The following is a 60948-nucleotide window of genomic DNA, read 5'->3' as shown; positions in this document are numbered from 1 at the left end:
TCAGAAGGTCTCAGGCACACATCACTGAGCCCTCTTCAGTACTGAAAGAGCTGTGAGTAGGCCAAGCAGATGTTTGAGTACATCACAAGGTGAAGGTGAGCAAACGAACTGACACTAAGTCTTAGATGTAAGCACTTGCATCTGTGGCACAAGCCTTGGGCACTGAAACACCAACTGACTTCATTTTTTCCCCATCCCTCAGAAACCAGGAAGAATGACAGCAGTGGACATATTTACCCCTTCTACTAGGCACAGAGACACACATGGTCTTAATTACTGCTGTGGTTTTTAATCATTATCACCTCTGTGCTCACACTAACAGTGTGCACCACCGGATTTTGCATTCAAGATGGGTGAATTTCCCTCCTCCAAAAAAGGCAGCTGGGAAAGCCAAGTTGACACTTGATTTATTACAAAACTAACCAATACAGCTTCAGCTCCCTGCATACTCAGGGGCACTTTGAAAACTTGTTTCCCGTAGCTGTGAGGAAATCGCATCTCTGAAGGCCACACTGATGCTAGGGAGATGAAAATGACTGCATTGCCTCCTGCTGTTCTCTTTCTCATCTGCCTTTGGCTGTTGCACCCAGGGAAGACTGGGCCAGGCCAGGCCACAGTGCTACTTGAAGTATAAGCAGCCATCCTGATGCTACAAGAGGAAGCACGGAAGTTCATTTGCAGTGAACCAGACAGAATGAAGTGCATGTCTTGTGTAGATGCTGGTGTGGGTTTTCCCTCTTGTGGCTACTCTAACAGCTTCTTCTCTAACAACTGCTTCACCAGAACAGGATTGGATCGTCCTTGGGTTCTCCTTTGTACCAGGCCGATTAACTTGTTCAGAACTTTGTGATTTCCTGCCTTGATTGCCATAACCTTTAAAGAAAAAAGACAAAGACAGACACCACTGTTACAGGAAAAGCAGCCAAGGTATGACTGTTCTTGTCCCTTGGACCATGGTGGTAAATACTGTATCTTGGGCTAAGGTGTTATTTATAAAAACTGCCTTCAGCTCTGCAATCAGCTCCCGCTCTGTTCCCATGAGACAGCAGCAAGTCCCTGCAGAGCAGCAGGGCCTTATGACTAATAGAAAGATCTCCTCTTATTGAAAAAGTCAGAGAACACTTTTGGATTTTAACAGTGCCTGCAACTTGAACAGTGATTTCCTGGAAGAGAGCCAGAAAAACGAGATGGGCTTCTCTTGCTAATAGGATCTACCTTTTCACTCAATATCATGCTCAGCTGTAACAAGTAATTTGCATCAAATCTGACTCTATTTGATAATATGTGAGGGCCTTCAAGCACAAACATAGGTGTTTCTGTAACAGCAAGTTATTTCCTTTAAGCAAGGAATCCTTTGCAACACAGCAATTAATTAAGCGATCAGAAATATGACCTCCTAGCAGACAGCTAGTGTTTGATGCACAATCACCTACAAAATAGCAATGGCCACGTTTAAAAGCTAAGTAAAGACAATGAAAAAAGCACTGGAAATTTCAGCTTTCTGGGCGTTCCTAAAGGAGATGCTACTGCTGAAAGACAAGCACCTGGCCTTGTGGCAGGGAAAACATTTTCTGCATTGTCAATTACTGGGCAAAACGTGATAGCTTCGGTCCTACAGGAGGTCATATTTATAGATATTAAGGGAAGGATTGTGAACATTTGAACCACCAACTGTGCCAACCACAAGCACAAATGCAAATATAGCTACTAGTCATGGTATACAAATTATTGGCAGACTAAAATCTTCACAGTAGTGTCAGAGAAGGACTTGTCACTCCCAAGCTATGAGAGATCACCTATATGGGGCAAAGGGCAGCACAATCCTGGTGGTGCATTTTCATGAGGTGCTCAGTGGTGGCTTGAGCAACTCTTTGTGAGTGAGTTCATTTTAAAGAAAGTTACTATGAAAAACACAGTGTAGTTCCCTTTCCCCCTTCATCCCCTCCCTCCAAGTATGGCGCTAATGCTATTTTTTAAGGCGAGCTCTTGCAGCAATTTGAAGCAGTATAGTACAGGCCTTCAAGGCAGCTTTTGCCTTGGTGAAAGTTAGGGGAGCAAGGCCATCCTACTGCATTCAGCTTGATGAAAACAGTGGAAAACAGAGAGGAATTACATTCTTGGAGAAAGCATTATTATTGAAATGAGAGTGCAGTTATGGACCTTCAGCTTCTGTACTTCCCAGTCCATTCCAATGCTCTTTCTATCCAGGCTGAGAACACAGCAGCACTTTTATCAGGCTCTGCAAATGAGTCAGCCTGATGGAGGTCACGCCGACCTACTGCAGGCTCATTTTCTTTATCAAAAGCTCTTGCAGAGCTGTTAGCATCCCCCAGTGAGATCTGGGGTGGGTGGTATTGTTCTCAAAAGATGCTAATGGTTTTTTTTCCAAATGGCAAATGTAGCCAGACAATGTTTATATTAAAAGGAAGCTATTCACTTCTGCTTTTACATTTGCACTCCAGAGAACATGTAAGTACTCGTTTTCATTTTGCATTTTATAAGGTGGATTTTAGACTCTGTCAGGATCCCTTCCTGCTCCTCCCCTTCACGATAAACAAGTTTGTTTTCCCTTTTTCCCAGCTCAGACTTTGTTAGACTGATAAGCGGAGCAGGCTGCTGCGTGCCCTTCCAAGGAGATGGGGAAGAGCCAAACCCTCATCTTCCCTTTTGCAGAGCAGAAGGGAAGCAGCTCTGGAGCCACCGCTGCCACAGGGTCCGGCTCCTTGCCACCCCACACTGAGAGCCAGCTGGACTCCTCTCTTTGGCAGTGAAGGGAGACAGGGACATGGGGAAGAGACAGATGCAAGAAAAAATTTTGCCTTGCCAGCTCTGGTACAGCCTCTAATTCCATAACTAATATATTCCTTGCTGGCAGGTAGCTTTAATCTCCAGCTTTGGAACAGTGTAACAGTGTTGTCCTAATATCACAAAGGATGACATAAAAATCAGAGTGAGGTGGCTGGGTAGCAGGTCAGGTTAATGGTGGTACAGCTGTAGAGGGACAGGGCCCTGCAGTTTTGCTTTCCTGCATTAAGTTTTTATGGTGTCTCAGAATGACTTAGCGCATTAGCCAGACTGGTAATTTCTTCTGCTGATCATTTTGTGCAAGCTTCAATTTCTACAAAAACACTTGGTAAAATAAGAAAGGAGAAGAAAAGGCTGATAATCGCTCAGCAGCAGCTTTACTGCTCCTATACTGGCTCTACAGCTCAAATGCCAATCAACAGGGGAAAAAAAAAAGACCATTTTAACCCCCTTTTTAGTGCCACATACTGCTGTAGAGCACAAGCTTCCCTCCACCATCATAATCACCTCATTTTCTTGTCCATCAATCACCGCCTGGCAGATCTGTTCAAGTGCTTCTTGATCCTGTATCAGTTCAAGTTTCTTTTCTTTAACAATTTCAAGGGGAGTCTTCCCTTCTCCTTTCCACAATTCCACAAGCACCTGAAAGCCACAATGTGTAGCAGAGGTTAGTGTCTTAGCAAGATTGTTTACATGCAGTATTTCAATTACTGATCCAAGAAGCCAGGTTTTATTTAAAGCAACAGCAGATTGTCTGAATTTGAACAGACCCAAGATTTAGTCCTTGCTGAAAGGGCTCTTTGCACTCTCCTTCCTTTTCTGCTCCCTAAAATAAGACAGAACATTTTCACTTACTGCATGAGCACAGGTTAACGGTTTGCAGTCGGTGCTCTGCAGCCTACCACAGCACCGGGGGCTGCCTGCTACCACCCAGTGCCGGTACCCTACCTCCTCACAGGTGTTTCCTGAGCTCACCTCGCTGGGAGAGGGGGTCATCACGGATGGTAGGACTGGCACCGACTGCAGGGCAGCTCCTCTGGCAGTGCTCGTGCTCATCTCACGTGATTCACAAGAACTGCCTGAGAGCACTTAGCAAATGCATTTTCATGAGCAATGTCTCTGCTCAGGAACTGACCATTAGCTAACTATTGTACCAAGTCCAATCCCAGGCAACTCACCCCATTACCAGTCCTCATCAGCAAGCTGTAATGAGGGTATGTATGACAAAACAAAAGAAAAATAGTACTGAGCAGAATGAATGCAGCAGCTCCAGCCCACCTATGCATCACCTCCAAGTACTGGATGGCTGGGCGAACCCATGCCTCTGGAATAATCACCTGTGAATGCTAGTTGTTTGCCTATGCTGCAGCAGGGCTATCTCCCTGGAATAAACTGGAAAGAACAGAACATTTATAAAAAACCAATTTCTTTGGGCAGTCATTCTCTGTATTCACTTTGCTCTTATTTCAGAGCTGTGGGAGGAGAGAAAGCAAACCCTTATTAAAGCAGCTGCTTGTGCTCCATCTGAGCTGAAGATATAATTTTATGTTTGGGCCACTGCTTGGATACCAATATGGAAATGGATGTCATGGCAAAATTTCAGCATGAAATACTCACTGTAGGACGAAGAGAAGCCTGGGATGGGAGACAAGAAGGGTCATTCAAACTGCATGTTAAACCATTAGCAGGGCAGCAAGACAACTTAAGAGAAAATGAAGCATGTGGGATAGTAGGGCAGGGGGATTGGAACCAGACGATCTGAAGGTCCTTTCCAACCTTAACTATTCTACAATTCTATGGCATCTTGGCTTATCTTAGGTATCTCAGCAATTTTCTTCAGCATGGCAAATTTTCTGGTACAAAAGACCTTCAGTTAAAGAATTTCATAGCCACAACAGGTATTTAAGAACCATGCATTGACACAATTCTTCCAAGAGGAGTTCTGTCTGCTAGTGGCACCCCAAAGCTTTTAATGGGATCTTACACTCTGCTGGAGCCCTTGAGAGCAGGCACTGAGACACAGCTGTACTGTGGCAGCTACTTCTTGTTTTTTCCCTAGGAGGGTTAAAAGAACATCACGATATTAAATTTACTGATAAGCAGCCAGAGTTACACCTGCTATAAGTAAAGCTTTCAGGTGTTTCTGTCTAAATAAATCAGTGCAGTATATGATGTCTTTTCTACCGGATCTTCCTTCTGATGCAGTACTTAAAAGCCATCATGCCAGTGCTACCTGGAATACCTGTAGAAAGAAATGCATCCAACAGAGATCCAGCCTTTCTGCAGGCTGGTTATTTTCATTACACTTCATTGCTGCCCCAGGCAGCCCCTTTGCTCCTTCCCTGAGGGACCTAACAGGAAGTGTTCTGTCCTCAAGGCCTCCCAAGGACGGGGACAGCACATCACCCCTCAGAAGGAGCCCCGTCCTCTTTGCACAGCACAGCCCGTAACAAAATGCCCTGGAGACTGAAGTGTTGCACAAATCAGGGGATGGACAATGAAAAAGCCATAGTGCTCTCCTGGAAAAAGGCAGATGGGATTTTTAGGATGGATATGTATTCAAGCAGGATGCCATGGGTTGCAGAAGGGGAAACTCAGCAACAAAATCTACACAGCCGACCATGGCAGTTACCCTGGAGCAACTCACACATCAGGCTGACTTAGATCAGGGGCAAGACAGCTTGACAGCCAGAGATCCAGCTCCGATTCCCTGCTACTCCCATGCCAAACATCTCTTGGCATGGAAAAAAGCTTGTCCATTAGAAACCTTGAAGGCACCAGATTTGCCCTGTGACATCTGCATTGTGTGTACTTTTCAATTTGATAACAAGCATCTCCACTTGCTAGTAGAGCAACAATGTTATCAAGGCCCTTGCTTGTTTACAGGTATGTAGGAAAGCAGAAAGAGATGTGGCCAAGACCTGTCAAAGACGCACTTTTAAAAATGTGTTTCTCCACTTGGCACAGAGTATGAATCTAAAGAAAGCAGTTTAAAAAATGATTTCAAGTCATTTACACAAACTGCCTGCACCAGAACAGGAGGAGCAAATGATGAAGTCTCCAGAGCCAAAACGAGAATCTCAGGCCTCATTTCCATTACTGAAATCTCAGTAGTTTCTACTATTGATTCCTACCTGAGCGTGATTAGAGTTTAATGATGTTCTGCGGTCTCTACATACACAGGCATAGCAAGCAAACCACTGGTCAGGATGAATTAATCAGGACTTACACGTCTGGCTGCCATGGGCATCATATCAAACATTTTGCAACCGGTGAATGTGCCAGCTGACTGCTGTTCCTGAGAACGCTCCAACTGGAAACCCTATCTGCAGTGATTTGCTGCCAAGGGTGGGAGGGAAGCAGCAGGCAGTACCACTTGAGTCAGTCCTGGGGGCATCTCTCATTTCCAGGATGGAAATCTCAATGTCTGGCAGTTGTCCCTCAGCCTCTGACAAAAGTGAGGGGCAGGCTGGGTTCAGTCCTCCAGATGGTGGAGCCATAATTGTCAAAGCAGATGGTTCTGTTTAGGTTTGTGTACTGTACTCATTTCCCTATTCTCTACTTTAAAGTAGGCGTTCCAAGGTCTGTTGAAGTTACTCCTACGTGTGTGACCTATGCACTTGCAGAAGTAAACAAGACCTGTGGTCTGCTCTGCTCCATACCTTGCTATAGATCCCCAGAGAACACATAAGGGTGTCCAAATGGAGTTGTTTCATCCTGTCTCGCAGCAGCAGGGGCAAGTTTCTGCTTCCCTGCTGCAGGACCCAGCCTCCTCCCACAGGCCATAACTCAAAGGCAGGCCACTTATACCAGTAATGTACCCATTGCCAGCCCTGTAAACCAGGTCTAGGGCCCTATCTTGGGCATGGTCCCTACCACATCAGACTGGTTTCAGCCCTGGTGAGCAGCATGGGCACCTCCAACCCACTGTGAGCTTCAGAATACCTATGCAAGTCCCTGAAGCCAGGACACAATCACTCCACCACCCTGCACACTGGCAGAGCTGAAGCTGTTCCCCTCTGCACAGGCATGCCAGTCTGGAGCTGCTTCGGAGACCTCTGGAGTAGGATGCTATATTTGATGGCAAGTTGGGCGTGAGCTCTGTAATTACCTAAGTGGTAATTATCTAAGCACACAGTGCCCTTTCCTTGACATATGCATCCTACCATACAATGTTCTGTGTCTATAATCAGTGTTCACAGCTTTGATCTGCCTGTGTTTTACTGCCTTATACAGCAGAGACAGAACACAAAACCTCTTAAAAACTTTGAACTGTTAATAGCTTCCTGCAGTGAGCATGTATGTGTCTGCATGTCTGTGCATTCACCCCATGGAACCCTTCCATCTTTTCTTGTTGGATCTGTCTCTACCACTGCAGTTTGTTCCCCCCCACCCCAAGTGCTGCAATTCATCTGCCAGTGTGTATATATAGCCCTCTCTGCCCTCAGGCCATCCCCTATCTCTGCCTACTGCTGAGAATTGTTCTAAACATTTGTTATTCTTCTGACATCCAGGCAACCAAAATACTTTTCTAAATGTGGCAAGGTTTCTGCAGTTTGATGGGATCACTCCGTGATGGCAAACAGTATTGTTATTTCTGTGTCCGACTTCAGAACACTGAGCACAATGTGCTCATTGCAAGGATTTGGTAATTAAACATGAAAAGCATCTCTGAAATTCCTGATGTTTCATAACCTGTCAGAAGTGCTGGTGCACAAATATATCAAGAGGCAAAAAACTCCCGTAGAAGAGCATTAGTCCCTGTCTCTACCTTCACGAGGAAGCCCAGAGTTAAGGCTGGAGTTCTGAAGCTTCTCTTTCAAATGGAGACACCAGAGTGATGGGTGTGCCATGACCCCGCAGGCACAGAACTGCTCTTCATGCCAATGCTTTTCCTATTAATACTCTATGTCCTTTTTGAAGCTTTACTTTTCCAAAATTTCCAAATGCTCATGCCTCAAGTCAGGCACTTAAATCCTTATTTATGACACCTGTCATATGCAGCTGGCTGTTCACAGAAGCAGACCAACAAGACCAACCTCAGTAAGAACCACAAGCATCTCCAAAAAAGAAAACAACCAACCAGGAGTTCAGATGTCTCCAAGCAGGGCAAAGAGCTACACTTGCAACAGTTACACTTGGTTTATATTCACACTAAAAGCCTGAACTGACTTCAGTGCTATCAATTTGTACTTTGATTAAATCAGTATGTGTTAAAAAGATGGAAACCTGCCCTGCATATTCCAGTGTTAAATGTTTGAAAGCAGTCAAGGCAAGTATCTTCATGAAAATTTTCACTGATAGACACCTGAGAAGAAACACTCACCTAATGTATTCATCTACAGGATACTAATTCACTTGAAAAGACAATGCATTCCACATAAATGAGCTGGCAATAGCTGAAGGTGAATGACAGATTACTTCCTATCACAAAAACCCTCCAAATTTTGTTTGTAGGCACAGCAGTCACCATACCCATTATAAGCAGTTCACAGTTTTAGATACAAATCATGGAGAGGCTTTTTCAGACTGTCCTAAGCAAGATGACATTTTAAAGGATGGAGAAACTAGCTTTCCCATTCATACTTGCTTGAGAGGTCCATGACAGCCCTTGCTCAAAGAAGCAGGAATAAAAGAAACCAGACCTCTCCACTTCTGACTCAAAGGTACACCAGTAGCAGAACTCTTTCTGTGACTATGCTCTAGCCTTTTCCACCTGCTGATGCTTAAGAATATAGACCTAACTCTCCCCTTACTACCTAGTGACTGGCAGTCTCAGCTTAACTGACTCAAACTGGGAAACAGATCTAGTGTCCAGTCTGTTCAGGAACAAGATTACTTAACTGACTTCTGTTTACATTGCTTAGATCTACTATTTGGTTTGTACCTCCTTCTAACACTGAATATGCAGATGTACCTGTAAGATTATATACACGAGGCATTTATGTCTATATAGTATACCTACAAAATTTACCCTTCCTCAACACTCAAAAGATTTCCTTTAAAAGCAACTGATGTACTGGCACACACTGATCACAAGATTGCTACATGAATGGAGTAAGCAGCCACAGATTCAAGGTACAGTAAAATCAGGAAGGGACTTACCTGCTTGGCTGCTGTAGAAGAAATTTCCTTTCTTTCTAGAAGGTTCAGAAGGTCAGCCAGGATAGAAGAACTGACTGGGCTAGGGAAAAAGGGGACAGAAGTTACTTCATAGGGTAAGGCTAAAGATCACACAATCTAGTATGACAAGCTAGTAGACACACTCTACCCAGCTTCAGGACTGATAGCCTGACTGTACCTTACCATTGCCATATTCCAAAGAAGGAAGACTGATTACTACTCTTAACTACATGGTGCTCTTCTCTGCAAGATAGTTGGTTAACTTCATTCAGCATGACAGTGTCAAGACCTACACAGTACTGTGCCTAGCACAATGAGCTTTATAGGTAACTAAAGTACAAGCGAGCAACGGAGTGGCACTATACTATCCATGACATATGCAGAAAGGATCACTTTTGTTTCACAGCTGTAGTAATCAAGAAGCCTGACCTTTCCTTTACTGTAAGGGAATGCTGGTTCAAATAACTGAGCAGGTCATTCAGAATCCAGCCGATCACTTTCTTTGGCTTCATCTGGGTATGTTTTACCACATTTTCAAAGAATTCTGTTAATCCATCTTCATTCTGTTTAAGGAAAGTTAAATGCAGCAAAAAGTTACCAGAGTGCAAACACCATTAACTATACAATTACATTTGGAGTATAAATACTCAATCCTAAAGTAAACTTGGTTTTGGGAATCCACTGCAAAGCCACAAGACTTTGGAGGAATTTTATTAGTGTAAGAGCAAACAAACTATGCTATGCCATGCCTAGAACAGGTACACACAGCTTACCTGTCCCCTGCCTGTTTCAGTGGTGCTTCCAATGAATGTGATCTTCCTCTTAACTCCTCCCTAAAACTAGCATCTCAGGAGAAGCTTCCTCATCTTTTCATGTGTTTTCAGTAAGTATAATGCTAGCAAATATAATGCTGCCAATCTAACAGGCTGCCATGCTACCTTCTACCAAGAAAAGACTTTTCCTGAAACTGTCTGCAGATATTTCACTCAGTCTTGCAATCACTTCCATTTATTTTGGATTGAAGGAACAAGTTTAGCTTGCATTCACCCTTCAGTGATATGGAAAGGTCATAATGTCAGAAGCAGAGTTTGAATTTTTCTTCCTCCAGAGAAGCTATGTAGGCTTTCCCACAGCACCCTAAATGCTCAGAAGATACGACAGTCGGGGATTCAATTTATAGCCTAAGTGAAATCTGAGAGTGTTTTTAGAAGAACAGATACTGCACAGTCTGTTGAATGCTGTGGTGTTTGTCATCAAGGCAGTGATGGATCTCTAACTGTAGCACAGAACTCATTAGGTCTACTGAAGGTTGAAGAGACAGTAAGTGGCACCTCCTACCTTTTTAAGGAGGAATCCAAATCCAGTGTACCACTGAACTTCTGCAATGTGTGGCATAAAAACACAGGGGGACAAGCCAGCTCTCAGAAGTTGAGAGGTAACGGTTCAGAGACAGCCAAGGAGTTATTCTAAGTATACTGTCATCGCCGCAGAAACGTTTCCCAAGCACATACTGACTGCAGGCAGATCTCTGAACGATTCTGAGCAAAAGAGTTTAGGTACACACTATACCAAAGCCTGACTTTTCCCTTCAAACATCTCACTACCAAAACAGTCTAATATGCCTTGGGTTTCAAAGGCAATTTATCACCAGTGCAATACAGAGTTTTAGACTTTCCTCCTCAAAACTTTCACAACACAAACTTCCAACAGCTCTAGACAGCACATTGTGATGATGTATGGCTTTTGAGAAGAATGCAGACTACTGTCCTCTGTTCCGTGAAACGGAACAAAACGTACTTAGAGTAATGGCTGACCTGCTGTAAGGCTGGTGTGACAAAAATCAGACCCCTCCCCTTTACCTTGAGACCATCAGCAAAGAAACCAAGTTCTCATCCTAAGAAAGCCACTGAGGTCTTTTGTGAACCAAGGTAAACCTTGTAAATCTTGTACCTCCTCCTCGTTATCCATCTAATACGCACAGACACGATTCCCTTCTTTTTCCAGTGTTCTTATAAATTTAACTCGCAGTTACTTTGTAATCAAATTATGTGAAATTTGCTTATAAAATTAATGCTAAATAGACCAGAGCGACAAACCTGGCTAAAAAAAAAAAGCCAGATATTGTACCAAAGTACAGTAAACTCGATTAAAAACTGTGTTAAGTGGAATAGCTAAAATGATGCATTCCTAAGTACTGTACTCTTTCTAATTCACCTCAGGATTCAATAGTGCAAACACACGATTATTTAAACAGTGGGTTCCCTTCCACAAGACCACCTGTCTAATTTATGCAGGAAAATAAGCAAATATAAATGCTGGTTTCTTTACAGGTGCTACTGAAGGTTTTACAAACACTCCACAGAGTAGGTCTCGCTACAACATGGAAATGCACGCAAAACCAATGTCTGCAGCTGCCGCATGGCTGAACACAGGCTACGCAACTCAGACTCAGCCTGTCCATGCTTCCATCATGGATAGGCTAGAGAGCCTGTCTCTAACAGTGGGCACATGAAAACCTCTAGATATCAAGTGGCTCTGACCCTGCTGCAAGACCTTTCCAAGTCAAGTACAACATACTCAGCATTAACATTTTAATCACATCATTTCCAGGCAGCAAGAGAAAAAAAGGTCACAAATATTCAGACTTACACATGCTACCAGGTACCAAACCCCATACTCACTACTTGGGCACATAAAAACATACTCCTCAAAACTCCTTTGCATTTTAGGTTTTTTAAAGGGACTATCATTTTCTGTAGCCAAAGAGTACAAAAACCCAGTGCTTGACTGAAATGAGTGAGGCAGAACATCAAAACACCAAAATGACTGACAGAAATTAAACATTTTTCTTATTTTCTTGTCATAGTAGGAAAAAATGCAGGCATAACTTCATTATCTTCCATTTCTACACATTGTACTACTCAAACTTGATTTTAATTTGTTCTGCAGTATGGTCAACTTCCTTCATGCCAAATTGACTCCAACCACCAACACACACACCCCTATCCCTTGTGACAGATCTGAGCTGTAAACCACAGCACGCTCCAACATGCTGGTTTACAGGAATACTAAACTTGACTGTTCTCCCTAGTTCTGAATAATGTATTTTAACCTTCAGAGCAGGAAAACCAGAAATGTGGAATTGCAGCTCTGTGTTTGTGATTCAGGCCCACTTGGTGCTCCCATTACACACCAAATAGGCTGTAACTTTCTCAATTAGAGTCTCACTGGCATGAAACCTGACATACCAATATTTCAACCAGATGCAAGTTTCTTTTTTAGACATGGTTTAGAATGATCATTTAATAGTCCTGAAATATCAAAAAACTGCTGGAGGAGTGATTTCAGATGTTTTTTAAACAAGTTTAAAGCAATGCAGAATCTTACAGAATACCACAGGTACAATCTTTACAGGCCCTGGATATGCAATGCAAGCTTATGCTTTTAAACACCAATAATGTTTTCCAAAGAACTGAAGAAGAAAACTACATCAATGTTCACAAATAAAATGTCATTTTCTGCTTTCTTATTCCCATTTTCATCATGATGGTTCCCACAATAGCCAACTGTGAGATAACAACTGCTGCAAAAATGTGAGAGATTGTTGGGGAAGAAAGCCCAGAAAATCTAGCCTAATAAAGCAGACAAGCAGAGAAACCAAAGCTCAAACGTTTTTCTACAGGTTCTTGCAAGTTCTTTAAATTCTAAAAATAAGCTTAAGTTCACCTGCACACTAACATGTACAAGGACAGCATGTCACAAACAAAATGGTCAAAACCAGCTTCTACAGCATCCCACTTTCGACTGTTCAAAGGATTCACCAACATAACTGTTGCACCACAGCAGGAAGCCAAAGCCCAAGTGGAATGGCCACTTTCTAAGTAAGCAGAGGAACAGTAAATGCCTTGGAATGCCTGGAATTCAAATGAGAAAGGAATTCAGATTCAAATGCTTTACTGCAACAATTGTTCTATTTTTTGGTTGCACCTCCCCAGACCTCAGCATGGTATCTGAAAACAAAACACAGACATTCATGTCTATACCAATGCATCTCAATTTTTGACTCAATAGGAAGCAGGACAAAAATATTGTAATATCATCATTGGCAAAGTTGTCCAAGATCCTTCTTGACTGAAGTATTTGCCAGCCTACCAGCTTACGCAGCAAAGTAGGAATTGCATGCAGAAAATGAGTACTCAAATACTCAGACTGCACAGTTCAAAGAACTGTTTCTTTGCAAATAAGAAATCAGACTCAGAAGCTTCATTCGTTTTCACAATTTATATAAAACTGTCAAAAAAAATAGCAGTTTACACTTAAGAAATTTCCGCCATAAAGATATGAATAGGTAATGCTTCCCTCCCATTTCAGTACATTCTATACTGCAAAGCAGGTCTCAGATTCTCAGTACTGCAGTACCAATAGGCAGCCACTGTATGAGAATAAATCTCATGAAGCTAGCTCAGAAACTAACCTGCATGCTGCAGTATGGTATTGTTTCATTACAACTTCGACGTGTAATCCTTTCTCTAACAAGTTGGCACAGCACAGAGATTTTATATTTTAAGAGTTGTCCCTCTATCACTGCCATTTATTTAATGAGCACTCCTGGGCACTCTAACCTGAAAGAAAACTCATTAGATTTGTGCATCTGGCCCTATCAGCAATCTGCAACTTCTGATGTGAGCTTAACACAGCAACACACATACCGTGTTCAGATGAATTAAGGTTAAGTAGTCTCCCAGTGAACAAGCAAGCAACTTTTATGGAAAGTATATATGCTGACATTCTAATGCACAATAAAAGAAGACCCACAATAAAGAATGTGTTCACTTCATGCATTCAAATGGATGCATTATCCTAGTACAAGCTGAATCCCAAATTTCAGCTTGGAGCTCATTAATTGTCTTATGTGTTGCAAAAAGGAAAAAAAAAAAGCTAAAAGGAAAAAGCAAAGGCAATAGTGGATTTCATAGAACAGCTGGAAAGAAAGGGCAGTTGATGAGGCAAATATATAGATGTAGGTGATAACTTCTGATGCAGCAGAAGTCATCAATACTAGCAAAATTGAAATGGGCCAAAAAGTGTGTTGATGCCAAGTGAAAGAAGTAGGTGTACTGGGTCTGGCTGGGATGGAGTTGATTTTCTGAAGAGGGTGCTGTGTTTTGGATTTGTGACTAAAGCAGTGCTGACAACACACTGGTGCTTCTGAGCAGTACTTTCTCCCACTCTGCACACCACAGTGCGTAGGCTGCAGGTGGGCACAAAGCGGGGTGGTAACACAACCTTGACAGCTAACTCAAACTGACCAAGGGTATATTCCATGCCATATAATGCCCTGCTTAACCAGGAAAACGAAAGGAAGGGGATTTTTGGGGAAGTAGTCACTGTCATGGGTGGGATGCTGGTTGCACATCACTCTGCTTGTGGAAGGTGGTAAGTGATGGCATTCGTATCACTTTCAGGTTCTTCCCTTCTTCTTCCCTTCCTTTATTTAAGCGTATTCATCTCAAAGTACAAGTCTTCTTGCTTTTGCTCTTCCTATTCTCTTCCCCATCCCACCAGCAGGGAAATGAGCAAGCAACCGTGGTGCTTAGCAGCTGGCCAGGGTCAACCCACCACAGAGGGGGAGAAGAAAGAAAAAAAGGCAGAGAAAAAGCTTCAGGACTCATCTACCCTTCAGAGCTCTGTTCATTTTAATATGTGAGAAATAAGCTCATGTGAAAAAAACAGATGTATGGGTTAGGGTTAGGAGTAATGGCTGCAAAATCACTGACACCTCTCAATGCTCTCTCTGCGGCCTCACAACTTTAAGAGACTTCTGACTCACCTGCCCACCAAACACTGAAATATCTGCAACTCACTAAAATACACACAACCACAGGAGCAGTTTTCCTAACAGCTTTCTTCAGAAGAAAGAATAATTTTTTTTTCTGTAGAATCAGCTTCTGTACAAGTGTATTAAATAACAAATACACAAAGGAGGGATATTATGTAGTTATGTGCACTGCTCTCCCCACATTCATAGTCAAAGGAAAGGAAATCCTCCAGAGGGCAATTTAAAAGTTCCTTACAGTGTAACTTGCAGTTCCACTCTGAATCTTATTCTAAAGAAGTCCTTCTCCTGCATCTACTCATCACAGAGATAACCAAAGCAGTACACTGTTCTAGCTTAGCTGGCTATATGAAATGTCTCCTCTTGGGTGAGTATGCTAAACTCCCCACAACAATTACCACTGGCAAACAGAGATGACCCAGTTTGTATTTAAGAAGTTGAAAGTCCTTTAGAATAATTTCGGAAGTTATGACATTTTGCTGTCATTTCCTTATTTAAATCTGTATTTGCCACAGATTTTCCTTTGCTTTCTTCATCCCCTCTTCTGAACCTATCCCCAGTAAACTGCATTGTGAGGTTGAAGCTGATGTACAGCCACTCAGCGTATTTACCTAAGGATAAGTCTGTGTTTTTTCAAAACAATGTGTAAGCCAGATCAACAGGCACAAGAAGCTGAGAGACTGAAACATTGGGTTTGTTTCTGTAGTTAGGAAAACAGACCTACCAATTTGTTAAATATTGACAAGGTGCCCAGCTTTGCTCCACATCCAAAGACAAGAGAAGCAGGCACCTGCAGACAAGCATTTTTCAGCAGGAAGTTGTATGTTTGCTGTAGTCAGTCATGGGTGCATCCATGTGCAGACAGACAAGATCAATATTAAGTAATAGTTATATGCCTGCACCTTGCATGAGAAACACTTCTAGGTGCACCGTGTATGGTTTCTTTTCCCCACCATTCATGTATATAGCTTCAAGATACACTCAGTGTGTGATTTGTATCTCCAAATAAAAGTATCCATAAGAACTGACAGCTGGTTTATATGACATTTGTTAATCTTTTCAAAAACCATGCAACTTTTGAAGTTTCTAAGCTTCTTTTAGCACTTGATCAATAGACCTACCAATAAGGTGAAGCTGTGTTCAGGAAGAATCCCATACTGTTCAACAAGCTTTGCTCTCTTCACACTGGGGAGGTCAGGAAGTCTCTCATGAATCCAATCAATATTTACCACTTGCTGATGGTTCATATTAGCTGGCAAAGATTTTGTATCGTACAGAATCAATGGAGGAAGGTTTGGCTCTGGCATGAAGCTAGTAAAAATGAAAACATCCATTATAGTTATTTCCAGTCCAAAGCTAAACAAGGAATAAAATGTATATCACAAGTTTGTATTTACCTGGAAGTTGTATTACTTTTTCAACTAAACAAAATATTAAAAATTCATGACTTGCTGTATCACTGTTAAGTAGTGAGAGAACAGCCTCTGAAAAGCCTGTTTTCTTTCAGTATTGGCCACTGATTATTGAAGAGCTGGTGATGGAAAGGGGTAACTAAAACACTTCTGCACCCAAAATAATAATAAAAAATGCCAATAAACTCAGGAAGAATAGATACGGGAACAACTCATTCCTACTGCCATCAACCATGAACTGTAGATCTGAACAAAACCAGGAGTGGATTGGCAGAGAAAAACCCAGATTGACAGCTAGTGGCCAGGAGTGAACTGGGCAGGTCGTAACTTTTTTCAGACTGACTTCAAAAGTCTTTCTGAAATCCCATGCTGTGCTAAAAGCAAAGTCACTGTGCTCTGTAGGGTGCTGCCACAGAACAAAAGGCTCCCTTAAAAAGAAGGGCCAATTCAAGCCACTCAAATAACTGCAATTGAAGCGGAAACCTTGCTCTTACATGATCAAATGAGGGGTTCAAAAGTATGAGAAGAAAGCATATGGGGCACCCTCTACATTAACTATAATAATGTCTATTTCAAATCTGCCTAAACATAGATCTTAAGTTTAAAATATCATGTGCAGCACTAAGTCAGGAAAAAAAATAAATCTCAAAACCCCGCACAGTGTAATACTGATAATATTTTAGTACTACTAATAACCTTTCTGATCTTTATTTGAAATATCTCAAACTCCCCAGTTTTGCCTAGGCTTTAATGAATCTTCTTTTGTATTTGTTTGAATAAGTCTTGTTAAATAAGCCTCATGCCAGGGCCTACCATAATAAAGGATTCACAAAGTTATGACTGACTTTTCCGCTGCATTTCTACAATCAGTAATTTAAAAGTAGATTTTAAGTCTGTGGGATGTTTGCATATCCTTGCTCTGCTCTAGGAAGATCAGTGGTAGAATATACATAGATTTAACAGGAACACAGATACGGCAAAGCTGAGAGGCTCTGAAAGTTCCCCTACAGAACTATAATTCTCCAGCTGGGAAGTGAACTCTGGGAGTAAAGGGAAGACTGTCTCTGGGATGAACAGCCAGGGAACTACTGGAAGGATCAGCACTAAAATGAATCTAAGCATGAGAGGGGGCAGGCATGCACAGAGCAGGAGAAAGAGTGCCCAGAGCAGTGAACTGTGTCACTCTTCCCCTCCACACACCACTGTGACTGCCTCCCATGCTAGGGGACTAAGCAGCTGTGCTGCTACTTTGCAGCACTTTGCCAGCAACTTGTTCCCAGCAGAACCTTGTCTCCTCACCCTCTGGCTAAATCCTTCTTGGGTGGCTGTTTATGGTTTGATAGGTATCACCTCACACTGGTGAAAGGCAAGAAGTACTTAGCAAGGCTAATATCTGCATTAGGTCTACAAAGACCTTAAGGTAGAAACCTGCCTATGAATGCTGACACACTTCAATAGTAGTTGGGATTTTCAAAGAGTGACTGTGATCTATGACCACAGAATTTTAGCACTGGGCCTGCTCTCTGAAAACCATTTCCCTTGGTATTTACTTAAAGGGAGAGCAACGCTTAACTCCAAATATTCTTACGTTTTATGTCAGGCTTTCTTAAGAATACTCTTGCACTGGCCATAAAGTAAACCTTCAACTTACTCACTTTGAGCTACACACTTAGGTTTTGGGAAAGGTCTATGGATTTAGCAGATGAGACACAGTTGTAGACCTGAACTGCTCAGACTCGCACTGATTTTGACAGGTCTCTTCCCCTTCCAGTGGAAGGTAAACTTCTAATATATACTCACTGTGCTCTCTGTACATGCTCATTACACTGACTACACTTAAGGAATGATCCCCTAAATTATCAGTTCTTGAAATGTTAACTTTATTTGACAAAATACAAACATTACCGGTAATCCTGTTTTCCTTCTTTGTCTCTCATTGGTACAGTGCACCTGAAATAAAGCCAAAACAAGTAAGATGTGGTAAGAGGTACACCACAAAATTAGTTTTATGGCAAAAAATTGCCTCATGAAGATCAGAAAAACTTCTGAAAGTCACTTCAAAGAATGTGTGTAAGAGGACAGTTATTTTCCTGCTTGACGTAACAGTCTGCTTTGAAAATGTCTTAATTTTAAGAAGAGATTACTATCTGTGAGGAGACTATGCTTGTGAACATTAGCTTTAGAGGAGAGAAGCTGAGCAATACCACGTTACCTCTCCTGATCATGGTATGGTATCCATGGCACTCTAAAGCTGCTATTCCTGATGTTCCTTCAAAATAAAAACTCACCCAAGCTTGGAATCAAATGCTCTTGTTTCATTCAGAACTGTTCCTCCATTTTCAAGTTCTTCAATTTGCCTTTGTATTTCATGGTCTGACAAAAGAAAAAGGAGTAAGCTTATTATACTGCATTATTAGCTTGTGCACACTCCAGTATTTCATTTTTCACTGCTATGCAGTAACAGAATAAGTTTGTTGTTTTAACCTTAATGAAATCAACCACAGTAGTTACAGGCAGAATTATCAGTCACTGTCTCTCTCTCCAGAACTGTTTTCTTCTTTGCAAGTTTTCCTCATCTTCTTTCATTCCCTTTAAATAGAAAACATTTTCTCCCAGGCACTGCAGTCAAGCCATACATTGTTAGTGACCTTCCAAATCACTCAGTTGAGTTTTCTTTTGGAGATACAATAATCATCTCTTCTTGCTCATACTCAATCTGCATCTGAACTTCATACAAACCACCTACCATACTCAGTGGAAAGCAATCCTCTACACTAGAGGACACAATGCTACTGCTAACATATTTCAATAATAAACATATTAGGTATTGAATCATCTGCTTTATTCTTTTTGCAGGCAGAGGGTTACCTCTGTAACAAAACTGCAAACTAATATGACTGTTATCCCCAGAGTACCCCATACTAAGATTTATTCTGTCATGAAGAAGAAAGAGCAGGGCTGCTCCACAAGGAGGCATAAGCCAGGAACCAAGGGTGACCACAGCACAGGCAGAGCTGTTGCTATCTGGTGCAGTCCCACTAGTCTGAACAGCATGGGCAGGGGTATGTGCTACTAACAGGGTTCACTGACGCTCTCAGTCAAGGTGAGGGGATGAGCTGGGTCTAGGCTCCATCCACAGACTGCAGTCAGAAGCAGGAGGTAAACCCAGAGACAGCATTGTGAACAAGACTACAGAAAGGTCCACCAGGAGACAGGGCTGAAAACTGGCACATATGTGACATAGCTTAGACCAAGTCTGAAGGTCCCAGCCCGAGCTTAATGGGACTTCTAGACTCACAGTCAAGGTGCACGGAAGGGACACTCAGGCAAAGCCAGTCAGGGCATTTGAGACCAATTTCTGCACTCTAAGGCTGACACATTTCATGTCAGACCACATAAAGTGTCTACAATACTCTTTTAATGAAGCAACCATCATTTACCTACTGCTTTTGCCAGGAATCGTATGCTATTGATATTCTTCACTTCAGTCCTCACTCCATATGGCTCTCCAGGGTGATGCACAGAAACATTGGCATCCACTCTCAGCTGACCCTCTGTAAAAGGAAATTTTATCAACAGAATAGCCTGCCCTGTAAACTAGAGTAAAAACCTTGGCACGCATTAATAAACTGCATGTTATGTGCACAGCATTAATAGCTTCTGTATGGGCAGAAAAGAGTACCAACCACCTCATCAGAGCTTTCTGTCTGATTCCACCTCAAGCCACTGCCTCTAATAATTCAACATTTTCCTAGAATAATGTTTTGGGTTTAATCACTGCTTATAATTCCTCTCGGAGAAAACTGCATGGTGCAGTGCAGCACAGATCCTCTAAGCCATACAGTGAAAAAAGCTTCCAATTCACAGGTCTTAAATAAAGGGAAGAATTAGACAAGCAAGTGGTGGATTGTGAGCTTCCATTCCTCTAAAAAACAGCGAACCCCCCCACTTTTGGAATGACAGTTTGATGGGTACAGATTGCCCCAGCATGGAACACAAGAACCTACAGTTACGTTGAACAGATTTACTAAGGTGTTCTTGGAAATTTACAGCTCAGGGACAAACTGTGAGTAGCAGAGTTTTTTTGTAATTTTCTCCCTCTCCTCCACAAAACTGCAATCCCACCCCCACCCCCAATTCCCCTGGTTGCCAAAACCTGAAACTGAATCCAAAGGTTTATATAAAAGCATCCTGCACTTTTAGTCCAAAATGGACTAATGTGAAATCTCTAAACTTGGAGATCTTTAGTGACTCTACCAGAAGTAACTCGTAATTGTATCTTTCCCAGTTTTGTCCCTCTAAAGACATCCCTTCCGAGAAGAAAAAGCTTGCCACAGTATATCAACTGGTAGGAATAAACAAACAGGAGAGGCTGTATTAAAAAGAATCATTATTTTTCCCATACTGCACAGTGAACATGTGTAGCCTTCCTCTTTTCTAACTTTATTTCAAATACAGATAAAAAGAAACAAAACACTTCCTGTTTAGATACAGTAGCACTATTAAAGAGAGCACAAAATAGCTCAGCGCTAAACCTGTGAAGATGGCTACAGCTTTAGAATCCTTTCCAGTCAATAGATGTAAATTGACTAGAGGGGTCTTGGTACACTTTGCAAAAGCAGGCTGGATGATAGCACACTAATTTCCTCTCATAGAGTCTTGCCAAACATGCAAATGAAGGACAAAGGTGCTGGAATAACCCAACATCTCTTTCAAGAGAAGTGTTTTGCATGTGCTCCCTCTTTGGGGTGAAATGAGTACTTGTTCCAAAAAAGGAATAGACTTGTCCTGCTGTTGCTTCATTTTGAGACATGACCTGCTTCTACTTGGATGTAGGTGTTAGTGTGACAAGACAATAAAGTTAATCAGGCATAAGAAAGGAAAGCCAGGCCCCAAATGTTCTTAAGAAAGATTTTTTCCTTTAAGCCCACTTTAAGCCCAGCTTCTTTCACTTTGCAATGAAACAATCTTTTCATCTGTTAGTTGTAATGAAATAACACTGATAAAACTGGGCACTGAACACACAAGCAGAATTAAGGTAAGAATGTAAAACCTTTATCTGAAAGAAAGTATGATGAGGGAAGACTACAGTAGAAGGTCTCTAAAACCACCACCCTAAAAACAAAACCAATCAAAACCAAACCAAACAAAATTCCAATTACTTTTAAAAACCAACTATACTGGAGGAAGTATATTCCCTGAACTGGAATTGTCCCCTAAAGTCAGAAATCTCACTATGATAAAAGATATGATAGTGCAATTCCAATGGCAATATTAGGGCCAAATTCAATAGCAATAAAGGAGAGTACGCATCTCCATGAAGGACTTTGAAGAAGCATGCAAACTGGCTGCTTAATATTAACAGCTGTGCCCCATTAGACATGTGTAACACTAGTATTAGAAAAGATGCAGACACATAATGTCTAGCAATTATTATTTCCCCCCATATTAAATTAGATTTGCATCACTAGCAACTTTTATTGGATCCCATTTATCGGGTGATACATGGACCACTCTGACTCGTTTCTCACTGTGGACTGAATTTGTTGCCAGAACAGTGAGGCCAACTGTCACAGGCAAAAATACAGTTTACATTGTAAACACTAATAGGCAGCTGATAATTGGGTGTATGTGTGGAGGGGATGAATACCCAAAGCTGTGCTTTTAAACTCTCAAGCAGAAGCCTACTATTTGCTAGCTGTAATCATGGGCTGGTTGTAAATTTTGGTAACATCAGGACTGAGCAGAAGTGGTATGACCTGAATCCTCTAATTAATAGAGGAATATGAGACAGAGTTACCAGTTAGGAGGCTGATCACATTCTGTGACTCTGCACATCACTTATTGCAAAAATTGGGGCCTTAGGGTTCCAGAAAGAAGAGCTGGTGCCAAAAGAAGGGGTTCCCACAAGAAGTGGCTCAGAAAGGTAATAGCAATCTTGGCTAAAGCAATCCTGAAGGTGGGGAAGGATCCCAAAGATCTGATTTGTGTGGAGACAAATGCCAGCAGATGCCTAGTGACACTGGCCTCTAACACCTGATGCTGGTATCTGCAAACCTGCTGCACAGCATGAACACAGTTTTCTGACCTGTCTCCCCAGACTAGCAGTGATCTCCCTAGTAGTAGTACAACTTGAGACCTAGTGAACATAATGTTGCATGGGAGGAAAAGATAAAGTGTGAAATGATCAAGTAGGGCAAAAGCTGCAGTCTTGTTGGTTAACCCCAGCACCCATGTCCACTATGCACTGTCATTTACTCCATCTCAACCATGACACCAGCACAAATTTATTGCCTATACCACCTTATGACTAGCTGAGACCTAACACAACTTACAAGATGATCTATGCTCCCACTACATTGTCCCTTCCTGTAACTTCAATATTCTACAACTAATCCTTAATACAGACCTGTGAGACAGTGCTACAGCAAGCAAGTTGAGGACAGGCAGGGAAAACCACAACAACCCTGGGGATATTCCTTCCTGCCTAGGCTTATCCTGTAAAAATACAGTGTGAGGCAATATAAAACCTAGCACTGCAAAGCTCTGCAGACAAAATCAGGCCCGTACGGACACCTGAAGCATGGCACACATTAGGACAGGCCCTGGGGATTGTAAAAACAACAGACAGAATAGCAAAAGATAGAAAGCAAAACCAACAGAAGCTGCAAAACTCCTGGAAATGCAGAGAATTATTGGTGACAAGGGAAGATGCCCTTCCCCCTTCAGTACCTGCCATGACTGCGTGGCTGCTCCCAAGCGTTTGAAGAATGAGCTGAAGCTCTCTGACTGCTGCAGCTGCTTCTTCCCCACAGCACATATCAGGCTCCATGACAACCTCCATGAGGCCGACTCCTATCACGGAAAGAGACAGGAGATTTCAACAATAGCTTTTGATCTTGGCATATTAGAGTGCAACTGGTTAAACACATGAAAGCACTTGGGCTTTTTCTGAGCTAAAAAAGGCAAAAAAAAAAAAAACCAAAAGCCCTGATGCATTATTCAGTGACTCTCACTATGGGGCTAGCTGCAGATTGCTGTAAAACTTTTCCTTCTGTTTTTTAAAGGAAACCACAAACAACCTTCCACCCTTTGATGACATGTAGATCAGAAGGACACAATCCTCTCTTGCCTTTCTCTAGAAGGACTGTCATGTAAAGCCAATCTAATTCCAGGTTCAAATTCATTTATCTTGAACTAATTCTGGAACAGACAGAACTGTAAACAGATGTAGTCTAGCTTTTAGCTTCAGTATCCAGCTTTCAAAGAACATGAGCAGCCACAGCCCTTAACTTCAATGGATGTTGGAGCCAGTTAGGCTAGGCCATCTAGGTTGCGACCCATGTTGTATGCTAAATTAGTTCATTTTGTTTAGAATTTCAAAGTTTAAAGAGAGAATTTACATTTTTTCAATGCGAATCATTACAAGAAATGCCTGACTCATGCACTGACAAACTCTATAACAGCTGCTCCTTCCAGACACAAGCTTGATTCACTACACCTTTAATTTATTTATTTATTTATTAATAACAATGTATACAAAGAGCTAAGATAGCTGAGTGGTTTTATGTGACTGAGGCACAGTTTTGAGCAAGCTGTAGCCAACGGATTTCTAACTTGCTACTGGCAACTGACATCAACAAACAGCAAAGGGAAGGCCAAGTTTTCCCTGTTTCAAGTGTAATGGTCATTTCGATGAGTTTTTATTGTTGAGGACATTAGAGTTATTATTTCTCACCTGTTCCCTGCCACCCATTCACCTTTCATGACTCATCTTACACAGAAAGGAGAAAAACAGAAAAATAATCCAAGCCTACCAGCCCTATTCAAGTCAACAAGAGTCTGGCTCCTTGTGTCATCATGAAGACTCTTCCCACTGTCTTGCTCCAACTGAATTTGTTTAATCCTCACAGTTTTGGTTACCATCTGGCTCATTTTGTTGTCTGTGCAGAGACTGTATGACAAAGTTCCATTCACCGCAATAGGAACTCTTTGCTGAGTGATCTGATAGCCAGCCTGTCAACAAAATTAGATTTATAATCACATAAAACACTTTCCGGAAAGCAGCAGCACAGCCAACTGCAAATATTATAGACTAAGAACAAAACTGAAAATGCAACATCTTCCACAGTGAACTACATAAGAGAATAGAACATATGCACATGCAAATTCAGACGTTATTTTGCTTAGCTGGAAAGGAAGCAAGGTAGAAGATAGGTATAGAATTCAACATAAGTGTGAGAATTTAGAAGTCTAGAAAAAAATGAAAACTCTTCTCCATACAAGCAATGCAGAAAGAATCAGTAATCAACTGTACAACTACTTGCCAAGCATTACATAAATTTCACTGACACTGCCTGGGGACAGGAAATGGACTGGAAGAGGTTCTTCCACGCCTGTGGTTCTGTGATCATGTTAAATCTTGTCTGAAGCCAGTCACCATACCTCCATTCCCAAACTGGGACTATCACTCATCCTCCCACCAGAACGAACATCCCTCAGACCCGTCCAGAACTATACTCATCAGAGGGGAGCAGAGGGAAGCAGGGGGGCGTGGGTAATGTGTGTGGAATCAAGAAAATGAGAAAACCCAATTTCATTCATGTAGCAGTTTAAAAGATAGAGACCACAATCCCACATAAGGCACAAGCTGATAAATGCCACCTCATGCCTGGGACTCCAAAGGGGGAACTACTATCCAGAAAAGGGGTTGCCAGTGGCAAGGTACTGGAATACCTGCAATGATGTAAAAATACAGAAGTGAAATCAATTACTCTGCTGAGATAGGGACCCCATTTCTTCCTCCTTCCTAGCCTGCTCATGCCCTCACTGGTGAGAATTAATCAAAAAGCCTGCCAGATTTTAATGAACTGGGAGGAACTTTTATATGTTTTGCAGGGACGATGAGCTTACTCTAAAATGTAGAGATAGCGACAATACATTGGGATGGAGAACAATGGTCTGCTCCTGTGAACAGTTCTATTTATATATGCAATGAAGTGCATGACCTTCTGGCTGTTATCACTATAAAGAAAACTATAAGAAAAATACAGTAACTGACTCTCTGCAACCTATGCTAATTGCACAGCTCTTCCATTCTCCTAAAATATCTCATTAAAATTAGTTTTTTTAAGAGCCTTAAATTGTGAGTGACAATAAATAACAAAAATCCCATTTTCCATCAAAAGCCCCATTTTCAGGAGTAACAATAATCCCATTGTCAAATGACTCCAAGAGCTAGATTTATTTTATTTGCTCTACATAGCTCATTAGCCTAAACTCTGCATCTTATTACAGGGTTCCTGACTCGACTGTTTCACAGTGAAATGCAGGTTGGGCAGTTTATTGTTAATGCTTAAACTGCAGAAGTCAGCCAGTAGAAAGCCAGAATTACATGTTTCAAGCTAGTAAAATGTGTCAGCACCTCATTGACCAAATTTCCATGCTTATCTGACTAAAGGATCCTGTACTTCATGTATGCAGACAATGACATCCCTCTTGGTGCTGTACACACCTTATTCCACCTCCCTTTCTCCTCTAAATATATGGATGTGGTTTCTTTCCTATGACAACATCCTTACATATAGCTTCTATGCAGCAAACTGATAGCAATAGACAGTACAGGAATATGAGAGATAGCTTTCAGTTTAACAGCCAAAGCACCAAAGGTGCTTTGAAAACATCTCTGTGACGTTTTTGGTGTTTCTTTATGATGTGTAAATGAATTCTGAAAGTAATACTTATTTCCTGCTATTTCACTTTTTTCTCCTTCAGGTCTAGAAATGAATTTTAAGATAGTTTTACATGGAAAAAAAAAACAAAAACCAAAACAAGAAAACCCAACATATTGGCAATTCAAACTAGTAAGTTTGCATTAAACATTCCCAGAATTCTATGATTTTAGTTCACTACGGAGCCTCCAGCAAAAGGGCCTCTTAATGGCTTACAAATACTAGGAAAATTATCCCCAGAAACTAATCAGTAATTACATCAACTTCACAGAACAGCCACAAGTTCCCAACGTAGAATAAAACAGAGCAGAAATGTCTTTCAAGATCCAGGTCTCCAGTGGACAACGATAATATAATTCTCTTTCTAATACAGGAAGCAATTGTATTTGAACATTTTTTGTGCAACTTCAGAATATCTGCCACAAAACAGTGGAAGAGAAGGTAATTCTGTTAGTAATACGGCACCTCTACATGTTCATTTGGGACCTGAGAAATCTCCCACTCTGCTTCTCAGGATGTCAGGGACACCTCACCTAAAGAAAGGATAAGTTAAAACACCTGATCTTTCTCAGATAAAATAGAAATAGGGTTTTTCCTTTGATGTAGTCATCAGCTCTTCACCCCAAAATCGGGGAACTAAAACTAGTGTGGTCCCTTTGACAGATTAGGGTTCAAATAAACCTTCAGTACAAATAATCAGACAAGGAAGAAAAAAAAAAGCTTAACATTAGAAAGTTTTCATTTCATTAAAATAGAAAAAATGCTCAAACTGCTGCATCCTGCTGTAATGACAGAAGTCAGGTTCTTAAATTATTTCAATATTATTACACTCATATCAAGTGTGCCAAAATGCACCTGACTTCCACTGACACTTTCTACACAACATGAAAGCTACCAATGAACCACACTGCAAAGACTCTGTTTCTCAGATGTGGGGGGTTTTTTTTGGTTAATTTCGTGGAACTACTGAGAAAATTTTAAAGGGAAATTTAATATTTCTATGTCCTAAGCACACACAGAAAGACACTGTTATGTTTATACCACTGGAACCTGTGTTTGTTATACATTCACTTTAAATGAAGGACTATTATCAGGCTGCTTTTACCCTAACAGACAATTAGTACTAAACACCAGGAATGGAGAACTTAAGGGGCAAAGCAGCTCCAGCTCCCAATTCAATTACATTAGCTCCTGGAATCGTGCAGCTAAGCAAGGAGTCAGCAATCAGAGCAATCATATTCAATCAGTGAGCACCAGGGTACAGCTGCCTATTCATCAGGGCACAGTGCAGCATCCCATTGGGGTGAGCAACACACTGAAACCAGAAAAAGCATCTCTTTACTCATCCCCTATTGCCATCTATGCTCCCAGCCTGTCCTTTCCTACAGGCGTAAAGGGACCAGATACACTGCATACTTACAGGCAGATCTGCATAGAAATAGTGTTTTCTGTCAAACAAGGACCTCTTGTTTATGCTGCAATTGAGTGCCAGGCCTGTCATCACTGCTGCTTCTACACATCTTCTGTTGATAACCTAAGGAAACACGACACATGGCTTTACTCAGATATGTATGTAACGAATTTATATCCCACACATTACCTTATTTGGAGCACATACTCAATTTTGCTTCCCTTCAACCACCATTAGATCTCTTTCCTTGAGTGGGTAGTTCTTATTCATCATTAAAGTTGCGGTAGCTACAAATCTGCAAAGCTTTAAGAGGAATAAACAAGCCATTTGATCGTTTTGTCATGCCACATAAGGAAGTGTGCACTGTTCTTGCTTGCTACTTTTGCAAACATTCCAGTACTTCTGAATCTTCAGGAGTAAAAGAGACAAGTCATAGCAAATGATAATTGAGTCATAACCAGCTGTCAGCTCATCCTAGGAACTTGAAACACTAGAGATTTGCATTAGGGACTGCAGTACAATTTCTGTAAAAATCTCAGAATCCCTTTAACCACAGAACCACAGTGAATTCATGAGTATAGATGTCAATGCTTTGATTAAGCATGATGAAATTAAGCACACTTACATGCTTTGCCAAAACAGAATCAGAGACATACTGATTGCTCCTATGCTTACAAGTATACATGCATTTCCAGGACCCAGGTAAACCATGGGATTAAGGTTCTTGCAGGACGCCATATGACCTGGAGACCCAGCAAGACCTTCATGAAGAAATAAAGAAGTTAAATGCAGTTTCTCATCATGGACTCGTGACTGTCAGTGCTACACCCTTCTATTGCCCCAGCAGGGTCAGGATCCAAAGGAGAAATAAAATGCCTCTCCAAAAAGTACTAACAAGCAATGTTTCAAATTTATGTGGTGGTTCTTTTTTTCCAAATGTGCTCTCTTTAATCTAACAGTTGGTTTAACTAACATCAAATGGAAAAACTGAAGACTGAGTTTTTCTTAGTACAGTATTTTGAAATAAGAACAGAACTTTATTCATCTTATTCTGCACTGTACAGCTGCCAAGAAGTCAATTTCCACCATTAAAAGGACACATTATGTAAAAGGATCTAGATGACTTCATCAGCATTGACCAGAACATAAAAGGCTTAAATAATGTTTTCTTCAGAGTTTCTGATGGTATTTACTTTTTATATTCTCCAGCCTGATTTTTGAAAACAGATTTCTGATTCCTGAAAACAGATTAAACAGCTGTACATTTCCCATCATCCCATGTCTTCAGCTGGAAAAGGAAACTCTTTGCTTTACTCATCTAATATTTAAAAAATCAAAATAATAGGAGAACATATGAGAAAATCTTAATGAAGAAGAAGAAACTTGAAAATTGCTTATACAGACAAGGAATTAAATATTTAAGACATTTAACAAGGGAACTTTCAGATCTTTAGTGTAGCTATATATGGCTAATAGCACACATCATCTGTTCAGCATATTTTAATGTTTTAAAAATTTAAAAGATACATAAAGCAAATTTTAAATGAGAAACAAAAAAAGGAAGATCAATTTCTCTTTGAAATACTGCGCCACAGCAAAATGAACACAGTCCTGACTGTAATCTAAAGCAAAACTGGGAACTAAGAAATATTAATTTATTTCAGTATCACAGCTGCAGTTCATTATTTTGTAGATGCTCCTGTTTTCAACAATGCTGCCAGGCAGTACAGATACTTATTTTTTTAATGTTTAAGGAAACTTGTAACAGTCAAATTGTTCAATGTTTAAAATACTGTAATATTTCTAAATACAGGAGCAAAATTTCCTCCTACTAAAGTCTGCTTACATGATCCTGTCCAGCTTTACAAATTACAGAGGACCGTGTCAGCCAGCTTTTTAACAGCTAGTTACCAGAAACACAGTAAGGCTCCATAAGGACTGGTAGACTCAGAACACCACTGCACCAAAGCAGTGAGCTGCTGTCTTGTTACATTTCCTGACGGTGCCGGGGCTGTGACCGACTATAATCAGAGAAGAAGACAAAAACCCAACTCCCAAGTCACAGTCAGAACCTCATAGCACATTTTTCAAACACAGATGGAGTTTAGTTAATGATTACACTACAGCTACTGCCCTTGACCACTTGCTCTTCGATTTTTGCTTCAAGCAAGGCAGAGTGTATCTTATGCATGGCCCTAAGGGATACTACTGTTTTGAGGTGAAGGAAATAATTCCCACACACATATGACTTATACCAGTGGAGAAGCTTTTGCACTATTGCTGCTGAACCATTTTAATGCCTCTGGGGAAAAAGTGGCATAAATATGTGAAGTATTGATTATTTCCTATGTAGTATTACTAATCATTTAGATGACTAATGAGTATGTGTCCTTAGTGTACTGGGTCATACTAGCCAAATCACTGTATATGCACCATTACTCATTCAGCAATACTACTTCCTGTGCTTCTTTATCGACCTCTGTGGTGACAGAAGGCATTGCAAAGCAGATCTTTCCCACTGTAGCATAATAAGATGTCTACCATGCCAACCTGCTTCCTCTGCCCTGCTTAACCCCAAAAACCTCCAAAACAAACTCAAAAGTTGTTTAACATTGCTCCATTTCTGAAGTAACTTCTACTACCCATTCCAGTGATCAAGGCTGTGCGCATAAAGCAGAGTTGTTTAAGCGAATAAGCCTAGCTTTTCAAATAATGTGCAGTGATAAACATCAATTCAACATGTGAAACTTCCCATGCTAATGACCTAGAATAAGTCCTCCAAGCTTGTTTATGCAGTAAGCTGTTATTAAGTCGACAGCTTTGACTAGCACCAAAGATTTAAATTACTGGCTTGAACTGACAAGCTGCCAGTCTGGTATGTTAGCAAAGTGCTGGCCTTGAAAGCAAGCTATGTAGTTTCTGCAACAGCTCTGGACAAAACACAAGAGCCTATGAAGCCTTCTTAAATATTTCTGGTCTTCTAAAATGGAAGCATCTCTCCTAGGCATTCAAAGGAAATGCTAGAGAGCTATCACAACAAGCAATGTAAATTGTTTGTACTGGAAACTCACGAAAAACCTTAACAATGGTATCACACCACCAGTACCATTCCTATTGTAACTACACTATCCTGCTAGAGCACCATGGTAACTGAGCGCTAAATGAATGAAAGAACAATCCAACCAAGATGTTTCTTTTTCTGATACTACCTATTCTTTACATCTAGTTCACAAGTGGAAAGACTCCTTTTAAAAATTTATCAGCTTTATTTGCAAGGTCAGTTTAGTCAAGACCTTCATTTTAAATACAAGACTATTCAATTAGCTATACAAAACTACACACAATAACTTCAATGACACAAATTCCCACCAAAAGCAAATTTTAACAGCAGGTTTACTTCTTATATTAACACATTAAAGAAAGCTGCCCCCCTTTTGAGGTGAGGATATATGTTCCTATATTTAGTAAATGATCGTTTTTACATTTTAAAGAGAGCAGCTTCTTCTTTTGCTAATGTGTACTCTATAGGATAATTGCACAGGGGGGAAGAAGAAACATCTGGATTTCTCTCCTGGAAAAAGTTCATTTTTGCTACCTTTTCTTAAAAATGAACCAAACAACAAAATCAACACAGTAACAAAACCAACAAAGTAATCTTTGCCATAACAATGGCAGCCAGGAAGCCCTTATTTATGGAACAAAGTACTTCTTGTACTAAAAACTAAAATCAAAATAATTTCCCAGAAATTTCAAAAGTTTTTGATTCTAGGTCACACATTTATAATAAAGTTGTTTTCATACTAATTGGCTATCTTAAGACCTTCATTCCTAATTATAATCATGAGGAAATCAGCATTAATCAGATTAACTACAGGATTGTTTATCTAAGAAATATGTAATTTTAGCTCCTTTTCATTCTAAATAACAGCTGGAAGAAGGAAGCAGTGCAATGTACTTAACCACCTCTCTGCAGCCCAGGCAATAATCTTTAAAAACCTCAACAGATATACCTAATCATATTTCCCAGAACTCCCATTTCATATTGCTCTGATTTTTATTTGCTTTCACTAATGGATCTATTCAGTCTTACTATTCTTGCTGTGTTAAAGTAGCAACTTCCTCCGATATACGGTTCTTTGAAGTGCAATCATAAGTTAAACTTCAAAATAAACTACTCTTACATCTGCTCAGTCCAAATGTAATCATGACTGTTCAGTCTGACACTGCAGATGAGTACTTCAATGCAGCATTCTTCCTTGGCATTCTCCCACACAGAGAGAAGGGCGTAACTGCCTTGTAGCTATGCACGTACAAAATGTACATTACAATAAATGAAAAGCTAGCCATTTCCCAAATGACCCATTTATTTCAATAGGTGTACAATCAGAACCCCATCCTTCTAAGCATACAGTAAAAATGTAAAAGAACAAGCCAACCTAAGACTTATCATTTGTTTGGTCTGCAAAGAGCTCCCATCTTTCAGAAACTGAGGTCTCTTAACTGCAGCGGTAAGTCCCAAAGAAGGCCAGCTTCAGTGTTCCAGTGTTCTCAGTGTCTTCTGCGTTTCAGTCCAGCCCCCCCACTTTTCAGCATATTTCTTGCCTTAACATAAGTGTTACGTATGCTCTTATCCCTAAGGAAGGGGTCAAGACAATAGGGGAAGAAGCACCAGACATTTTAAATGAAGATCTTAGATTAATAGAAAGAGATTCCAGGTTAAGAAAAGAGAACAAAATGGCAACTGAGAAGCTGAAGCAGCAAAGGAAGATGAGCTCAGAAGTCATGAAATATACCTTAATATATTTTGTAACTTTATCTTTCTACAGTCTGGTACCAAAGATGTATGCTGGTATACAAAACATATTACTGTTCCTAACCTTGTCCAGTGGCAGAGTTGGCTTGCGGTGATGCAGGACACTCATTCAAGTCAGATCTTAAAACCAGGCAACTCTAAGTACTCTGTTCCCAAACATGCTACTTTAGGTGTACTCAAACTTTAACAGGACACATTGTTCTGAAGCTGAAGATCTAGTCTGAGAGCTCATATCACAAGACTTAGAATTGGAAGAAGCATCTTCCAGTGTCAGTGATGACCAGGAAAATTCCGCAGCAGTAGGAAGAAATGCTGACCCTTGGGAGTAAGAAAAACTGTAAGCTACCACCAGATATAAAGCTGTTTATGTACTGAATGATTTCTAGGTTTCTCAGCCCTTTGAGACAGGGGTTGCTAAAAAACAAAACAAAACAAAAAAAAACCCAAACAACAAAACCAAAAAACCAACCAACCAAAAAAAAAAAACAAAAAAAAAAACCCAAACCATAGAAGAAAAAAGCCATTCAGACTGTCCAGGCAATGTGCTCAATGATCTCCATGGAATAAGTCTATTTTTTTTGGGTGGTATAAAAGCAGCCAATCCAGTGGTATTGCCTCAAACCACCAGTTTTCATGTCTCAGATACCATCATCAGTGGCTAAAAACAAATAAACTTCTACCATGCATGCAGAACTGGTTCCAAGCAAGAGAACCAGGGAAGACAGAACAATGCAATAGTGATAGTTCATGATATCCATAACCAAACGCTGTGTTTCTATGCTGTTTTCTATCCAAAAGTTCTGTATCTCTCTAACACCCATGGCCTCCATGCTAACAGCAGTTTTCTGCATCTGCCATGTGGCTTTTTTTTCATCTGCCATAAGGCTGCTCCCTCTCTTATGCCAGTTGAAATTTAAACCACTGCTAATGCCATCTGACCCAGGACAAGTTAAATACAAGAAGATCCAGTTACAACCTTTCACTGTTTCTGGAGGTATGGGACTGAGCAATGGCCAAAACCTATGTTACAGAATGGGATCAAATCCAAAGTCAACCAGAGCTTTGAGGTGCACCTTCTCAGACCTTTTTTCCTACACTAAGCTCCACAAAAAAAGGCTTAAAAAGGCTTTTAAACACCTGTCTTCCTCAATACAATCTTGATTGTTTAACTTGTTAAATAGAGAAAATTCAGAGCAGTTGTACAAAATAGTTTATAGACCAGCTCCTGCTCTCTTGATCCTTGCAGATGAGCCTTTGCTTGTAGCCTTGGTGAGGGCCAGCTCTGTGCTTTTCTGAGTTGTAACAAATTCTGACCATCTGACCACATACCAGTGTGTATCTCTGATACACACTGACCATCATTTTCTATCACAGAATCACAAAATCACAGAATACTTTGGATTGGATTTCTAAGTCTTGGCTACCTGCCCTGTCTTCCTTGCAATCTTCGAGTGTCTGAAAGCCTGCACTAAACACACTAAAATCTTCCAGCCTTTGCTCTGAGTCCCTCATTCATTCTCTCTCATTCTATTTGCCATCTCCTGAAACACCATTATTTCCTTCCCAGAGAGGCAGCCATCTTTCCATAGCTGACCCAAATCTCTTAAGAGAGCACAACATACAAATCGAGAGTAAAGAAGAAGCACTCAATCAAATAGAGAGACAAGAATATATTACTTCAGGAAAAGAACAGGAGATGTAATGCAACAAGTCTTGCAAAAAGCTATAAAGAAAGTGACCCAAAATTATCTACTTTTTAACAAAGTTTTTCTGGAACAGCAGAACCAACAAAGACTGGTTTCCCATAAACATTTGCTTTAGTTTGCTTTACTTAAGCAGTAATCTCAACACTCTCTCCTCCATGATTCCCCCAACTTCTCCCCATTCACCAAACATCTCAAATAGAGTATAAGAAGTGTCACAGGTGTCTGAATAGCAGCATCCAAATAAAGCTGAGATCAGTGGAGAGACTCAGCTGCAAATTGCCTCTTCATGTGCTCACTAATATATTCACAAAACCCTCTATAAACCTAATTTTTTGAGGCTAATTTGGCTGAACTGGGCAGAACTAGAGTTTCTGCACAGAAAATAACAGTTGCAGTGGCAAAATCTACACATGTAACTATGAAACAAACACCAGATGCAGAAGGCTACATAATCCTCAGAATCATACATAGTCATATTAAAGGTGGCTGATAATCAGAGAGAAGACAAAGAAATAAATCCATTTTACCCCAGGAACCAATTACAGCCTAATTGCATCAAGATAAGTTTCAAACAAAATACATAAACCTGGTAGTTATGCAACATTACACACAAGACAGCTAGCCATGAAGGGAACAAAGACTGAGTCTACAATTATCTGTCACTACTGTTGGACACTGTTTCCCTAAATACCTTTTAATGAAAAAACTCTGCAAAGAAAAAAGTTGTTAAGATAAACAAAGAAGCAAGATGGCAGTTCACTAAGTTAAAATGCCAAGAAATTAGTAAAACCATGATTGTTACATAAACTTCTGCTTAACAGAGTGCTGCTTTCATACACATACACATACAATATACTACCTTGGATTTCCACAAAGGAGCCACCTGGAACCAGACTGTTTTTCTACAAGCTGAAAGAAAATACTCAGAATCATAGAGTAGCTAGGGCTAGACCGAACCTCAAGATCATCTAGTTCCAACCCCCCTGCCATGGGCAGGGACACCTTACTCTAGACCATGTCGCCCAAGGTTCTGTCCAACCTGGCCTTGAATGCTGCCAGAAATGAAGCATTCACAACTTCCCTGGGAAACCTGTTCCAGTGCCTCACCAGCCCCTCAGTAAAGAACTTCTTCCTTATATCTAACCTGAACTTCCCCTGTTCTAGTTTGAGCCCATTACCCCTTGTCCTATCAATACAGTGCCTGCTGAAGACAAAATGAATTCAATCAAACATTAAGGATGCCCGAGCATATATAGTGATTGATAACAGAAGTAATAAAAATTTGCCCCAGAAAATCTACTCATGGTTGAAATTTTAAATAAAGAAATTCTCAGTCCACTACGAAAAACTATGGAAAAATAAGCTAGTATGTGTTTTGGCAGCTATTTCAGACTGAATCCAGAAAGAGGGGTTGTGCTGTCCAGAAATATCAGCAATGGCACAGTAACTTCAGTAACAGAATTGTTTCAAATAAAGGAGATACTGCAAACTCCTGCTCCCCACTAAGAAGCAGAAAAATATCTGATAGAGCAAAAGGTAAAGCAACAAGAACAAAACCAAAAGGAGATAAGAGAAAATACATTGCTAATATTGCTGTTGCATTGAAGAATATAATAAAATAGGTGATAGCAAGATGTTTTATCAACTCAATGCCATTCTAGGTGGCAAGTTTACATCAGCTAGAGGGACCTGTTAAGAATGAACAGGAAAACCAACAAGAACAAAGAGAGCTCAATAGTTACCGAGGTGCTAAGGAGACAAAGCCCTACAGGAACTGTTAGCCTTGACAAAAAGATTAAAACACCCAGAATGAGTGTCAGAACTTCTCACAAATAAACAACACATAGCAAAAAGCAAGAGAAAACCTTACAGGGGACTCTTTCAAAGCTTGAGAGAAGAGCAACAAATGTCACCAAATACATCAAAACACAAAAGCAGAGGCGTCTGTAGAAAAATGGCATTTACAGTTAACTATGAAATAAAGTTGAGCTGAGCAACTGCAGTAACTGAGGAAGTGTAACACTTCTCAGACCCCAGTGAAAAGGTCTAGCTCCAGAGGTAACCCTGGGACTGTGAAAGATCCTATGAATGAGAAAGAAATTCAAGGAGGAACAACCTGTGCCATAACAAAGCCCTGAAAGTTGCCTCCCTCATCTTACAAGGACCTCTCCTGACCAGTACAACAGCACTGACCTAATTAATAGCTTGAAATTATGCAGGTAGGCTTTAATCCATCAAGCAGTCAGAAATGTAAGGGTCTATGAACTGCAAAGGCATTCTCAGAGAGCAATGGTTTGAAAGCCTGCTTTCCTCTGTAAGTTTTTTTTCTTTTTTTGTCTAAATTATGTGGAATTTGCTTTTTAGAGGCTTACTGAGACTTGAAGTCCAACAAGCTGGGACTGTCTGAGCAACAAAAACTGTTAACCACTGCTGATACAATGTATGTTGCAAATCAAAATATTATCAGGAAAAAGAGGACTGCAACAGAAAGGTAACACTGATTTCTAAGAAAGTATCTCCTTTTTCACCCCTAAATACAATTACTACAGTTTTACTGACAGAAGTAACAGGCAGTTAAAGTGAACCCAGACATAAGTGAATGATTTAAAATTATCAGGAACTCACTTTTTCCTTCAGGCACTGCCACTAATTTATTTTTAGAGGAGAGCTCATGGATACAACAACCAGGGCATCACACGGCGTCAAAGAAAAGAAAATAAGAAAATATATATAATGGAAGCTAAACGAACATGCATACGAAGATAAGAAGACTGTCCAGTTCCCTAAGAAACATGTGTGCAATTGGAAATGTAGTTATCAAAAGTCATGCTAAGAAGCAGGTTTTTTTGCAAATTTAAGCAGTACAAAAACAGAGTAAATTCATACGCATGCCAGCAGGAATGTCAAAACAAAACTGAAATCACAAGTTAGTAAAGCAGCTGTTACAATCACTTGATTTAACAGACATAAGATATCAAAAAAATCTAGTTTCAAACTGTAAAGTATAAATCCTGGTCTCAGATGCTGTTTCTGTTCCAGTATTTATAGCTGACAGACAGATCCAGCAAAATCTCACACAAACCTCTCAGTGCCTTCAAAAGCAAAGGCATCAGGTAAATTCTGTATATTAATAACATTTAAAATTAATCATGAAATCTGACAATCTATCACACAAGATATCTGAAAAAAAAAAAACCAAAACAGGTTATCTGCTACTGCCAAGGATGGATATGTTCATATAAGAAAGGGACCTTCTAAAGCACCATCTACACACCAAAGCTGGATATTATTACCCTTGTCATGTTCCTGGGCAGCCATCTCAACAGCACAGCATTGCAAGGTGGTAAAGGCAACAGCACAATACACATGCCCTCTGCTGCTGTGCACTGTTGAAGTGACATTCATCAACTTTGGAGAAGCCAGGGTATGGAGTTCAAGTTGCTGGCGGTGCAATATGAGAAGGCACAAAACCCAGTAGCTGTTCTAGCCCTGCTGTCTTCCATGAAAAAGCATATCTTGTTGCTCAATTGCCATTATATAGGCGAGAGAACATACAGTAGGACAAAAATGCTTCCTCCTATGCTATTTACAGACAGAAAACCAAAGAAATTTAAAACAAGATGATATTAAAATCTCATTAAAGGACAACAGCCATGAGTCAGCTGACAAACCCTCAAGGATGTCCAGTGGAACAGGAAAAATTTATGTATTAATATAAAATCATGCATTATAATCTACAGCAGTGTTCCACAGAGATGTTACTGTTTCTTCTGAGGTCAGAAGTTATTTACCTTTTCCTCATTAGAAACAGCCTGATCATTACCAAGTGTTTAAAAAATTCTATCTTTAAAAAGAAAAACAAAACCAAAACCCCGATGCTATTCACACTGTGAAAAGAATGAAATTCAAATGCATGAGAAGGTATCAGAATTTTCAAAATACTTAGGACTGTAGGGCTGACATTCAATTCAAATCTTATTAGTTTAAACCTTGGTTATGTAAATCCTAGATTATTTCTTTGTGCACTTGCCTACAAAGGATTGCCTACAATAGGATGAGGCTTTCACTTTAGTCATGCAGGAGACAAACATAAAATGTGCATCTTTTGGTGTGATTAACCACAAAGACTAAGCACAGACAAGAAGGTTTCAGACTTTACCATCTTGTTTCTGTGGCTGAGCTATAATTAACCTCAATCATGAGAATAGACAATCATGGATTCTCCTTCTGTGAGCCCAGTCTTATCCTTATAGCCTTTATAAAGATTCACAGAATTTTCAAAGAGGATAAATCAGACTGGGAATTCAACCACCTTTATGGATCCTCAGAAGAGTTTTAGATAAATCTGCATGCAAGGTGCACTATGTGCCACCACGGGTGGCTAAAATTTCCTTTGTAACAGGTCTCCTGAAGATAGCGAGCTAAGATCATTGCCAAGTCCATTTACCAGGTAAAAAAAAACAGGCCTTTGCACACTTCATTACACAAATTGTAATGTTGTAGTCCAAAGTAATCTGAGTAAGATGCTATCTGGTCTAGTGGTGAGAGGCTCCATCACCACAGGCCACAAAAAAGTGGGCAGATCAGCACAGGATAAGTCTCACTACTTCGAAATCTATTTTCATAATCAAAGCTTTGCCACGTATTTTTTTTCTGTCTCATGACAAACAGCAGTGCACCTGCATAGCTATTTTTGCCTGTAGCTGTCTCTCAGAGGCACATTACTATAGAAGCATAGTGAAATGGCCATGACACTGACAGTGTGATGGTCCTTCTAAGGCCTACTTGCAGCAGAAGCATAAAATAAGCTGTATTACAACACTGGAAGAAAATGCAAAGAGCAAAGAAAGGGCTAAATACATTCATCTAGTTTTCTCTCTCCTGTGCAAAGGCTCATACCCACACTCATTAATGAACCAGGAATGTATAGCAACCACAATAGCTCCCTTTAGCACCATTCTTCCTGGTCCCATTGTGAGTCAGCAAATTCTGTCTATCACAACCATCTCATGGCCTCAGTAAATTTAAGTCCCTATGACAGTGAAAACTGTCCCTATAGTTCTCTGTTCATATCAGCAATTAGTCACTGATATAGACAGCACAACTACTGTATTAAAATTTTGTTCCTTTTTTTTTTTTCATTTCTCAAAAAAAGAGTCAAAAAGAAAGGCCAAATATTCACCTAAAGAGACTTACTAAGCAATAATCTTAACATTTGTTAAACTGTTTTGGGGTTGGTTTTTTTTTTTTACAAATACTTTGAAATTTTTTAAAACTACCATCTTTCAAAATCCACCAAAATCCAATTCTATTTCAGATACTATTGCTGTGCACAAATACATACAGTTATTTAAAAAAAACAAGCCAAACTGATTGATTCCAGAACAAACACTGGTCTCTAACATTCACTCCTGTGCACAAGAACAAGGGGAAAATAAAATTATGATTACTGAATGGATTTCCTATCACATTCCAACATGCCAGAACATGTATTTTGTAACATTTGCTTTCAATTCCATTTTCACCAGTGCTACAGTGAGAAAAATCTTTTTTCTCTTTGTATAAAATAGCTAGGAGAACCTAACATGGTATCACTGCTTATTAACCTAGCCATTCTGCTTTTTGCTTCTTACACACAGTTATATACTCTGCCAAAGCCCACGTGTGCTGAGCTTTTCTTACAAAGGTCACACCAAGCCTCATTTTTAAAGCAGTTTAACAGAAGAAAAGGCCAAATAAAAATACTCCCAGATAAATAGTTATGTACATAACAATTAAACTCTTTATAAATACTCATTTTTGTTCCATGAAGAACAGTTTTTTGACTCGGCCGAAGACAAGCAATGTACAAGGATTTTTGTGCATTAACAGAACATGAAGTAGAAGATCTAAAACCAAAATCTTAAACCCTTTTAAATGTTGTGACTATTGACTTCCTAATGTAGTCCTGTCCTCAAATGGAAGAATCTCATCTTCCATGTTTAAGTCTAACTAGACTCTTCTAAAACCAAACAACTGCGTAAGCCTCCCAATCCCTCTGGAAAATTTTCACATAGTTAGATCTGAAACTCACCCCCAAATTGCTACTGAGACCAGACTGAAGCACAAATTTTACCAGCATGTAACCTTCACTTAGATTTCAAAACTTTGCAAACACAGAATTAATATATTAACCAATTTCTCTTTTTAAGGATCTTGGGTCATACATACATCAAGACTTTATAAAACCAGCCATAGTTAATTCTCAATTCCAGAATATTATTTAAGGCTGTATTATGGTGATGAAAAACTTCCAATACATTAAAGAGCTAATATATACCTGCAACTGGAATTCAAACCTCCACTCTCAGTGAAACACTTTTGCATTAAATAATTTGATCCCATTATAGTCTCTGCATGCTTGTTGAATGAGGCAAAGTTAAGTCTATTCAATATTTATTTTCACTGTATAGTAAAAGCTTATATTTTAAAAACTATTATTTTTTATATTAAACTTGTTAGATTCCCAGAAAATTCTACAGCAGCACTGCCATAGCCATCACAGTTATAATTCAGCTGTGACTTAAAAATTTACTATCTTGTCACTAAGAAATTACATTGCTAAGTATCAGCTAGCTATTCTGAGTTATTAGTCCACAATGTCCCACAGAGATAAGATTTTGTTTTGCTAATAATTGTTTTGCTCTGGAAATAGGAATGGATGACACTTCCCTAAATTACAGACTTACTACTTAGGAAGCGAAGTACCTCCATAGCAAGACATTCCAAATGGCAAATGACAGCTACGTAAACAAACATATGGGAAAGTAACATCAAATGGCCACTTCGAAATCTAAGATGTTCTTCTCTCATAAGATTTTAAGTATCTCTCATATTTAAGGAATTTCCTGTATGGCATACAAACTAAATTTCTTTGGCCTTAGAGAAATACCGCAATTCATTCAATATTTTGAAGTGACACTCCCCGGTTTTTTTCCTTTGCAGAATATGTTGAGTATCTAGTGATAATTATGGAATGAGTAAAATGAAAAGAAATAGTACTAAGAATCTTATGTTATCAAACAACCAGAAAATAGAAAAATATGTAAAAGTAGTTGTATAGTCAATTCTTGGGAAGAACAAAATATTGGAAATATACTCAGAAGTTGTCTGACATCAATCCTACTGTAAATTAAGCTGAAGCATAACTTACTGGTAAAGTTCCTGGTAAAGAAGCATCAAAGAAAGATACCACAGAGTTAGGAGGTGCTGCAAACTGGACTTGGGATCCAGAGAAGAGTTTTGAGTTGGAACTGATCTGTGCATGAATTTCCAGACCAACAACTGGTACCCATGGAGCAAGACTGAAAAGGAAAGAGAAGAGAAATAAAATTTAAATAAAGATGACATTAAACACCATAAACATCTAAAAAAAGAAGAATTAAAAACTTTTTATTTATTCTTTTAATAAAAAATAAATTGTAATCGTAAAATATGTAAATGATGTTGTAAATACATCTAATTTATGGCAATGGCAGAAGTTGTGCTGCAATACTGGAGAACTGATAAACTGAGACTAACTGACAATATAGAGAGGGAGCTGTACAGCAAAGTGTCCTCCTTATATACAGAAAAAAATGCCATAAAAAAGAAACATAATGGTCTGAAACTTTTAACTTTCCCTTACATGAGAAATCTAAAGAGAAATTAATGAGGCAAACTTGCATGCTGGATGAACCCTAATTTGGTATCTCGTGAAAATCACAAAATCATCATAAATATGTATTACTTTTTAGGTAGTTTGATAAACATCCAAAAATCAGTAGCATAGTAAATTATGTATTCTTTGTCAGCTAGTCGCATGCTAGGAAAGGTGGCTCTCCAGAGCAGTGTTAGTAGCATATTAGCATAAGCATTAGTAATCTGGTAATAGAGAAATCATCATTTCAGCTAGAGAGCTACTGTTCTCTGAATATATTCCACAGAATAAAGCTTCTCCATATCATCTGAAAAGTAATTGCAGTTCTCACATCCATAACCTTTATATGGACAAGAGAAAAAGGTCACCTTCACAGTATGAATTGCCTGACAGTTTCTGTAAGTAATTATATGGCCTTGTACAAATGAAGTGGCACAAATAATATTTCAGTGATGAAATCACATTTCTATGGCAGACTCTTCAGCAGTACAAGTACCAAGATAGCTATAGGAGATAAGCAAGCTATTGAAAAACATCAAACAAATACATCAAGTACAGTGTTCCCTTCAAAGGTGAACATAATACTAAGATTTTACTTCTCTGTCTGCCCTCCAACAGCCGAGGACATCCCCATAAACACCAAACTACTGATGCCACTTAGATCACTGCTTTAGGAAGAAAAATATTATCATAAAGGATTATGGTATAGATGTTTTAGGAGTTAATGTATTTTCTTTTACAGAAACATAGTATTTTCTTTGGTGTTTTCAACTACTCATAAAATTGCCTCAAGGCTTAGGAAAAAAGTTGGGGGGTTGTTTGTTTTTTATATTTTGGAGGCAGATTTATTTCATTGTTTCCTGCATTCTCTAGAAATTCATCCCCATCACAACACAGCATTAAATTACATTTTTCGCTTAATCAGCATGCTGGCTTATGCTCTGATAAATGATTTCTGCATCAGCCCTTGAGCCCTAATAACAACACTCATGAGAAACCTGGAGTTCCTTGCCTTGTTTGCTCAAGGTTTATGTTTATTTGTGTCTCTAAAGAATCAGCAGCATAGTTCTGCCCCTTTCCAAACAACTTCATTAGATCATCAGCTGCACAGAGAAACCTGAATCTCACCAGAGAACATGAAAGCTTGTACAGCCCATAACTTCCAGTTGTGGGAGAAATAAAATGTTCTATTCCAGGCACACTGCCAAGGTTTCCCAATTCTCCACTGGAAAAGAAAGCTTCTTTGGACCAGAACAACCCTTCAAAAAATACTTATGCAGGTTGATACATGCTGATTATACTCCAAACACATGAATGCCAACGCTTCCCAATTCGCTTGCATCGCTTCTGGCTCTTATCACATGTCAAAGGAACAGCACTACCGCTAAGACAAACACTGTCTGGCGGGCGCTCAGGAGGAAGGTAACACAAACGCGTGCTGTTAGGTGGTGACAACCTGCTCTCGTACCCAAACCCGGCGGTCCGAAACCGCCTGCAGCTACACCCTGAGAAGCGCAGGATGCCCCAGCTGAGAGCCACCTCCACCGGCCCCTCTCCCGCGCCGTCCCGACACCATACCCGCTCTTCCCCGCCGGCACGGCCGCGCTTCTCGCGCTACCAGCAACAGAGCACTGCCCGCGGGGGGCGGAACCGCCAGCTCCACACTGCCACACCCGACACCAAACCCCACCGCACCCCCGGGCCGCCGCAGCCATTTTGCTTTCTCCCCGCCGAGGGTCTTTCGCAGCGCCCCCTGGGAAATGTAGTCCTGCGTGCCTGAAGGCTACGCAGAACTGCCGTGGCGGTGGACTACAACTCCCGACAAGCCCTGCTAACGGCTCCGTCGCGGGCGGGGCGGGGCGTGCCCCCATGCACAGCCTGAGGAGGGCGGTTGAGGCGGGTGGGTTGGGTGTGATGCGTGGCGTTGAGAGCTTTGGCGGCGTAAAGGGTGTGTAAAAAGTTCTGCCCTTTTAGGGTAGAGTTGGGGAGCCACCTGTTTCCATATATTTCGTTTCCTTTACTGGGTGCTGTGTGAAGATTGACTCCATGTGGGTTCTGGTGAACGTGTGACTTCTGTTCCTCACCTTTGTTGTGAAAAGGCCTCCCCTGCCTTCACGGCTTAGTGTAATGGCGATTTGTTACCAGAGAGGTGTAAGTCCTCCTCATGCACAGCTCTCCTGCTTACCTTCTGCTGGAGAGGTGTTGCCTCAGGCACCTGAAAACGCGTTAATGTGGGACACAACAGTACTACAATCTGAGGAGTTGATACTTGGTCTGCAGGTGCTCTGCCTATCCTGAGTAAATCAACACTCGTCCTAGAAATGCTGAAGCAAGAGAGTAATTGTGTTTGTGTCTTTCTTCTGTTCAAAACGTTTTAGGCTCAGGTCCTTAAAGGAGATGTGTATGATTTTCTGATGGGTTCACACTGATAAGAAACCAGCTGCTATTTTAAGAATGTGTTTTTGCAGATCTTTGAAGTGAAATGATACGACACAATGCAGTTGAAATCTTGGCTCTTACAGCTCTCTGTGTGTAGAGCAGCAAGGTCCAGTCTCTTCAGGGCCTTGGGTGTTAGTGCTGCACAAATACATGGTAATAAAGAGAGCTGTCCAGGGCATATGCAAACATCTTAAATGCTGTTTATGCAGCGACGTTAAACAGACAATAGAAATAGCAACCTTCTGTTCTAAGCCACAGGCCTGTGGAGCTTAAATGGGAATGTACATTAGCTGATGCTTCTGTCATCCTTGCTCTGTGTCAGCTACTGCTAATAGAAGCTAATCAGTTACAAACACATGAGTAAGACTGATTTTTTCCAGCAGAGGACAGTGGTGCATATAAGCGTTTGACAGTATCTTGCAACCTTTATACCCTCTTGTCTTCCCAAGCTCAAGTATATTTGAGATGTTGAGTGGTTCAAAGTCATGTAGAAGATAATTTATCCAACTAAGAAAATGTTCTATAATGGTTTTTACGTAACACTAATTTTTAATATAATTTAAATGAGTTAAATTAATATGAAGTTCTTTATAAGAGCTAGTTGAAAAATAACTTCAGCAGACACTGATCTACAGTTACTTGTACAATATCTTAGTTTAATTAGCTTGTCATATTCCTATTCTTGGGGAATATCACTGCCTTGTACTTCAAAGTGTGACCAAGACAAAATTCTTTCCAGTAAAGAAGAACTAGCCACAGGCCATGTTGGACATGTTGAGAAAAATGAAAGAACATTGGAGTGACCGTTTTCCTTCACTTCTGTTACGGACCTTGTCGCGTATGAGACAACCTGATATAAAGCTTGTATAGCAGTTTTCAAGCCAATCAAATAGGTAGGAGTTTCTGAAAATTCTGGTATGAATTGTCTTCTGGATTTATTGGGGACCCATACAGTGGATTGTAATGAAGGATGCGTTTCAGGCTGAAGCTTTAGTATATGATTGTTATTTTGGCAACAGTTTTATTCCTTTAACAATTGTCCTCCATGAACCTTGGATTTAATGATGATTTGATACTTTGTAGGGATTGATAGATCATTTCAACCAGCTATGAGCATAGGCTCAGAATATAGCACTAAAATGTTTTTACTGGTATAAAAATGATAAGTTTTGGATTGTTTTAGTTTTTTCTAAGGCCGTTCTCCTGATGTAATAGGAGATTCCATAAATAATCATTAAGAAGTTAAAAACTCATGAATATTAAAGTCATGTTACTTAAAGCCTTACTCTGCCTTGATTGCACAGACTTCTGCCCTTTGTGCATATTATTTAGAAAGGAATAGACAACACAGCAGGGTTGAAATCTACTTTCGGCATCCCAAACTGGAACATCTTTTAGCTGTGTGGGTGTTGTCTTACATAGAGAGGAGGGTTGGAAACTGCCATTGTTCATGATTTAAATTGTCTCAGTGCTATTTTAATTCCTTTCCCAGAAAAAAAAAAAGAACCAACTATTAGAAAGACCTTTTTCTTTGCAGCCCTATGCCAATAACCAAGTAGGTAATAAATGAAAGCTCACACATCCATATACAGGAACCTGATCAATCACAGACAAGCAGAGAATAATTGCCTTTCCCAGTAGCTTACTTTGAAGTAGGAAAGGCTACATATTTGTTCCTTATATACCCTGGGCAGCAGCCCCTACTTTGCAGTGTGTTTATACATCATGCTGTGGCCTGGAATAGGAAAATATCTCCAGCACTGCATAAAGATTTGTATGATGATAGTTCAGTACTCACTATGTAGATTTCTGTCTTAGAGAGGGTAGACCCAGGGGGCAGTTTGCTGAGTCGAGTTTCTTATTACTGCAGGAATTTAACCAATGCCCGAGAGGAAATTGGAATTTTATAGAAGACAAAAACTAAACAGCATATCATTTAAGCCATAAACGTGCAGTCTGTCCCATTTATTTAAAAGAGGATCTGCTTGAATTTCAGTTTATAGGATCTGAGTTCTAAACTGCTTTCTTGCGAGCATGGTAGCACATATACTAAAGTCCTTTTGTGGACTGTGAGATCTCCTTTTGGTATAGCAGGGAATGGGGTATTCGGTCTGGGGTGTTAAGATGCCTCACAGGTTGTCTGCAGTGTCTTATTTCAGCATGTGAAATAAGGAACAAGACAGAACCTCTGTTTTTTGATTTTGATTTTGAAGCAGAGGGTGTGGCTTCTAGAAGAGCAAATCTGTAGTCTACCAAATAATCAGACATTGTCCTACAGGGAAGAGTAATGAAGAGGATTGTTAGTGTGAAAGCTAACTATGGTAAGGAATGTTTTCAAACTTTCAGGCCCCTAAGATTACCGGTGTACTTTGAAATACTTTATTTTTTTCTCTACAGGTATAAAGTAAATTTTCTTTTTCTGCACCTTTCAACTAATAAGGACAATGATTTTCAGCCTGGACTACTGATTCAATTTGTCTATCTACCAGTAGTAGGAGTTGGCAAATACAAAAAAGTGTACCTGATCTTGCTGGTTGGAAAAGGGTATTTCTCTTGACCACAGGAGACAGTAGCGAGCTGATAGAGCTGCCTTGTATGCGCTGCTGCGCATGTGTGTGTGCATGCAGTGATATATTGGGTGATACGGAGGGTCTCATGGTTTGAGAGGTCTTGTGTTAAAGTGTGTTAATATACAAAATGGCATCAATGTCTATTGACAGGCAGGTAGTGCCATTTTATTTCATAAAAGTGCTATTACTCATGAATCGAAGATAAATGTTAGACTTGCCTAGAATGAACTACCACAATAAATATGTGTGCACAAGCAATTTCTGTAAACACTAATGGAAATATGAAAGTAGCACATAGATACTGGTATTGCTGTAGAAGGTGGATTCACTGTTCCTTGGAGGCTGTGTTGTGAGGAGAGAACTTGTATCTTTGGTTCAGCTATGAGAAGCCCTTATAATACGGCTTTTGTGTACTGGTTTTCATATGGCATGGCTTGCCTGGGGATGCTGCAGTGACTGCACCTGTGATTTGGATCAGGTGTTGGCCATCTCAAAAACTAGCACTTGAGTACGTTTAACCTCCTTGTGTCTCAGAACACTGGGATAGTTGGCAGTAAAGTAGTTACTGGAATTATTGTAGCTGGGGAACCTTACAGCCCGTTCCCTAAAGACAAAGGTAGTCTTGGTCTGAGGGAGTTAAGCACTACTAACTTTGTCTTAGGGTGAAAAATGTCGTGGTTTAAACCAAGTCCCCCAACTCCCGTAGAGTTAGGAAGGAGAATCCAAGGAATGTAGCCCCCACGGATTGAGATAAGAACGGTTTAATAGCTAAGGCATAACACAATAATAATGATACAGCCAATAACAAGCGAAAAGAATACAACACCCCACCAGCCACTGACCCATAACTCACTCTACCCTGCCCGGCCAAGCACCGCGTGCTCATTCCTCCATTTTTCTCCAGAGCTCCACCCCTCCTCTCTCTCTTTCTCTCAGTATGCATCCTGGGCATCACGTGCTCATTGGATAACCTGGGTCAGGTGTCCTGTCTTTCCTTCCTCCCAGCCTCCCCTCCTCCACCTGGCTGGAGCACGTGCTCAGAAAAAACCTTGAACAAAAACACCCTTAAAACATGCTCGCTATCAAGCAACTGTCCCCAGCCCAGAAGTCAAAACACAGCACTGCACCAGCTACAAGAAGGAGAAAAATGACTGCCACGGCTGAACCCATGACAGTACTACTTATAATCCGTATTAAAGTCTTAATTTTTCAGTGTGAAATTCTGCTGTTATAGGCATAAGCAGTTTTCCTAGTGCATCTCTGTCATCTTGGTGTTGTATCTTGACTAAATTATTAGAAAATTGATATGAGCCTATGCTGCCTTTGGTATGATTTCCAGCCACCTAGGAATTAATTTTTTTTTAGTTGGAAATCAGATGACTTTCTTGTAGGGTGATCACTCCTTTTGGTTTGGACCTGTTATACAACGTTTTCTAAATGCTTGACTTGTAATTCAGAATTAGGTTTATATTTTGATACAGTTCAGTTTGTAGGGAACATGTTTTGCTAGTGGTTCTTAAAGTTTGTTTTTCAAGCAATGGGAACTGCATTTGAAAACAGGAGAGACTTGGCAGAAGCATCTATATGGGAGAAATGTCTATAAACTTACTGTATGAATCTCATGTACTGTCTGTGAGGGAGAATGCAGAAGAAGGTGATTGATAATATTTCAGCTGTTCTGAGATTTACTAGTAATTATATCCAATTGTCTTGATATCTGCAAGAAAGCCTTTAAAATGTCTCTCTGGCCTTTTGTTTTCACTTTACTCCATAGAGTGAAGAACAAGAAAGGATAGAGAAAGCATGTAGAAGTGAGACTAATTTGTTCCTGTGTTTTATTACTTTTTGCATTGTATTTTTGTGTATTCTCATTCTTCTGTTTACAATTTTCAGTTGAAATTTCAAAGAGCTGAGGCTTGTTACTTCCTAAATTAAGAGCCCCAACTCTTGTTGCAGGCTATCTGTGACTTACATAAAGTCAAGGATATAAAATTTCAGCAGCATATGGTTTCACATAACCAGTACTCTAACAAGGACTTTCTCTCTTGACCCCAGGACGAGGGAAGACACTAAATGCTGTTGTACAAAGTACAAAACTAAATCCTAATCTTTTGCTTCTGAAGGTAGCCTGTCATAGTCTTGATGCTTGTCCAAGTGTCTAATTTTAGGCAAGCTATACCTTCCAAAGTGCACTTGAGGTATATATTGTCTGTATCCTTTTAAATTGTTTATGGCTTCAGTTTTATAAACCCATTTGTAAAATTCCAGCTGACAGCCAAACACCGGGAAAAAATAGACCTAAAGATCTGTACTCAGTTTTTTAAAGAAGAAAAAGTTCAGTTGAATAGTCAAATCAGGAGCATGCATCAAAGTGTTTTCCCTGACTAAGAGATGATATTAATGATCAGCAAAACCTTCAATTACTATTGACTTCTCTGTCACGAATAAAGTGAAGGAATTGTTTGAAAGAGGTCTCAAGTGACATAAATGCTTGGAGGTAACAAGTTCTAATAATGATGTTAGTTTAGGCTATAATTAATTTTTTAATCAAAACCAATCTAAAGATAGTCTCAAGTGTTAAATCCTACTAAGGTGCTGCTTGTCAGAGAGGGATTTCTTAAAAAATGTGAGATTGCTTATGGTTTGAAGCCAGTTCTAAGAGGTTATTTATAAAAGCGCTTCAAGGGGCTGCTTTTGTTGTTCTTGGCACTAAAGGCTGTTTCTAATTGTCTGAAGCAATAAGGATGTGAACTAAAACTGTTGACCAGATAGAACTTTGTGATTAATTAGTACACTAAAAGCACAGCAGAAATGTAAATGAAGGAAAATACTGCAGATAAATGCTCAAGGTTTCAGATTCTGAAGTGAGACAGCCCTGTCTCACCTTTTTTTTCTATGCAACAACACAGACTTACGCTTTGCTTGTTTAGGATTGATTTATAAGGGGTTATTTATTTTCAAGGCTTTTTGTATATTCCCTGCCTTCAAATATATCCACCTATACATCGCATTATACGTCACCCACTTGAGCTTGAAGAACACAGGTTGAAACCCTTATCCAGAGGAGTCTCATGAGGATGATCAGGGAACTGGAGCACCTCCCGTATGAAGACAGGCTGAGAAAGTTAGGGCTGTTTAGCCTGGAGAGGAGAAGGCTGCGTGGAGACCTCATAGCAGCCTTCCAGTATCTGAAGGGGGGTTACAAGGATGCTGGAAGGGATTCTTCATTAGGGACTGTAGTGACAAGACAAGGGTAATGGGTTAAAACTTAAACAGGGGAAGTTTAGATATAAGGAAGAAGTTCTTTACTGTTAGGGTGGTGAGGCACTGGAATGGGTTGCCCAGGGAAGCTGTGAATGCTCCATCCCTGGCAGTGTTCAAGGCCAGGTTGGACAGAGCCTTGATTGACATGGTTTAGTGTGAGGTGTCCCTGCCCATGGCAGGGGAGTTGGAACTAGATGATCTTAAGGTCCTTTCCAACCCTAACTATTCTATGATTCTATCCTGCTGGGTATTATGTCTTTACTCTGGGATGTTTGTTTTTTTTACTTGCATAGTTGTACTGCTGAGATCATCTTCCCACAGTGCCTGGGACATTTGAAGCAAAACCTGGTTTATGTTCTGCTTTTTTTAAATAAGTGATAACATGTTTGTGGTGTGTGGGTATTTGGTTGGTATCATCATCATGTGTTGTGTGTTCCCCCTCTTACCCTCATACTGTATTTATGCCATATCTATGTGTTTAGTAACTTTTCTTATGGTGAAATAAAACAGTAAACATTGCTTCCTCCTGAGAATGAAAAGTTGATGGCAATGCCCTTGAAATTATTCATCCATCTTGTGGTTTAAATAATACTTATTCCTATATGAACACTAGTCACATACCGAAGTGAAGAATGAAATGAAGAAGAAAGTAAGCACTGCTGTTTAGTATATTAGGATGCTGTGGGTTTGGTTTGGGTTTTTTACCCCTGTAGATGCAGGAATATTTACTGCATTGCAATTCTGGTTATGATTTCTCCATGGACCTGATAAAGATAGTTAGTGTGTTAGTGACAGGCATTAACTGAGAGCTTGTGAACAGAGCCATATTGTGGTAACTTGGAGAAATGAGTGCTTTTGAGTACAAAACAGGCAGAACACAGAGAAGTAGTACAAACGTGTTTCCTGTTTTGCTACTTGTGTAGCTAGTGTCCTAATGGAGAGGACTGCTAACAAAGTTGAATTGAGTATTTCATCTTGTGTCATTTATTCTGTCCTGGGGCTTTCTGTGGCACCATCGGTTCATGCTGACTGGTATGAACGGCTGCCCACTTATGTCATATAGGCTGCTGACTAACCAGAATCTTTTTTAATTTTGTTTTGAACTTGTGACCTAGTTGTTCATGGGATAACATTGCCTCATTGAAGACTCTTGGGGTGGTGTTTTGTTCATATTATATCACAGAGTTTCTGTTTCATGGAATTATAAAATGGTTAGGGTTTTTCCAGCCATTGGTATTTTCCAATTTATTCTTTGGAAAAAGTATGAATAATTGTGCGATCTTGTGGTAAATAGCTGTATTAAAGCCATATGCCAGTGTATAAAATAAGTTGATAGCGGAATACCTCTTTTACTATTATTTTAAAGGTAAGGAGAAGAATTAAGTGCTGTGTTTTGGGAGGAGTTGTGATCTTTGTGGGTTTTTTTTGGGGGGGTGGTGGGGTGGTGGGGTTTGTGTTCTTTTAACATCATCTCAGATTAGATAGAGTTCTTCCACTTTGGAAATGAAATTCTCTCTGTAGAAACTTTTATTAACCAATCAATCAGTAACTGCTTTGGGACTGATGTGCTTCAGCTTCAGTAACTGATTACATCATCTCAGATTATGTGGAATGCTTCCATTATGGAGCTGAAATTCTCTCTGTAGAAACTTTTATTAACTGATCAGTCAGTAACTGCTTTGGGACTGAGGTACTTCAGTAACTGATTAATAAATTGCAGTCTGAAGCCAGAATGTGAGAGGTGTAGTGTACTTTGCACATATTGGGGCAGTGGCTCATTAAGTTTTAATAAATTGGATAATCTTTGAAGTTTATATTTCCTCTTTGCCTTGTCCAGTATAGTAACACATGCAAGGAGTTCAGTACAAGCCAGCAGCAGCACAATATATTTTGACTGTGTCAAAAGGCTGCTTCTATTGGCCTTGCTGGAACAAAAGTCTCTGAAGACTTCAGTAAGAGTTTGGGACTGATACCAAAACTGCTGCTAAAGCAGAACTGAATGAAGTAACTTGTGTTAGGTAACTGCAATAATGTCTTTGCCTAAGGGACTTTAGAGGCACACCTTTCTAGCTTTGCCATATACCCTTCCCTTTCCTCTCTAAGTATTAGCATTAATAATATGGTAGCACAGCTTTCTGTCCTCTCTAGTAGTAGTTTCTCTCTTCTGGTGCTTACTGTAGTGGCCTACGTAGTTATAATGGTATAAGAATGCATTTCTGGCTTCTGTTCTAACAGTCTTTTTATCTCTCTTCTTTTTCTGGTACTGTATGGATTAATGCAATACATAAGTGATTGCCTTGGAAGCCTTTTTTAATCAGGGTAATGTTGGTACGAGAAGTGATTCTACCAAGTCACTAGACAATTTGTATGTTTTTAATAAATGCACAGAAGAACCTTTCTGCTAGGCCATGTATGCAGGGGTCACTGTGTTTTGGAAGGCTCTGTGATGTACTTGGCCCCAGTGGTGTGCTTTGGATTACCGCTGCCTGTGTTACTGAGATGGAAATACGATGAGACACTATTTTGAGTAGATATACAGCTGCCTTATGCATGGCTGAGAGAAATACACCTGTGTATCAAGAGATTTTATTTTTCCAATTACTATCTGCTCTCTCATGGCACTAGATAGGAACTAATTCCAGGAGTATTTTATTACTGCTGTATGAGTCATGCAAAGCTTCCTATTTCTTTTAGGTCCTGAAAGGGAGAAACTTCCTCTTTGAGTCCTCTTCCCCAAAGCATGTCTGTTTGTTTCTTAGAATGTTCTGAAATGTGGAAATAAGCATTAATTGGAAAAAATGCTACACAAAACAAATGGACAGAAATGAAAATAGATATCACTACTGGCACTCTTTCAGTCATTGGAAAACACAAAGGACAAGAGCGATACAATAAGCTGTGCTTTGAAAGGTGCAGGTCTGGACATACTTAATTGTAAGTATGCATATGTAGTGTTTGGTAATGCAAAGTAGCTTCTACCCTCAATGAAAAGGGGTAAACTACCTTCCATGGTAGTTTCTTTACAAATTCTGATCTCTTGTAATTATACAGTCTTGCCTGTGGTCATGTTTACTTGGTCTTTTCCCTCCTAGTATCTAGGTGTTTAATTTTAAAATCCATTTTTATTGTTATACACAGAAAGCAAAGACATATGTTTAGTCAGGGTAATTTTACTCTTAACTTAAGAAGAAAGAATGAGAAAATTTCTGTGAAAAATAGAGTCTGTGTATATGCTAACCTCTTCAGAGCTGAACACAAAAATGAATCTGTTGTCTCCTTGTACCAAAGAGTGCTTCATAAATTTGAAAATGCATGGCAGTAACATAGTAAATAAGCAGCACATTGTTAATATATCTTTCAAAGGCCAAGGAATAGCTTAAATACTCTTTTAAATTGTGGTTGATATAAAACATATCCAGTTGGATCATGTATAGGGTAATTACTCTTGACAAGTTAATTTTGCAAGTGTCCAATTAAGCTATTCATTCATAGCTTATCTCTTCACAGCATGGCTGTATTCACTTGCATGTTCAGGCTTAAATTTCTATTATATATGTAAGTATGAATCCAAATCCATGTGATGTGAATTCATTGAGTTCAGAGCCTGAACCCCACAATCCAGATCACTTGACTGGCTTAAATTAAGAGGGGGCTGAGGTTTTCTTTTTTTTTTTCATTATTTTTTTAAGTGGTAGTAACTATATCTTAATTATCTGGCTTATCTATAGGTATATATATATATATATTTTTTTAAGCTGTAAAGATTCATGTTCTCAGTTTCTCTTTAAATTCGTTTTAACAATCTAAAATCAGATTTAGGGGAGTAGCTTCTCATGAAGCCACCAGACTTCCAAAGCCGGGACTTTAGATGGAATACCAAATATCAAAATGTACCTTTGAGTTAGAAGATACAGAGCTAGCATCTCTTATAAATGTTATAAAGTAAATATGAAGTGAATATGGAATATTGCATCTTTGAGATCACTGGTTGGCACTAGGTATTTTCACCTGATAATGGAAGCTATTGATTCACAATGGTTGGTTGAAGTGGAAATAAACCAAGTCAGGAGCATACTGTGATTATTCAAGGTTCAAGGGCATCTGTAACCTGCTTCAATCAGTGAGATGTTTGTCTAGAAATGAACTAATATTGTGCGTTAAAGATAGACTTCAACCTCTAAAAGCTTTTTAAAAAATAACTTAAAAAAAATTAGTATCCAGTGCATACCCTCTGTGTGAGCAGAGCAGGATTAGGGAACTGCTGCACCATTAATCAAGCCAGTGATTATACCAAGCTGAAAACTCAAGGGACCAAGCTTACTAGGCCCTAGGCAGGTAATTTACATGATCTGCCCTGGTATTAGTGAGGCGAAGTCAACACAATATATAATAGTGATGGTACCTAGTGTTTCCTCGCTGTCATCTGTCCTGTTTTTCCCATTGCACAGAAATGTCTGTAGTGGACATGGGACCACATCAGAGCATTAGCTGAACCTTCATGATTCTTGGCTGCTGGCAGAGAAGTTTGTAAATCTCAGTTCTAAATCCCTTCTCTGAGGGGTGGGATTGAAAAAAAGAGAGAGAAGCATGTTCATCACAGACATAACAGAAAATCTAGACTAATGCTTTCTCTTCCCCACACCCCCCCCCCCCCCCCCCAAATTGAGGCAGACATTGATTTAGGCGCACATACACCCCCATCTTCTGATTAAATCCAGATGGGCACTCAGACGCAGACTTGGGTACCTACATGGCTCTTTCCAGTCGGGACTTAAGTATTTCTAAGTTCATTCCTTTGTCTATTTTTAAACTTAAGCTACAAATGGGTCTTGACAGCAGGTTTTGCACAGGGATCAAGATGTTGGGCTGTATCATGCCACAGATGTATTTGGATTAATTTCATATCTATTCTGCAACTCTCACATTGATGACTGTTTGAACACAACAAAAGCCTAGCTTTCCTTGCATGGCTAAAAGTCACTAACATGAGAGGAGGGGCAAGCCAGAACAGCATATGTTGGGAAAGAAAACTGGAAGTTTTGAACATGACTTGAATTTCCAGGGTTGACAGGTGAGCCCAGCAGATTGATCACCAAGTTTCATCAGTGCCACCCACCAATATCTGTAAGCAGCAATGATTCTTCTTCACAGACTCTTCAATTTTGACTTTCTCAGAGTCTTTGCACTCTGTAGAGTACCCTCCACTATAATTTACCAAGTAACTCAGGATGCCAAGAAACCCAATCTCCCCTAGGACTTCAGAGTTTATGTCCATCCCATGCACTGCTATTTAAGTACCACTGACCTAGGCTTCCTAAGCATGACTTGTCTAATACTATATATCTACCTACTTATTAAACCAAACAAAAAAATCTGACCTCCAGTGTTTGTCCACTGGGCTATTTCTCTCAGATTAATTTTGTAAGAGATGGCTGAAAATCACTTTATATATTGGCTTTCATATCCAACTGTGAAATATCTAGAGGATAATAGCAATATAAATCTTCCACACAGACCTTACAGCACTGTCTCTTCTCTTTTCTCAGCACAGTTACAATAGGTCTGGGTTCAGGTTCACATTGTTCCCTCTTGCATCATTGCTTGTACGTGAGAAAATAACTGCAGAAAGCAGTCTTCCAGGGTACGCCTCTGTTGACCACTGTTTTGGTGCAGATAATGTAGTAACTGCTGACTAATAATACAACACATACCAGTTTTAGTGTAAATACCCTTAGCTGAGGCAAGAAAGCTTCCCTAAACTTCATTCTGAGGACAGCAAAGCAGCAGGCAAACTCCTGTGCCCTGAATTTTAATGATGATAGCATTAATGATGCAAAAGTAGTATATTTTGGAGGGCCTTCAAAAGAACTTTAAACCCATTACAATTTTCCGGGTAAGAAGCGTGTTCAGACAGCACAGTTGTGAGCAGATTGTCCCAAAGTTGGTGTGAGAAGGATGAAGAGGTGGTTAAGGTTTTGGATAAAGAAATAAAGGAGCATTCCTCTGAGCGTTGGCAATGCAGGATTCAGAAAAATGGTTAAGTACCATTTCATTAAGATGTAATTTAAAATCAGCCTGATGCTCTTCTAAGTTATAATGGAAGTTAATTGCTTCTCAGCAGTCCTGTATGTTAGCAAAGTGCAGACATGACTGAATATTTTCCTCCCATAATCAGAGGTCGCAAACAGAATTGTGGTGCAGTTAAAGCTTGGTTTTCATCAATGCTAGTTTAAATCAAACCTTGGTGGAATGAGGAGGATGTCATTACAGCCATATGAAATGATTGTAGTCTAGGCTGGTATCCAGTCCAGAAGGTCTGTTCATTGGGCAGAGGATTTTCTGAATGGGCTGAATCTGCTCTGCTACCTGGTAGTAGCCGGGTGAATGGGGTACCTGATGTCCTATGGCTTGGGCTGCTTCCTGCTTGGATTACTGATTTGCCACAGCAATTATTACAGCTGTAATGCAGTAGTTATGTATTGCATGATCTTGATGTCTAGATGTTTTGATGTTTTAACCTTCAGTTTCAGAGTTTGTTCATGTATTTCATAAATACATGATTAGTAAAATTTAGTATTTGTATTTTCTATCTTATGTCATTGCACTAGTATTTAATCTTCATTTCATTAGTTATATATTCATTAGTATAAGGAAACATTGAGGCTGGATTCATTATCCGTGTAATGGATGGTGAAATGAAAAGTGCAGGAAAAAATGCTCTCTAGGGTATTTAAGCGAGGGGGTAGTCTAGTTTGCATATTGGGACAGTTTGGGCTAACCAGACACTGACTGGCAACCCATTCCAGTAGTTTGGAATGGAGATGGGGAGAGGCAAATACAGCCAGCAGAGAAAATGTGGTTTATTAGAATGTGTGTGTGTGTGTATATATGTGCACATTAGATATATTGTATATTTCTTATATATTATATGTATAGGCCTTTTGGAAAATTCCTTAGGAAAAGGGAAATGAATGACCTATATGTTCTTCCGTTCTTACTCAAGATGGAAGTAAATGTCCTTTTACAGTCTGACCCAGTCTGAATATCGTCACCACGTGAGTGTCTACTAGGGTGACAGAGGCATTGTCACCTCTATTATCAGGTCTCGGTGTAGGCAACTTTTACTATGTCTACTGTTTTCTCCACCTGTATGCCAGATATAAACATTATTTTTCCTGCAGAGAATGAGATGTGTCCCCGCATTGGTGTATTGGCAGAGGCCATAACAGAGCTTAGGATTGTGCTGATGTGGAGGACTTGTGGTGAGTGCTGGCTGAGATATGGTCAGGGTTTTGCCATCCTGTCTAGGATTCCAATTGTACTGCTTGTACATTTGCTCCAGCAGTAGAACAAACTGTTCATCTGTTTTGTGCTTTGACATAGGCATGTGAAACTAATGGCACACTCATGCTTTCAGTTCAGTGAGATTGAGGTGTAAATTACTGCTCATGAATATGTTGTTTCACTCTATCCTTTGGAAAAGTAGATGAAGTTCTAGATGTTGATAATAGTTTTTTGTGTTGAATTGTTACCTCATTCCACAATTAATCTCAAGGATGGAGGAATAAAAATTTTGGGTCAAACACGTCAGTCTTCACTAATCTGGGTAATTCTTCGATTGCATGAATAGTCCCATACAATTTCATAGTTACAGAGACTATTTACTCAAATGGACACATATATCTTAAGCTTTTTTTTTTTTTAATATATTTCAGTGTAGTAAGATTTAAAGATGAAATAAGCATAAGGTAGCAATCCAACCATAATATTGATTAACTTGTCATGTTTGTCTGCATAATTGCATGAGATTTTGCAATGTTCATCCTACTGGAGCCTGTTTGTAGTTGGTTCTTACTGGAAGATAAAATTACAAAGCTAAGAGGTTAATCACTGCAGTGGTGGACAGCTATTTTTATAAAGAGAGAGACCCCCAGAGACTTCTTGCCAGTGTGCTATGCTTCCAATAAAATTATTATTTGTACTTTCTTTCCCATCTGCCCCCATGCTTTATTAATACTACTGTGCTATGCATTCATATATCTTTTCATTCTCTCCCTCTTCTCTACCACCTCCTCCTTCAGCAAATAAATACTATATTTGCTAAATTATGTGTAAGGGATGAAAAAAATTATAAAAGTTTTGAGAAGGGAATCAGGTTATGTTTGGTATGCTGTGATTTGTTTGACAAATGAACACAGAGAAGGATAGGGCATGCAAATACTGCAGTGTTCTTTCTTTGTCGCTTTTTAAATTTCTCTTAATTTCCTTTATTTCAGTTCCCAAGCACAATTAGTATGTGCATGTATGTGTCAGGTGCAAGATGATGTGTATGTCTTCCTAGAATTTACAAGCTTTTCAAATTTTTTGGAAGAGAGAAATGAAGCACAGTACATTGGAGAAGTTGACAACTTTGATGTATTGTTTCTCAGCTGCAGTAATGCATAGCTTTGGTTTAGGAAGGATATTCCCAGGCCTTTTCCAGCCCTCAAGAAGCCTTTACAGTGGATTGTACTTCCTAAGATACTCCTTTTATTTGTTAGACTACTTTTTTTTTCCCCTTTCAAATTCAGGTATTTTCTGTAGGAAAACTAGCCATTGTTTTTGAGTCCTCAAGCCTGGCAGTTCTGCTTGCAACAGCTCTCAGTGATGAATGCACATTTGCACTAAAGTGGAAATGGGCTAAAATGGGGAGCAGTTACATGCTACAAAACAATTTGAAAACAAGAGTATGCAAACAATCCGAGAATATTCTTGGATCACAAAAAATTGTCTCTGTCTGGGCCTGTACTCTAGTGGTGTTCCTGACAGGTGTTTATCTAACCTGTCCTCAAGGACCACCAGCAGGCACTAGATATTTCCTACGCCACTATCTTCACTAATGCAAAACTATTTACCACAGATCTCTTTTTTTCTGTGATTGACTACTACTTCGTGTCCTGTCCACAGTGGATGGACAGAACAAATTAATCCCTTCTTCTTTGCAGCAGTCCTTTATAATATGTTGTGACTCCTACTAGACATTTCCATCTGATCGCTTAAAGCTAAATAGTCCTATCTCTGTCTTTCCTCATAGCTGATATGTTTTAGGTCCCAGATCTCCCCTCCTCTCTGAACTCTCTCCATGTAGTCTTTTTTTCCTGAAATGTCATACACAAATGTGGATTCATGGCTTAGCTGATGCGTTCCTTGTGCTGAATAGTTAGTTCACTTTCAGCTTATGTTCATGCCTACAAATGGCACATCTACTTTTCTTATTGTATGATACTAAACCAAAGAAATATGGAAGTGTTTATTTCCTATTTGTCATTCAATGTAACAACTAGAATCTTCCAACAGAACTGATACCTAGCAGGCTGTTCTCCACTGTGTGTTTTGAGCAGTTAATTATTCCTGTGTAAGTGTATGAACTTGACATGAACACTTTCCAATTACTATTAGAAGTTATGTCATTTTTCTTAACAGACTAATTGTTCTGCTTGAGAGAAGGCAGTTCTACCTCTTTCCCTGTAAAAGATACAATAGCAATGCAGAAATAATTTTTATGATGGTAATTGAAAAAAATTAGATGATGGTAATTGAAAAAGAAATAGATGGTGAGTCAGTCTTCTCTAGGGAATTAATGCTGTTGTAGTCCATTTGACTTCTTAGTATCGCATTAAGTAGTGTGAGCTTTTTTCTTTGTTTTCCTACTCTGAAATAGGCAGAAGAGGAGACTTGTTTTGCAAATCTGTCTTTGCAAACTTAACAGTGGCCTTGCAGTCAGAGGTGATGATTGCAAAATTTCTGCCATATGGAGCAATGCCAATACAGTTTGGCCTGTCAGATCTAAAATTGTTCATTAGGATTTCAGACACCTGTAGAATTTTAGGGATGTGACAGTCTTTTTAGCTAATTTTTCTAATTTTAGCTAATTTTATTTTCATAATGTTCTCTTAGAAGGTTGAAGTCTGAGTACACATTTGAATGTTAGAATATGCATGTGCTAAGAGTTATTTTTAGAGACAATCTTATGTATGGAAAAAAAAAGAAATTAAAATTATCTGTGAAGAGGACTCTAATGGACAGGAGTTTGTGCAGGAAAGAAAGCTCTGCCTATCTACCTGGGGCACTTGAGCTGCATATGGTAAACGGGTTGTAAGACCTCTTCTACCTAAAGTTCTTGAGAAACCATCACCATGCAGCCTAGTAATTATGGTTGACTAGATGGAAAGAATATGACCTCCTCCCAGATCATAGCATATATAGACCTTTTTCAGAGGATCAACTTCAGAAAGAAGAACATCAAGTCTTTAATATCTTACTTGGCTTTTGGTTTTGTTTTTTTTTTTTTTGTTTTGGGTTTGGGGTTTTGTGGTGTTGTTTTTTGTTGGTTTTGTTTTTTTTTAATCCCCCCACAATGAAACAAGATACCCCACCACAAAACTCAGAACGCAATCAGAAAAAACCCTAAAGAAACTAAAGAGGAAAGACCGAAGTGGTGGCAGTTGTCACAAGTCTGGGAATGGTCCAAAACTTAAAATGTTTTCTCCTTTCTCAGTAACTTAGATATTTGCATCAGCTTCCTTGAAAGACTGTCATTTTGAGACCTCCACAGGGACCAAGATTTGTGACATCTTGACTTTCACTGTCCACCTGATCCCCAGATCAGAGATGGTGATTCAGGCTCAGGAGACCATGATGAGGATTATTAATGTTTACTGTTGTGATCCATTGGATTTTGTTAAAAAGGAACTATGGCTGTGGTAAAATTCAATGACTGATTTGCATCTATTGTTGCATAATTGCAACAATAAACACTGAGGTGAGATGCAGTAAATTGCCCTAGTAATGATTTTTAAAGCACCATCTGTGGCCTGATACTTCTGGGTCTTTAAAATTGATGTTGTTCAGAAATCTGTTGTGGCATACAGGTGGCCCATTTGGTATTTGCCTGCTGATCTGTATTTACTGCTAATCAGCAGTAGCCTGTGTTGGTGGGGGATACCTCCACAATAAAAGACAATGGTACTCGTCATTGGGTTTGGAACAGAAGCTCTCCTCACAGGCTATAACACAGTGTTTTATTTTGATTGTCAATTTCCCCCAAGACTGAGTTTCCTGAAAAGGGTGAACAATAAGCCAAATGCTCATTATTTGGCTTCATGTATTTGAACACAACAC

At 39.8% G+C, this 60948-nt stretch overlaps 1 protein-coding gene across 3 annotated transcripts; it reads right to left on the bottom strand.

The window, feature by feature from the left end:
- Nucleotides 1-389: 389 nt before the first annotated feature.
- Nucleotides 390-43239, bottom strand: GATB (glutamyl-tRNA amidotransferase subunit B). 3 transcript variants are annotated; one of them, XM_005149015.4, is made up of 13 exons: nucleotides 43094-43239; nucleotides 41030-41180; nucleotides 27328-27441; nucleotides 23994-24192; nucleotides 22909-23031; nucleotides 19617-19730; nucleotides 18465-18549; nucleotides 18082-18126; nucleotides 15886-16075; nucleotides 9358-9491; nucleotides 8911-8989; nucleotides 3313-3447; nucleotides 390-873 (listed from the first exon to the last, which is right to left on the bottom strand). In XM_005149015.4, exons 1-13 carry the CDS (start codon nucleotides 43228-43230, stop codon nucleotides 745-747), a joined length of 1635 nt encoding a protein of 544 aa, XP_005149072.3. In that variant the 5' UTR covers nucleotides 43231-43239; the 3' UTR covers nucleotides 390-744. The 3 variants fall into 3 exon arrangements, with proteins under 3 accessions (XP_005149072.3, XP_030904688.2, XP_030904687.2); XM_031048828.2 differs by having other exon boundaries at nucleotides 43211-43239; XM_031048827.2 differs by lacking the exon at nucleotides 43094-43239 and adding an exon at nucleotides 42644-42899.
- Between the last annotated feature and the right edge of the window lie 17709 nt (nucleotides 43240-60948).

Source organism: Melopsittacus undulatus, chromosome 7 (assembly GCF_012275295.1).
Source record: "Melopsittacus undulatus isolate bMelUnd1 chromosome 7, bMelUnd1.mat.Z, whole genome shotgun sequence".
NCBI classification, from domain to species: Eukaryota; Metazoa; Chordata; class Aves; order Psittaciformes; family Psittaculidae; genus Melopsittacus; species Melopsittacus undulatus.
The sequence above is the reverse complement of the archived record's forward strand: the minus strand, read 5'-3'. Positions and strand labels throughout refer to the sequence as shown.

Excerpts from the sequence above, each read along its gene's own strand:
- GATB (XM_005149015.4), bottom strand. The coding sequence starts at position 43,230 with ATGGCTGCGGCGGCCCGGGGGTGCGGTGGGGTTTGGTGTCGGGTGTGG. Across the intron at positions 9,492-15,885 it reads AACACAGCTTCACCTTATTG|AATGAAGATGGATTAACAGA; the intron begins GTAGGTCTATTG and ends TTCCTTAAACAG. Across the intron at positions 3,448-8,910 it reads CTTCTACAGCAGCCAAGCAG|GTGCTTGTGGAATTGTGGAA; the intron begins GTAAGTCCCTTC and ends TGTGGCTTTCAG.